The following is a 72,089-nucleotide window of genomic DNA, read 5'->3' on the forward strand; positions in this document are numbered from 1 at the left end:
AGCCGTTATTTTATTGAAATCTAGAAAGATTTGTGATGTTGAAGTTCTATACACATCTAAGTTCATTAAAATTTCTTAAAAATTTTATTTTAATTTTTTTTTGCTGTTGAATATTTTATATCAAATCTTTGATGACCATAAATAGGAAGAAAATTCAGTACTTTAGTATTTTTTCAGTATTATTTGATATCGAAAAATAACGCACTACCCCACGACATTTTCTGTACTTTTTCTCAATTATAAACTTTTGAAAAGTACTTCACATCTATAGTCTATAGTCTAGTCTATAGTCTAGTCTATAGTCCAGTCTATAGTCTAGTCTATAGTCCAGTCTATAGTCTAGTCTATAGTCTAGTCTATAGTCTAGTCTATAGTCCAGTCTATAGTCTAGTCTAGTCTATAGTCTAGTCTATAGTCTAGTCTATAGTCTAGTCTATAGTCTAGTCTATAGTCTAGTCTATAGTCTAGTCTATAGTCTAGTCTATAGTCTAGCCTATAGTCTAGTCTAGTCCAGTCTATAGTCTAGTCTAGTCTAGTCTAGTCTATAGTCTAGTCTATAGTCTAGTCTATAGTCTAGTCTATAGTCTAGTCTGTAGTCTAGTCTATAGTCTAGTCTATAGTCTAGTCTATAGTCTAGTCTATAGTCTAGTCTATAGTCCAGTCTATAGTCTAGTCTATAGTCTAGTCTATAGTCTAGTCTATAGTCTAGTCTATAGTCTAGTCTATAGTCTAGTCTATAGTCTAGTCTATAGTCTAGTCTATAGTCTAGTCTATAGTCCAGTCTCTAGTCTAGTCTATAGTCTAGTCTATAGTCTAGTCTATAGTCTAGTCTATAGTCTAGTCTATAGTCTAGTCTATAGTCTAGTCTATAGTCTAGTCTATAGTCTAGTCTATAGTCTAGTCTATAGTCTAGTCTATAGTCTAGTCTATAGTCTAGTCTATAGTCTAGTCTATAGTCTAGTCTATAGTCTAGTCTATAGTCTAGTCTATAGTCTAGTCAGTCTATAGTCTAGTCTATAGTCTAGTCTATAGTCTAGTCTATAGTCTAGTCTATAGTCTAGTCTATAGTCTAGTCTATAGTCTAGTCTATAGTCTAGTCTATAGTCTAGTCTATAGTCTAGTCTATAGTATAGTCTATAGTCTAGTCTAGTCTAGTCTATAGTCTAGTCTATAGTCTAGTCTATAGTCTAGTCTATGGTCTAGTCTATAGTCTAGTCTATAGTCTAGTCTATAGTCTAGCCTATAGTCTAGTCTATAGTCTAGTCTATAGTCTAGTCTATAGTCTAGTCTATAGTCTAGTCTATAGTCTAGTCTATAGTCTAGTCTATTCGACCTTATATAGGGCCTAGTCTCAAATGTTGCTGATGTTTACCAAACTTAAGAGTTTTATTTCAGAGTACATACTTAATACTAATCTGTGTTTAATTATCACGATTTCAGCATATTAATCAATATTGTTAAAGGAATTTCGAGAGGACAGCTTGGGGCTAGGGTTCGTACTTGAATCGATATTGTTACGGGTCGAATTATCTTATAATTAGAAGGAGTATATCGTTCTTATAACGATATGGGTACCAGTACAATTTCATCGTATCGATCTAAAAATTATAAAATAAATAAATAATTGGAACTGCTTATCAGCTCTTAAGTCAAAAAAAAAAAAATTGCCATAAATTTCTTAAATTTAAAATCTAGAATAAATACAAATATTTTCCAAATCATTCATTATTCCAACAATGAAAAACAGTTTTTCCAGTTGACATAATACAAATATTTTCTATGCAACATTATAATTACTTTTTTATTCAAATATCGCACATACACAGTCTATAAGTTTCTTCTACATACATATACCACCTTTTGCCTACATCCTCTTGTTGACCTTTTTGACAAAATGTAATAGATTTTTTCCTACATTTTATTATCAATGACCAAACAACATTACATTTCCATACAATATAAGATGCATATGAATGTTTGTCCAGGCAGCTGTACAAATGTTGAGGAGATGAATACGGCAAGAAAGACGTTGAAAGTGTCAAAATTATCATTAATAATCACATTAACAAACTCAAACATTAGACAAGATGCTTAAAGTAAACACACAACATTGGCATTTCACTGATTCTTCCTTCAACTTTATCGTCTGCTAGAAGGAAAAGATAAATTGATGAAAATGCAAAATAATGAAGAAAGGAACAAACAAAAATTCGAATAAATATTGAAAGTTTTCAAAATAACAAACTGAGAAAAACTGGACAATGCCAAATCATTGTGGCAGTGGTATGTAGAAGACTTTAGTAAATATGAAGGTATATAAAGACTTTTGGGGATGCTATACCAAATATAGAATTGTATATCGTTAGTGGTTAAATGAGAAAATATCCTCGTAGAAAGAAAAAGGGATTTATAATGGGATCTATTTTGTTATAGAAATTTGGTTCTATGAAGTGACCTCTTTTTACATTCATCGAAGTAAGACTTTTCGTTTAACCACAATTGCTTATTCATTACGTTCTCTAGGCCCCATTAGAAGCCTAATTCTAATTAAATCTCTTGAACCGCTAAGATACTAATTGTGTCCTATTGTCTACAGTAGAGTGTCCTTTAAAAATACCAATAGACAAGAACATATATTAGTCCCCAAAGACACTAAAAATCTACTTGATTGTAAATTGAAAAATTATGATAAATAGTTAGGAAAAAAACTAAAAAAAAACTGTTTACCTTTGGACAGTGTTATATGTATGTAAATGAGAAAACAATAGGTGTATGTATATTGGTCATAGACAAACAAAGGACCTTCTTATTATTCGTATTGTTTCTCATAAAACAGCGTAATATTTTCATAATCATCTTCGTCGTAATCGTAAAAAAAACACTATGCAACCAGCACCACACCCATGGCTGGCCTTTTATTACGAAAGGGTTGCTTCAGCCCAAGCATCATACAGACGAAATGTTTAAGCATCTCTTTATAGGAAACAATATGAAATATAAACTAACATCACTGAGTGAGCATAGCTAATGTGGAAAATCTTTGAGATTTTTTTATGAAATCCTTTCGCTACGGGATATCATTTACGATTTGTGTCCAACGGTATGAGTATGTTTGCCTTTGAATAGTTTCCATGTACACCTCAGTTTGGTACGGGGTATTTTAAGTTGATATGTGATTTATCGCGGCGAAGAATGCTATTGTCTAGTCTATAGTCTAGTCTATAGTCTAGTCTATAGTCTAGTCTATAGGCTAGTCTAAGTCTAGTCTATAGTCTAGTCTATAGTCTAGTCTATAGTCTAGTCTATAGTCTAGTCTATAGTCTAGTCTATAGTCTAGTCTATCGTCTAGTCTATAGTCTAGTCTATAGTCTAGTCTATAGTCTAGTCTATAGTCTAGTCTATAGTCTAGTCTATAGTCTAGTCTATAGTCTAGTTATAGTATAGTCTATAGTCTAGTCTATAGTCTAGTCTATAGTCTAGTCTATAGTCTAGTCTATAGTCTAGTCTATAGTCTAGTCTATAGTCTAGTCTATAGTCTAGTAGCTATAGTCTAGTCTATAGTCTAGTCTATAGTCTAGTCTATAGTCTAGTCTATAGTCTAGTCTATAGTCTAGTCTATAGTCTAGTCTATAGTCTAGTCTATAGTCTAGTCTATAGTCTAGTCTATAGTCTAGTCTATAGTCTAGTCTATAGTCTAGTCTATAGTCTAGTCTATAGTCTAGTCTATAGTCTAGTCTATAGTCTAGTCTATAGTCTAGTCTATAGTCTAGTCTATAGTCTAGTCTATAGTCTAGTCTATAGTCTAGTCTATAGTCTAGTCTATAGTCTAGTCTATAGTCTAGTCTATAGTCTAGTCTATAGTCTAGTCTATAGTCTAGTCTATAGTCTAGTCTATAGTCTAGTCTATAGTCTAGTCTATAGTCTAGTCTATAGTCTAGTCTATAGTCTAGTCTATAGTCTGTCTATAGTCTAGTCTATAGTCTAGTCTATAGTCTAGTCTATAGTCTAGTCTATAGTCTAGTCTATAGTCTAGTCTATAGTCTAGTCTATAGTCTAGTCTATAGTCTAGTCTATAGTCTAGTCTATAGTCTAGTCTATAGTCTAGTCTATAGTCTAGTCTATAGTCTAGTCTATAGTCTAGTCTATAGTCTAGTCTATAGTCTAGTCTATAGTCTAGTCTATAGTCTAGTCTATAGTCTAGTCTATAGTCTAGTCTATAGTCTAGTCTATAGTCTAGTCTATAGTCTAATCTATAGTCTAGTCTATAGTCTAGTCTATAGTCTAGTCTATAGTCTAGTCTATAGTCTAGTCTATAGTCTAGTCTATAGTCTAGTCTATAGTCTAGTCTATAGTCTAGTCTATAGTCTAGTCTATAGTCTAGTCTATAGTCTAGTCTATAGTCTAGTCTATAGTCTAGTCTATAGTCTAGTCTATAGTCTAGTCTATAGTCTAGTCTATAGTCTAGTCTATAGTCTAGTCTATAGTCTAGTCTATAGTCTAGTCTATAGTCTAGTCTATAGTCTAGTCTATAGTCTAGTCTATCTAGTCTAGTCTATAGTCTAGTCTAGTCTATAGTCTAGTCTATAGTCTAGTATATAGTCTAGTCTATAGTCTAGTCTATAGTCTAGTCTATAGTCTAGTCTCTAGTCTAGTCTATAGTCTAGTCTATAGTCTAGTCTATAGTCTAGTCTATAGTCTAGTCTATAGTTCTAGTATATAGTCTAGTCTATAGTCTAGTCTATAGTCTAGTCTATAGTCTAGTCTATAGTCTAGTCCATAGTCTAGTCTATAGTCTAGTCATAGTCTAGTCTATAGTCTAGTCCATAGTCTAGTCTATAGTCTAGTCTATAGTCTAGTCTATAGTCTAGTCTATAGTTAGTCTATAGTCTAGTCTATAGTCTAGTCTATAGTCTAGGTCTATAGTCTAGTCTATAGTCTAGTCTATAGTCTAGTCTATAGTCTAGTCTATAGTCTAGTTTATAGTATAGTCTATAGTCTAGTCTATAGTCTAGTCATAGTGTAGTCTATAGTATAGTCTATAGTGTAGTCTAAGTGTAGTCTATAGTCTAGTCTATAGTCTAGTCTATAGTCTAGTCTATAGTCTAGTCTACAGTCTAGTCTATAGTGTAGTCTATAGTCTAGTCTATAGTCTAGTCTATAGTCTAGTCTATAGTCTAGTCTACAGTCTAGTCTATAGTCTAGTCTATAGTCTAGTCTATAGTCTAGTCTACAGTCTAGTCTACAGTCTAGTCTATTGTCTAGTCTATAGTCTAGTCTATAGTCTAGTCTATAGTCTAGTCTATAGTCTAGTCTATAATCTAGTCTATATTCTAGTCTATAGTCTAGTCTATAGTCTAGTCTATAGTCTAGTCTATTGTCTAGTCTATAGTCTAGTCTATAGTCTAGTCTATAGTCTAGTCTATAGTCTAGTCTATAGTCTAGTCTATAGTCTAGTCTATAGTCTAGTCTATAGTGTAGTCTATAGTGTAGTCTATAGTGTAGTCTATAGTCTAGTCTATAGTCTAGTCTATAGTCTAGTCTATAGTCTAGTCTATAGTCTAGTCTAGTCTATGGTCTAGTCTATAGTCTAGTCTAGTTGGTTAAATTTTCATGGCTATATGTATCTTTTGAGCTTAATATCGTGTTATCAACCGTACGGTATCACAAATTCCATTTAAACTATAATTTTGCCTCAGTTTTAGCTTAGTCGTTTACCTCTTTTTATTTGTTGACCATTAAAAGGATTCACAAGGATATTATAGTTACGCGTGTAGCTTTGATTCTCCTGTTGTTTTTTGTTTAATGTGCAAACATAAATTTTTTGGTTTTTTACACCAAAGTCCTTTTTGCAACTCATCCTTTGCACACTGCTCCTCACACTGTGTATTGTGTTATCTGTATTATGCAATAGTTCACATAAGCTCATTTTAACTATCCGCAAATAAATACATGTATAAATATACATACATAAATCCGTGTGTGCTTGTAAATGTGGTTGGTAAGTTGGTAATTGTATTTCAAAGGATATTTACTTTCATAGTTTATGTTTGCAAAATATCCATTTCTTTGTTAAACGACTTCACTTTGTCCAACTATAGTTGTGCAAAATGAATGTGTTTTATGTTATCTGTGACATAAAAGGGTTAGACGTTATGTTGACAAATGTCATTAAAGGATTTTCTTGTTTTACTCCTTTATATGCATTATTTAAGCTATTGGTTTATTGGTAATTTTAGCAAATTCTTTTAAACGGTGGTTGTAAGTAAAGTAAGTATTTATGGGTGATAATGTAAATATGGTTTAAGATTATGGTTAATACCCAAACGTTTCTTTTGGATTTTCAGATTCCAAATAGTTTTCAAAATATATAAGTCATATTATTAAATTTGTGTATATAGCTAAATATTTCATTTGTATGTCCTTGTAATATTTACAATAATACTAAAGAATAAAATTTAAAATTTATTTTTCTTCAACTAACTAAAAAAAATTAAGAAAACTTTTAAAGGCAATTCCGAAACATTTTTCTCAAATCATAAAAAACTATGTATATACTTATACGATCAATTTCATAATATTTACAACTTTTTGAAACCAATAAAGTTTTCCATTTCACCCTTTTACGATCATACATAAAACACTTACGGACAAATTAAACACGTAATTTAAAACGTTTTTGATGTCATTTAAAGCATGAAATAAATATGAATAAAGTGAAAAACTACTCCATCCATTGAAAGTGCTAATTTTAGTGTTATGATACCGATCAAAAGATCATATTTCTTTCTTTCATGCTCAAAGAACACAAACAAACATTCAACAAATTATGAGTTTTGTAGCGAAACAACAATATATACGAAAAAGAAGTTCCCGCTGACAAAATCAAACTATAAACCAGAGACACATATCGTCTTAAAGACTACAACTCATTGGAAACTCGAAAAAAAGGGGGAATATGATTGTTTGTTTAAAAATACCTATCGAAAATCAAATTGTGACATAAAGAGCTTCTAGTCACAAGATTTTTGGTAAAATTTATGTTGTGTCAACAGTGATTAAAAGATATTAAAGAGTTGAAAACATCTGCGCAGTGGTTAGCGGAGGAAATGTTGAAAAGGGGAATGCCTGTGGGGATTTTCAATCATAGAGGTTTTGTTAAATTATATATGATTATGTTTAAAGATATTTATAAAATGACTAAATGTTACTAAACACATGATTAGTTTAGCTTTATGGTATTTAATTTGTTTTAGAAAGAGCTAATATAGGATTTACTCTATAAACCAAAATTAATTATTTTTATCAAAAAAAAAAAAAAAAAAGAAAAATATTATGAAATTATAGGTTGGAACTGTCATGGAATTTATAGAAATTTTTTAAAATTTATTTCAAAACTAGTTTCTAAATTTAAGTAATGACATGGTAATGAGTGGCCGTTATCAATAACATTATTTCAATCAAATTCAAAATAATTTATAGCCAACAAATCCTATAGAATAGAAACTACTACTACTGGTTCGAAACCTAGTTGATATCAGAAGTATTTTGAAAACATATTGGTTTAAACTTTTATGCAAAAACAATTCCAATTTCAAGTGTACATGATTTTAATCCGAAAAGTCGTGTAAGCACTAGTTTGGAACTAGTCGAACAAAAAATAATTACTTAATCACTCAAATGCAAGAGCTCCACTGTGATTAGTTAGTTATTAGTTAGTTAGTTAGTTAGTTAGTTAGTTAGTTAGTTAGTTAGTTAGTTAGTTAGTTAGTTAGTAGTTAATTAGTTAGTTAGTTAGTTAGTTAGTTAGTTAGTTAGTAGTTAGTTAGTTAGTTAGTTAGTTTGTTAGTTAGTTAGTTAGTTAGTTAGTTAGTTAGTTAGTTAGTTAGTAGTTAGTTAGTTAGTTAGTTAGTTAGTTAGTTAGTTAGTTAGTTAGTTAGTTAGTTAGTTAGTTAGTTAGTTAGTTAGTTAGTTAGTTAGTTAGTAGTTAGTTAGTTAGTTAGTTAGTTAGTTAGTTAGTTAGTTAGTTAGTTAGTTAGTTAGTTAGTTAGTTAGTTAGTTAGTTAGTTAGTTAGTTAGTTAGTTAGTTAGTAGTTAGTTAGTTAGTTAGTTAGTTAGTTAGTTAGTTAGTTAGTTAGTTAGTTAGTTAGTTAGTTAGTTAGTAGTTAGTTAGTGTTAGTTAGTTAGTTAGTTAGTTAGTTAGTTAGTTAGTTAGTAGTTAGTTAGTTAGTTAGTTAGTTAGTTAGTTAGTTAGTAGTTAGTTAGTTAGTTAGTTAGTTAGTAGTTAGTTAGTTAGTTAGTTAGTTAGTTAGTTAGTTAGTTAGTTAGTTAGTTAGTTAGTTAGTTAGTTAGTTAGTAGTTAGTTAGTTAGTTAGTTAGTTAGTTAGTTAGTAGTAGTTAGTTAGTTAGTTAGTAGTTAGTTAGTTAGTTAGTTAGTTAGTTAGTTAGTTAGTTAGTTAGTTAGTTAGTTAGTTAGTTAGTTAGTTAGTTAGTTAGTTAGTTAGTTAGTTAGTTAGTTAGTTAGTTAGTTAGTTAGTTAGTTAGTTAGTTAGTTAGTTAGTTAGTTAGTTAGTTAGTTAGTTAGTAGTTAGTTAGTTAGTTAGTTAGTTAGTAGTTAGTTAGTTAGTTAGTTAGTTAGTTAGTTAGTTAGTTAGTTAGTTAGTTAGTTAGTTAGTTAGTTAGTTAGTTAGTTAGTTAGTTAGTTAGTTAGTTAGTTAGTTAGTAGTTAGTTAGTTAGTTAGTTAGTTAGTTAGTTAGTTAGTTAGTTAGTTAGTTAGTTAGTTAGTTAGTAGTTAGTTAGTTAGTTAGTTAGTTAGTTAGTTAGTAGTTAGTTAGTTAGTTAGTTAGTTAGTTAGTTAGTTAGTTAGTTAGTTAGTTAGTAGTTAGTTAGTTAGTTAGTTAGTTAGTTAGTTAGTTAGTTAGTTAGTTAGTTAGTAGTTAGTTAGTTAGTTAGTTAGTTAGTTAGTTAGTTAGTTAGTTAGTTAGTTAGTTAGTTAGTTAGTTAGTTAGTTAGTTAGTTAGTTAGTTAGTTAGTTAGTTAGTTAGTTAGTTAGTTAGTTAGTTAGTTAGTTAGTTAGTTAGTTAGTTAGTAGTTAGTTAGTTAGTTAGTTAGTTAGTTAGTTAGTTAGTTAGTTAGTTAGTTAGTTAGTTAGTTAGTAGTTAGTTAGTTAGTTAGTTAGTTAGTTAGTTAGTTAGTTAGTTAGTTAGTTAGTTAGTTAGTTAGTTAGTTAGTTAGTTAGTTAGTTAGTTAGTTAGTTAGTTAGTTAGTTAGGTAGTTAGTTAGTTAGTTAGTTAGTTAGTTAGTTAGTTAGTTAGTTAGTAGTTAGTTAGTTAGTTAGTTAGTTAGTAGTTAGTTAGTTAGTAGTTAGTTAGTTAGTTAGTTAGTTAGTTAGTTAGTTAGTTAGTTAGTTAGTTAGTTAGTTAGTTAGTTAGTTAGTTAGTTAGTTAGTTAGTTAGTTAGTTAGTTAGTTAGTTAGTTAGTTAGTTAGTTAGTTAGTTAGTTAGTTAGTTAGTTAGTTAGTTAGTTAGTTAGTTAGTTAGTTAGTTAGTTAGTTAGTTAGTTAGTTAGTTAGTTAGTTAGTTTATCGGGCCTGTTGGGCGCTCCTTAGCCAGTGTCTCGGGAAGGAATCGAACCCACCACCTCCGGTCTATCACATTACATCATATTTATGACAGTTTCATTATTATTCCTTGGACACTTGAGTGGTTGATATGTGAAATCGTGACCAAACAAATTAATAGAGATATGTTTGTCGAATTTTACCACAGGCTTATCATAGGAGAGACGTCCTTTTTATTTGATTCCAAATTCACTACTTTCTCCTACTTTTGAAGTAGTGATAACTGTTATTCTTTTGGAAGTACTTCGTTTTATTTTTGCTGGATTTAATATCCGTTAATTTAAATCAAATCTTAATTTTATTAAAACTTTATAAAACAAATGTTATTTCTTAAACCTTTAACAAATTTTAATATTAATCATAAATCGCGGGAGATGAAAATGTTATAGTCAAAATCTTTTCCTAAAACAAAACCCAATTCATACAACATCTGTTGCATCATTTCATCATTTTTGACAAACAACCTGTTCACGGGAAATCATTTACACGCCAAAGGACCTGTAATAACGGATGTAAAAACCTTTAAATATTTCAAAATATACGAAAAACCTCTATTAAACATAAAATATTTATTTTATTTATGCCATTAAACCGCAGCTAGACTAAAACAAAATAAGAAAAAAACTCTTAAAACTAAAAACATTTTCCCAAGGATATAAAAATAAATCTATGGTGTATGTGTGTGCCTTTAAGGATAGAGAGTGTAATGTCCTCAAAACAATTACGCCTGCGCACATACGTGCCTAAAGAAGTAAAAGAAGGTGCCATCACCACACAATTACGAAATGTTAAAACGTAGACTATTAGACTTAAGAGTGCATAGAGAAGTACTCGTACTACAACTAAGTAATTTGATTACCGCGAGAATTTTTTCTTTTGCTTATGTGTTTTAGGTTTTTTTTCTTTTAGTCGCTAGCTCCAATTTGTGTGGCATAAAGATTTTGTTTTCTCCACTCTAGGGACAAATAATGCAACATTATTCATAATAAAACTAAACATGATGTACGACTAATTTGAATTTGAAACACATACTTTTTCATTTGAGGGAAACAAGAACATTTAGTGTGGGGATTTAGTTTTGGATTATTTTCCCACAGTTTGGAAATTATTAAAGCACATCCGTGTATTTGTTTTGAAGCGAAAAAATAAGGAAATCTTAAGGTATTTTTAGCTAAAATAAAAATAAGCATTTTCATTGCTTTTGTTTTCAAATTGGGGGAAACCTTAAAAAGAATTAGACGATTTATGCTTAATTAGTTTTTTCTACAACAAAAAAAAAAAAAAAGAAAAATCAAAACAGCTCATATTACTTACTTTAGTGTTATGAATTTTCTTTATAATTTAAATTTATAATCTCGTAAAATTTGTTATTGATATTTTTGTATAATTTTTATAAAATATATTTAAAAATGTTTATACATATTTCCTTCTTTAAGGAAAGGTTATATCCTGTATTTTGACATTTAAGTTTAATACGATTTCATATCATTACCTAGCTACACCTTGCACTTGTGGTTTTCCTGGGAAATTATATTAAAGTGATTCATTGTTCCCATTTTTTGTAAAAAACAAAATCACGCTTAAAATACGTTACTTAATACCTTTTGCTCCCTATATTCACTTGAAATAAATAACATTTATATTCAATTGCGTTTTAAAATTATTTAAAGTGACAAGTGCATTGTATCTACGTTAGTTTAAAAAGGACCCTAAATAACCACCACCATCACTACCAAGTACAATGTAATACACACTGCCTGGACACAACTACCATTGTCGAAAGGTCAATAGTCAGTTGAATAGTTCCTTTTGTGTATCTTTTGTTGTTTTTATTACGCAGCCGCAACGTTTTGTGTACTCAAGTGTTGCATTACACAAGTGTTTTCTGCACTTGAGTTGCTCCGTTTTTGAAAATATCCTTTTTTGTTGTTAAAATTGTTGTTCGTTTAAAAGTGTGTTTCATTGTTTGCCAGACATCAGGTCTGATTTTTGGTTTTTGACATGTGTTTTTCTGTGGTTTTGCTGTAGTCAAACAAATTAGTTTGGAATTTAAATAAATCGGTTTATGGTAAAGGAGAGTTTTAGTCTGAATTGTAAAAAATGCCAACAAAATGAATGAGTGTTCAAAAGGTCGTAATTGCATACATCCTATATATATGTAAGTTAAGACTATTACTCCCAAAAAGCTATTAAATATGAGTAGGAACCGATTTTATGCTTAATACTTTAATTTTTCAGCGTTAGATCACTCTTTATATCAATTACTAATCAATATTTCTAAAAACTTCTTACGCCTTAAATTGAAATTTGGATCAGATCTAATCCCCTGTATAAGGGCTTAAGTAAACATGGCCTTGATCTAGGAAAGGAAAGTCATTCTTAATATGATTTGATCAATTTTTTCGAGAATTTCTTAATCTAAAACTAGATCTGATTCGGAAATTTGATTTAACACTAATTTCGAAATCAGACCTAATATCTCGTAATATCTATAATGAACTGATCTTTTAAAAATTTGTAGAGCACTTAATTTTTACCGAACTTATTTCAAAGAATTTTCTCACAATGTTGATATTAACCGTCATGTCTATATCCGAACAAATTCACTTTGTTCAATACCCAATATAGCACAAATTTGAAGTCGATACGATATATAAATCTCGAGATATATTAGTTCAAAGATTAAATTTTACTACCGTGATGAGGTTGCTATCATTTATAAATCATTGTGTAATTTTAGAACTGGTTTTGTTCAAGTCCATAATAAATTTGTGGACCTATTATTGGATATATGACCAATTACATTTTGGGCCAATCCCAACTTCATTTCGCAGAATGATTAATAGATATACAAAAAATACCATGCCAGATTTTATCCATATATAATTATATATTAAAGAAATATATGGAATAAAGTGTCTCAAGGAAATGGACCTTATATGAGAGCTATGACCAATAAAGGACTGATCCGAAAATAGTTTCAGAATGATTTGTAAATACACAAAATCTATTATATCAATTTTTGCAGTGATAATTCTTTTTGTCAATGAAATATGTGCGTTTAAGTAATTTTCGGAAGTGGACCTTATAAGGAAGATAAGACCAATTATAATACTATCCAGAAAACAAAATTTCGGAGTGATTTGCATATACAAAAATCTTATTTATATGGAATTTTATTTCGATATTTTTATTTATCATAGAAATAGGAAATTTTCGGTAGTGGATCTTATATGACAGATATGCGGAAAAAATTTGGTAGAGTCATATATGAATATACAAACTATACCTCTGTTGAATGTTATTCCAATATAATTATTTCTTAATTAGTTATTAAGTGATTTTCCGATGTGGACCTTATATGGGAGCAGTGACCATTTATGGACCGATTCAGAAAAATGTGGTTTGTATGTACTTTAAACACATTCTGACTAATTTTATACCGATCTTTTTATTTAGTTATAATAATATGTGCATTTACGTGGTTATCAGAAGTGGGCCTTATATGAGAGCTATGTATAATTATAGACCGATCCTAAAAATATTTTGCACAGTCACATACGTATGTACATATATATAAAAAAACATATTTATGTTCCATATTATTTCAACATTGCTATTTCTTAATTATTTAAGTGATTTTCGGTAGTGGGCATTATATGGGAGCTGTGACCAATTATGGACCTAAACAGATTTATATTGCTAATAGGACTTCTGTTCTTAGATACCGATATTTTTGACAAAGTTATTAAAGTTAATTAATTTACAAGAATATGTACCTTTGTATGGGGGCTACAGAAAGCTGTGGATCGATTATTATTATTTTGAACTTAATTGATCAATGGGTGAAAGAAATAACGTGTTACGAACCCTATCGAATTACTTTTGGTGGTTTTTGAGAAATGTACTCAAGAATTAAGAAAAAGAATTCATATTTTTCGAGGAGGTCTGAAATTTTTATTCATAACTTTTCACTTTGTAAACCGATTTTGCTGATTTTCAATATCTAAGTCGACTAAGAATTTTATAAGGACCCGGAATATTTATTGGTGCTACATATGGAATGACAAACTTATTTATATCGTCTATCACCACTTATAGTGGTAGAGGGTATAAAAACATAAACTATTTGGATATTGATATAACGGTAAATATCAGATTTGTAATTATGAGATTGCTTTTCATATTAAGACCCTTTATTGAGGATATATAGATCAAAATCCTTAGATTTTGCTGAAACATTTAAAATTTTTAGAAATTTATTATGAAATTTTTTATAGTTTGAAGATTTATAATTCTCTTAAACCTCATCATTATTTCCTACAGCTTAATTAATTAACAATTTCCTATAAAAGAAAGAAAGAAAAAAATCAATTTAAGATCAATTAACTTAATTTGTACCAATCTAAAGAAATATAACACATTACAATAATTATGTTGAAAAAAAAAAAAACAAATTTATGAATGAATTTATCTTACATCTTTGTATTTTACAAATCAAAAACACCATAGGACGTCCTTATTTTTAAAAATTTCATTCAATAAAGCAAAAAGAAAAAACTAAAAATTCATTCATTCATTTAGTTTAACATAAATTGGCACATTGTACTAAACAGGGGCCTTAACTAATAAAGCATTTAAATGGAAATTACCGCGCTAATATCGGCAAACATCTAAAAAAAAATGTTTAAACGAAGTTAGCAAAATGTATTAAACAATTTGAAGACCACCCAATAATATAATAATGAATTTAATTAAATGCTAATTGAACATGGCAGAGAGCAGAAAAATATATGGAACAAAAAAAAAAATACATTAGAGACTTTTACTGGTTAAGCGGTAAGTAAAACATGAAATCGTAGTTGTAAGAAATGTCAAACATGACAATATTTCAAACACGAATAAAATGAGTTAAACTATTTAGAAGGGAAAATTGTGACAATGTTGCAACTTGCAAATAAAGGGTGTTCCTTTTAGTAGGTGTACAAATTTAAGATTGAATAAAACTTAGTATTATATTATTGGAAAGTTAAACTCATTTGTGAAAAGCTATTTCTTAACCTTTATTCGATCATCGTAGAATGTATGGATATATAACCTAACATCGGATATAATCGGACTACATAGTACATAGTAAATACCTTCGTTAAGTTAATTCTAATAATTTTGGTCTACTTGAGTCTTCGGCTGGACTCAACCAAGTGAGCACTAATCAAAATGGAAATCTGCGTAAACTGAAAACCGATACCTGGACAGTATGATATCAGTGACCGACATTCTTAAATACCCAGCGGTAATCCTTGGCCGAAAACCACAAAGCACATCGATGTGGGACGCTATGTAGGAGAATCATGAGCTTGAAATAAAGTGCTAGCCTAACTATGACTCACTGACTTCAATTTGGTTAACTTTTTCGGACTTAAAGTTTAACATAATACCATTTAAGTGAGTATTTACATTAGCACTACGTAAAACCTTGCTCAGCATCCTTCCAATCGAAACATATGTAAGCTAAAGTCGGGAACTCCTAAATGTTGGATATGTTGGACGGTTATATACAAATGCTAGACGTGAACGATCACCTAGTGGAATCAGAAAATGTCTGGAACTGTAACACATTGATCCAAGTTATTAATCCGTGAATGGAATATTACAGCAAATCCCAGCGAAAATCTATTGTTATATGGATGGGATACAAAATGGGTCTAGAGATCTACGTAGAAAACCGGGAAACCGAATCTTTCCAATCACAATAAAATGAACTGGATTTGATTGAATTGAATATGACGCCCACAAAAGATCGAATGCTTCACCATATTATATAAAAACATCCGGCATTCTAGGGAAACAATTCGCTTTGCCTCTTGGTCGGCGATCGACCGAGCTATGAAAGCAATCCTTACAGTCGTTGACTACAAGTTAATGGTTAAGACTAGATTTTACTCCCTACAATCTGTTTGGTTTAAAAAGTATAGATATTGTCTTCCATGGACCACTTAAAATATATATATTTTTTATTTTTCGATTGAGATGTATTCCAACATGAGATTTTTAAAAACGTTCCGTATTTCTCCTCCCATATCAGACAAAATATCGGATGTCTCGACAACTTATGTTTATAAAACATCTGGCAGAGAAACAATTCGTTTTGGCTCTTGGTCGGAGAACGACAGAGCTATGAATGTAAACTTGATCAGTTTTTGACTAACTATTAGTTATTGGCTATGACTAGCTAGGGAGTACAATCCGACGTCATACAAATATATAATTTTTGGCTCTAGGTTCACTTACGACTAATTAAATGGAAACAATAGCTACATATGTCCATCTAGGTGATAAACTCTTCAGCCTCTGCCGATTAACAAGAACTTGACTTTGAATAGTTAGTAGTTGTGCAATCCTATAGAATAAATTCGGACGATATAATTGCTTAGACTCTGACCGGAAACAAACTTAAATGAATCCAAACATTTTCTTGGCTCACTCCTTAGTTTTTATGTCACCGTTTTTAATTTATAAACATATATCTTTGATATAAACTCATTACTTAAAGAGCTGCAAGTAAACGAATCTAAAAGATTAGAAACAAAATACAAAAGATTTAAACAAATTGACATTTTGAGTTCAAAAGAAATGTCACAAAACATGAACTTAACATTTTAATATGATTGTTGTGTAAGCAAACATACAAAATTAAATTATAAATACCCGTACTCCGTTGATCTACATTAAATAAAATGAATGTAAATTAATTGTTAGAAACTCTCAAAATAAAGGGGTTAAAAAAGCAATGATCTCCAGCAACATCAGCATCTTTAGAGATATAAACAGACAACAATGACGACATCAAGCAACAGCATCTCAAATGAATGATGTTGGTAAATGACACAGAAAAAAAGGGTTGATCTTAAATGTCAAAATTTGTTGTTTGATATTGGGTTCAAAGATTTCGTATATATTTTTTTCTAATGTTTGTTTAACATTTAACCCACTTTTTGAAGGTAATTTTCTATAAAAATATAAGAAAATATAACTGGATTTATTTCAATTTTTTTTTGTTTTGGTAAAATGACCGTTATAATGTTTTGTTTGGTCAAATTTTAATTTATCTTAAAAAAGGAAGGAAGTAATAGTAATATTGCTTAAATGTATGACAAAAAACCAAACTGAAGTAATCATAATCAAATATATTTTCCCATAGAAATCTTTTTTTGTATTTAGTTTTACTCCTGTTTATATCCTGTCAGGATGTGATCTTTTGATCCGGAAACAAATGAAATTACAAACATGTTTTTCTATTTTTTTCTCTTTCGTCTTAAAGTCCACGCTATATAACTCTGTTAAAAGGGGATGTTGTGGCATCATAGTGTTGCATGTTATTGCACGAATAGTCAGCGGAACAAATATTTGACTAAAACCACCTGCAACCAAATAAAATCCTCATAAATACTACACTCAATTTAAACATGACAATCAAATCACCCAGACTTGTACACGTAACTGAAATTTTCCGTTTCAAAGGACTAATATTTATTTATTATTATTATTTTTTTTTTTTTTTTTTGGTATTTAGATTTGATTTTGTTTTTGAATATGAATTTTTTAAGGGGAAAATAATTGTTGTAAAAAAATATAATTAAAATTTTTTTATGCTTGTCAGAGGGTGAAAATTGTTTGGGAGTTTAGGGGAGTTTAGGTATAATTGAACAGATTGAACATTTTGTTAAAAACTAAAGTGATTGATTAATGTTCATTAAGTTCTTCTCGGAACTAGTTTTATAACTAAGAATTTAAAAAAGTAACAGTAAATACCCAGCGCAAACATGATATTGGCTTATACTTACTTAAGAACTTACTTTTGAATGACTACTACATACCGTCTGCATTACTTAGAATGATTCTAATAATGAGTTACACATAACTATATCGTAGTCTAGTTATACTCTACACCACTATAGTGGGGAGGGTATAATGCGTTTGTGCTGATGTTTGTAACATCTAAAAATATTGGTCCTACACCCTCCTTAATGTATACCAATCGGCTTAGAATTTCTTCCTGAGTCGATTAAGCTATGTCCGTCCGTCCGTCAGTCTGTCTTTGTGTCCATGTAAACCTTGTGCGCACTCTATAGGTCGCAATTTTTGAGATAATTTGATGAAATGGCTGAAGTCGGTCCATTATTTCACCTAGCCCCCATACAACCGGACCCACCGAATAGGGCTTTTGACCTGTTAAATGATCTACTATATCTACAAAAATTGGTTTAGTTTTATATAAATCTTAATAATTCTAATGATTTTCGTAAAGATCGGGCATTATTTGACCCCATAAAAAGTCCCCTTTAAAAAGTGACTTGAATGTCCACAATGCACTTATAAATACTAGTATCACGATAAAATTTGACACAAATAAGTTTCATATAAACATAAATCCTGACAATTAATTTTATAAGGATCGGCCCAAGTTTTGCCCTAGCCCTCATATAACCGGACTTTCGATTTGGACCTTTTGCCCATAACTACATACGTCAAATATATCATTAACTTCCAAAAAATTGGCACAACTAAGTTTCATAAAATCCTAAATAACACTGTCAATTTTGGTAATGATCGGGCCTCATTTGACCCTAGCCCCCATACAAAGTCCCCTTCAGAAAATGATTTGAACGTCCACAATGCACTTATAAATACTAGTACCACGATGAAATTTGGCATAAATAAGTTGTAGATGAACATAAATCCCGATATTAAAATTTATAAGGATAGGACCAATTTTTTTCCCATCCCCCATACAACCATGCCTACCGATTTGGGCCTTTTAGCTCATAACTACGTCAAATATACTACTTACTATCTTTCCAAAAATCGGTATTAAGTTTGATATGATTATAATTTTGACAGAAGTATGTTTTAAGGATCGGCTCAATTTCGCCCTATGCCTCATACAACCGGACCTTCCGATTTGGGCCTTTTATCTCTTAACTATGAGACGTATGTCTAATATACCACTACCTATCAACAAATCAGCACAATGTGCTGATGTTTGTAACACTCAAAAATATTTGTCCTTAAGTATACCAGTCAGTTCAGAATCACTTTCTGAATCGATTAAGCTATGTCCGTCTTTGTGACCGTGTAAACCTTATGTTACAGCTCGCAATTTTCATTTTTTTTTTTTTTGGATCAAATGACGAAGGCTTTTGAAAATGATTAAAATAGGATGTTTTAGTTCTCCTAGTCAGCATACAACCGAACATGAAAAGACATTATTTGGAACCTATGTAAGATTCAACATAAATGCTTTATTGTTGAAAATGAATCACATTTAATATTCGCAATTGCTGTAGGGTATCATATGGTCGGCCACGCCCGGCTATACTTATAGCTATACTCTTAAAAACAAAACTACTTATCTAACTACTTATTTGCAGGCGATCGTAATAAGTACTTAACTAACTCCCTATTTATAAGCGAGCGTGGTAAGAACTTGACTCCAATGTTATTACAGTGTCTAACAATTTAAAACAGAAACAATAAATACCCAACAAAAGCGTGGTAATGACTTGTGCTTACTCAAGAACTTACTTTTTCTCAAAACAAAACTACTTATTTGCAGGCGATTGTAGTAAGTACTTAACTAACTCCCTATCTATAAGCGAGCGTGGTAAAAACTTGTCTCCAATGTCATCACAGTGTTAAAATAATGACTTGTTAAAATAATGAAATATTATTGCGTTAGTAAATTTACAGTGTAAGTTTTTGCTGGGTAAAAATACATGGCTGATTAAGCTATAATTTCTGAAAAATTTATGAGGTTTAAAATAATTTCATAATTTTACAAAAATAAAAAACATATTTTCAATAGTTTGTATTTGCAAATTTTTTAAAGTCCTTTTTATACCTTTCATTCAAATAATTATTCGAATATCGCGACATTTAAAAACAGGTTTTAACTTATGCTCCTTTTAAAAACTTTTTATTGAAAAAACTTCCAGATTTTTCAAATAATTTTCCGAAATATGTTCACTCGTAATAAAAATTGTTCCCAAAAATAACCGTTAAGTTCAAAAGGTCAATAAATCCGGTTTCTTTATAACCTTAAAAATATTTGAAGAAAATTTTCTTAAAAAAAATTCTACTAAAAATAAGTCCCAAAAAGCCTGAGAAGTTTTTGGTCAAATATGACCTTTGACACCACGCATATACAAAAATGCTATTTCCACCCCAAAATATAAAATACTGGTATGTAAAAAGAGTAATGTCATGCTAGGACAATGCTCTAATAAAATGACCTTAAAGGAAAAAATTTAAATTAAATAATAAACTGGTTTAGGAAGCAATAATTTTTTTTACAAAAAAAAAAAAAAAAACATAAATTTTAAACTATTTTTAAAGTTTGCAAAATTTTAATTATTTTTTATTTAAATCTTTTCAAACTCATGCGTTGTTTAATGGCGAATATCTTCTAACTTAAAAGCGGCATAAATTTTGTCTTTTTGATGCGTTTTGTTGCCTTGGTGTTACTTTCAGATAAGTACTTGTGTCATAAAACTTATGGTTTATTTCTAACCATAAGTTTATTTTTCTAGTTGTTTGAAAAGAAGTTTATTTTTTTTAACATGTGTTAAATCATACAAATCCTAAATTTATGACACTCTACCATCTAGGTGATCTACTTTGGCTAGTAGTATACCATACCAAAGGAGTTACCTCAAATGGAGCCAAAAAAAAAACTAAAACTGTAAATGCCATAAAATTAGAAATATTAGTTTAAAATAACAAAAACTTCCTGGTTCAGTTTTTATGGTCATTTGCAAGCATTTTCATGGTTAAACAAATACTGTAATTTGTTAGTAAAGTGTGATTTGTTTGATTTAAGAGCATCATTTTTATGAGTATTTTGACTGTTTTCACAAAATTAGTTTTTATATGGATTTTATGATTGACTGCCACCCAAGTTATGTTATGCATTTGAAAATGTATTAATTTTCTTTTGAATAAAAGTGCGTTAAAATTTTGAATCCCGAAAAATATGATATTTTAGCAATTGTTCATAAGTGTTCTATACTGGAAGTTATATTGACGTTTCTACACTTAGAATAAGCAATGCTTAACTTTACAAAAGAATTTTATAACTTTTTTTTCGTAATATTAACGAACATTTCATGTATATTACGAAATATCATTTAATCAAATTCTTTTCTAATTTTATGAAAGTACAAAAACCTTTCGTAATAACTCTTTTCGTCTACATTAAGAAACTTTAAGAAAAGTAAAGAAATTTTTTCGTAACAAAATTATTTCGTATTTTTTTTTAACTAAAGTCACAAAAATTATTTTAGAATTAACAAAAATTTTTGTTTAATTATTTAAATAAATTACACCATTTTTTTCTACCGATTATACCGATAACGTAAATTCCAGCCTGGATAACGGTACAATATTATTCCAACTTTGGTGGGGTTGTGCTATGACCAGTGACTTTGTATTAGACTAGCTATACCCAGTGTGCTTTCCTACTTTAAAGTCAATATAAATAGAAAACCCACGTAACGATTTTTGAAGATTCTAGCTCTAACAGTTTCCCAGATATACGAATTTTTGTATTTAATTCATATGGGTGGTGCCAAACCATTATTGAAAGTCAGTCAATTTATTACTCAAATATTCACATGGATGTCAGAGTTCATTGTGCAAAATTTAGGATTGTAGCTCTTATAATTTCCCAGATACACGAATTTTTGTATCTTATAAAAATCCGCCCATTTTCTCCCGAACGTTCAAATGGATGTTGAAATTCTTCGTACAAAATTTAGATAAATGATTTTTTTATTTATATAGGAGATACCATGCTCCTAAAATCTATTACGCCAATTTATTACCCAAATATTCACATGGATGTCAAAGTAGTTCGTGCAAAATGTTCACTCTAATAGTTTCTCAGCTATATGAATTTTTATATTTAATCCGTATCCCAGATAAACGAATTTTAATATTTAATTCAAATGGAAGGTGCCTCGCCCCATATTGCTAGTCCCTCCATATTTTGTCCTAAATATTCATGTTGACACTAAAGTTCCTCCGAAAAAAATGAGGACTCTAACTGTTATCTTTTCTCAGATATATTAATCTAAGATTTTTCTATATATGGGAGATGCAACGCCCACTTCAGCTAGGCTGTCAATTTTATTCCCATGCATTCATATAGATATCAAAGTACGGACTCTAGCAGTTTCTGAGATATGCCACTTTTAATACTTATTTTGTAAGTAGACATGATACGTCGCCCACTTCAAATTTTGAAGTAAAAAGTAGCTTATAGTTACTTCCGTACATACGTGAAGACAATGTGAACATTTCAGAAAAATCGGTCTAGCTGTCTATAAAGTCCAAACAAACAAACATACACCACCAAAGTATTGAAAGCCTATTCACCTATGTTTTCAGATTTGTCTGAAGGCGTTAGGTAATCTAACGAAGTCGAAGTTACTGAGTTCATTGTCATTGTTGTAACACATTTTGAACAAGATAGCTCTTGTTTGTATTTGATTCGACATGTTATATAAAACTTTATGTTACAAAATCAGTCTACCGACAAAGTGGTATCGACTGCCCGTCTCTTTGCGTTTAAGAGTTGATTTCAGCTCTTATTAAGGTGGCAGGTACGTGCAGCGTTAGTAGTTAGATAAATGTCGTATTGACTTTCGGAATAATGTAGTGTTTTCCAGACAGAGCTCTTAGCGATCTGGAGGGCTGTGGAATGGATAAAGACCCACATTAGAAGGCGGTCAGAGGTGACAATTTATGTTGATATTCAGGCTGCACTTAAGGCCTTGAAATGACATGTAGTACATTCTAGCTTAGCAAATAGCTGCAGAGGTGCTATGAGTACACTGTAATATACGAACTGGCCAGGCAAGGGTCTGATCTGAAAACTAATAGTGGAGTTAGGTTGGTGAAACCTCCTATCTGTCATTATTAGAGGTTGATCTCCGACAAATTCAGAAACCCTTTTAACCATTCCTTGTACAGTAGGATGGATTTTAGGATATCCAAGGCCAAGTTGAATACCAAGGTAACCAAAATACTGTTAGGGTTGGACAAGAAGAGTATTCGAATCCTGGAAGGAGTGAGAAATTTTTTAGCAATTGGGTCGGCAAGTCACATGATTTTTCTAAGTTGCGTGAGGACGAAGAGTAGCTAGATACATTAGATCATGTTTCGTATGAATGTTAGGGTGCACAGAGTCTGAGGAGGAAATGGCTAGGATTTGGGAGATGTAGCTAGGTGTAGTATAAGCGACATTCTGGTTTTTGTCAGGGGAGTTGATAGGCCATTTAGGCGTGAAATTCCCTTCCAATACTATAAATATTCTTCCTCTATTAGGATAGGATAAATTAAATAATAAATTAAACTAATCTACCCGGAACGTTAAGTTCAGATTTACTAAAGTCAAGTACAGAAAAATTGATTCAAGTGCAAGAAAACTTACTTTTAACTATTTCTCGATCAAATTGATCTCACAATGATCTCTTGATATGCGATGAGATGAAAATAAAATAGATTTAAGAATGCTCAAGATTGAATTAATCCAAAAATGTGTTTTAGCCCGATTCGTACATGATTTCGGAATTATAAATACAAAAGGGCTCTGAAACCGCTGTGTTAATTTAAATATCGATGAGATAAATCCGAATTCAACTTTTTGAATTAAAATTATTTTCCTAAATTACCATTTAAAGTCCAAATAATTCAATGTTAAACTGTACGTTTTTCACGTGTTTCCAAAATAATATCTCATCTAATTAAACAAATAATAAGCTACGAATAATGAACGCAGTTGTTAGATATAGTAAAATTTTGATGAGAAATTCCATATTTATTCAACGATCTCAATGACCTCTGAATATTTAAAAGTGTTCATTATTTCTTATCTAATTTTATTATTTCGAGCATCTTGATAAAGAACTCTGATTTATTTGTATACAGCGGCTGAATTTTAGATAATTTTTTTAGTTTTTTTTTTAGAAAATAAATAACAACATAAATCTTTAGATAAAGAAAAAAATAATCTTGAAAGTGGAGAATAAAACATTGAATATACAAAATAATAAAAATATTTAAAATTCTCACAAAACTTAAGTAAAACACTATTATTATGAATGAAATCATGTTTTTAGTTTTTTTCATTTTTACAAAATCTTAAAATTTAACCGTAGAGACAGTGGTAGTACAATGCGTAATACGGTAAAAATGTAAATAAATGTAGTTAAGATTTATAAAAAAAATTAAATTTTAAATTCAAATATTTATTTAGTGTTGTCAGTAGAATTATCAAATAAAAAATACAGAAGCGCTAGATTAGGGTCATATTTAAAAAGAACTTAACTGGTAGCAAAAGGTGAAGTACTAGAGAAATTTCGTAAAGCGTGTGAAGCGAATTTTTTGTTCACTAATTAATAAATCGGAGATATTAAACTGTAACAAATTTCAAAATATGTCGTTATATACCTTCATGAATAGCTTTAGTTTCGATATGAAATTGAAGTAAATTATACTAGATTTCTTGCTTGAGTTAAAAACCTAAAATTAGATATAAATCTTGGTCTCAGATTATTATCTCACTCAAATTCAAAATTTTCAACAATTGGGGTTTAATATCTATATAATTCTTTAGGCAAGTAAACTATACCGACTATACCGACTAAATTACCTTAGAATGATCTCAAACCTAAAGTATTTTTCTGAAAAAAAAAAAAAATAATAATTTCATCATATAATTGTCTAAATTCCATTAACAAACGTGTCATTAAATCTACATTTTGTTTAATTAGTGGTGAGTAAGTAAAACTTAGTTAAGTGACATGATAAAAAAAGGGTTGAAATTTTATAACGCATATTTTTGTTCTGCTATTAAAAAAAATATTTAATGACAAACTGTTGAGTGCATAATAATTTGCATAATATTGCTGATACTTATTCTATTACATTGCAACTTATACATGCTACAAACTATCAACTTACAATTGGTGGGGAAATAAAATATGTATGAAGTTTATAAAATTTTAAATGGGTGATCGCATGTTTGTAAAATATTGTAATTTTATTACAAATGTGAATGTATTGATTTTATATCCACAACTTCCTGTTTCGCCAAGTTATTTCAAAGAAGGGCTTAATTATGCTAAACAGATGAAATTTGTATTAATATTTAAAAGCTTATACTGGTAAATTTCATATAGTAGTCTAATCGATATAGACAACTAATATTTTAAGCAACTTAAAAAAATTGGCCCCAATACTACTTTAAAGAAAAGGTGACTGTATAATACATCAGATCAAACAAAATACATTCAAATCGACTTCTAGTCTGTTGGGTAATGTTGGTGGAAGTTCCTTTGAATTTTCAAATCACTGTTCTTGAGGCCAATAATAAATGAAATAATATCGCTCCTAAGATATTTGGATTTATTTCTGATGATAGCCATTTGCCCTTTTGTTACCGATTATTCCCGAATGGCACGAGTCCCATACTTACTGAACTAGAACTGAACTAGAACTGAACTAGAACTGAACTAGAACTGAACTAGAACTGAACTAGAACTGAACTAGAACTGAACTAGAACTGAACTAGAACTGAACTAGAACTGAACTAGAACTGAACTAGAACTGAACTAGAACTGAACTAGAACTGAACTAGAACTGAACTAGAACTGAACTAGAACTGAACTAGAACTGAACTAGAACTGAACTAGAACTGAACTAGAACTGAACTAGAACTGAACTAGAACTGAACTAGAACTGAACTAGAACTGAACTAGAACTGAACTAGAACTGAACTAGAACTGAACTAGAACTGAACTAGAACTGAACTAGAACTGAACTAGAACTGAACTAGAACTGAACTAGAACTGAACTAGAACTGAACTAGAACTGAACTAGAACTGAACTAGAACTGAACTAGAACTGAACTAGAACTGAACTAGAACTGAACTAGAACTGAACTAGAACTGAACTAGAACTGAACTAGAACTGAACTAGAACTACTGAACTAGAACTGAACTAGAACTGAACTAGAACTGAACTAGAACTGAATTAGAACTGAACTAGAACTGAACTAGAACTGAACTAGAACTGAACTAGAACTGAACTAGAACTGAACTAGAACTGAACTAGAACTGAACTGAACTGAACTAGAACTGAACTAGAACTGAACTAGAACTGAACTAGAACTGAACTAGAACTGAACTAGAACTGAACTAGAACTGAACTAGAACTGAACTAGAACTGAACTAGAACTGAACTAGAACTGAACTAGAACTGAACTAGAACTGAACTAACTGAACTAAAACTGAACTAGAACTGAACTAAAACTGAACTAAAACTGAACTAGAACTGAACTAGAACTGAACTAGAACTGAACTAGAGCTGAACTAAAACTGAACTAGAACTGAACTGAACTGAACTAGAACTGAACTAGGACTGAACTAGAACTGAACTAGAACTGAACTAGAACTGAACTAGAGCTAAACTAAAACTGAACTGAACTAGAACTGAACTAAAACTGAACTAGAACTGAACTAGAACTGAACTAGAACTGAACTAGAACTGAACTAGAACTGAACTAGAACTGAACTAGAACTGAACTAGAACTGAACTAGAACTGAACTAGAACTGAACTAAAACTGAACTAGAACTGAACTAAAACTGAACTAGAACTGAACTAGAACTGAACTAGAACTGAACTAAAACTGAACTAGAACTGAACTAAAACTGAACTAGAACTAAACTAGAACTGAACTAGAACTGAACTGATCTAGAACTGAACTAGAACTGAACTAGAACTGAACTAAAACTGAACTAGAACTGAACTAAAACTGAACTAGAACTGAACTAGAACTGAACTAGAACTGAACTATAACTGAACTGATCTAGAACTGAACTAGAACTGAACTAGAACTGAACTAGAACTGAACTAGAACTGAACTAGAACTGAACTAAAACTGAACTAGAACTGAACTAAAACTGAACTAGAACTGAACTAGAACTGAACTAGAACTGAACTAAAACTGAACTAGAACTGAACTAAAACTGAACTAGAACTAAACTAGAACTGAACTAGAACTGAACTGATCTAGAACTGAACTAGAACTGAACTAGAACTGAACTAAAACTGAACTAGAACTGAACTAAAACTGAACTAGAACTGAACTAGAACTGAACTAGAACTGAACTATAACTGAACTGATCTAGAACTGAACTAGAACTGAACTAGAACTGAACTAAAACTGAACTAGGACTGAACTAGAACTGAACTAGAACTGAACTAGAACTGAACTAGAACTGAACTAGAACTGAACTAGAACTGAACTAGAACTGAACTAGAACTGAACTAGAACTGAACTAGAACTGAACTAGAACTGAACTAGAACTGAACTAGAACTGAACTAGAGCTGAACTAAAACTGAACTAGAACTGAACTGAACTGAACTAGAACTGAAAACTGAACTAGAACTGAACTAGAACTGAACTAGAACTGAACTGAACTAGAACTGAACTAGAACTAGAACTGAACTAGAACTGAACTAGAACTGAACTAGAACTGAACTAGAACTGAACTAGAAATGAACTAGAACTGTACTAGAACTGAACTAGAACTGAACTAGAACTGAACTAGAACTGAACTAAAACTGAACTAGAACTGAACTAGAACTGGAACGGAACTAGATCTCAACTACAACTTACTGTAAGAATATTCGTTTATGGCTCTCTTACATTCCATGTTCTTAGATTTGTCCTAATCATCTGATACTCCCCAATTGCTCACGAATTTCTGACTGAAAGTTGGTGTAGTTTTTTTGGTTTCTGAGTTTTCGATGTCTCGCATTTTAGATCCATTAGTACATTGACCATGATATTCTTTTTGGGAGGATTAGTGCCTCAAAGATTCCTACAAATTCTGTCTCTATTATGCGATAGGGCACGTCCAATGTTTGTATATAGCCGTCCAATGAGTCCAGTTTACATTGGTAGTCGTCTAAAGATAAGTGCCGTTCGTCTCACCTACCCTAAGTGTATACAATTTTATATCAAAGATTCACTTATATATTAAACGACTTTACTTGTAAATGTAATTGAAGTTTACTAAATACAATTACTTGCAATTAAGGTATTACAAGTAATTGCAATTGACAAAATTGCAATTGAAAATGTGACCATTACCCCAATCTTTTATCCTATCAACGCCTCCATTAGAGGTTTCATCATCCAATCTTCTTAAGGCCGGTTACAATAGCATCTTTGATTTTCCATAATTTTTATACATTACTTATAACTAAACATCCTCCAAAGCAACTTCCTGTTGTTTAAAATCCCAAAAAAATCCTTTAAATTCCTTACGATAATAATTTCAATTTTATTATTTGATTCCCATGTCTCCATATGCTTAATAAAATTTTCCATGCCTTATAAATTTTACCAATAACATGTCAATGTTTTTTAATACCAAAAACAAAATAATAAAAAAAAGAAACTCCACATAATTATTTTCAATTTCCCCACATCAATGATATTATGATTTTTTTTACTATGCTTTAGAAAAAATGTCATTCATATCCTTGCAGCAATATAAGGAATTTTAACACCAGATGTTAAACGTTCTGAATATGTCAGATTTTTTTTTCTAAAAAAAATCCATGTATTTTTTTCAAGATTTTCTCACAGTTTTCCACTTCGTAGACTCCAAACTAATTTGTGTATTTTCATAAAAACGATATTGAATTTTATTTAAAAACACGGTGGGTATGTAAGTATTGACACGTAAACTTCTGGTGTTTGTGTAATGACTAATTTTGAAAACTATTTTCCGGTCATTGATATTTAAATACATGTAAAAGTAAATAGTTGCATTTAAGCGGGTGTAAGAATGATTTATGATTTTAAGGGTTTCCTTCGAGGTTTATAAAACAAGACCTAAATGTTTGCGTTTTTTGTAAATATTTTACTTTTTAAAAAAAATTTACCTTATCAACTCGTAAAATGGAAATTTGACAAAAAAATGAGAACCTACACAGAGGGAAAAAGAAATATACACTCCTGGTACCAAATTGACACCAAACTGTTTATAATTTTTCAATAACATCCGTTGTCAAAGTATATATATATATATATGTACGACAATACTATGTAATTTTGACAACGCAACGTTATCAACATTTCAACAATTCGTTTTCGAAATCTAAATTTTATACACAACCGTTGTCTAAATGTTAACAAACGTGTTAAGCTCACTATTGGCAGAGGATTGTTTGTCAATAGCGAGCTTACCACGTTTGCTAACATTTAGACAACGGATGTGTATAAAATTTAGATATCGACAACGAATTGTTGAAATGTTGTCAGCATTACATAGTATTGTCGTACGTTACGGATGTTATTGAAAAATTATAAACAGTTTGGTGTCAATTTGGTACCAGGCGTGTATATTTATTTTTCCCTCTGTGTATAAAGGGAGACATTTTATATAAAAGGGGGACTTTTTGGTACCTTTTCTTTCATCAAAAGGTACTTTTTGAATTTAAAATTAATTTTGTTAAGTACTTTATTCATAGAATATTAACACTTCTATTAAACTTTAATTAAAATGTCAGAACAAAACCTTCTATTTATAGAAATGACCATAAAATTATTTTCGGAAGTTCAGATGTTAGACAAACTCTATACAAATTAACAAAAAAAAAAACAAATATTTAAAACTAAACAAAAGATTGACCACAAAAACAAGACAATTTAACAACAACAATATGTTTGCATTACTACACACCTTCCATACACACACACACACATTGAACTAGAAAAAGGCTAAAATAAAACTATAAATATGTTCAATTATTTTATCAAATGGTCACATAAATATAAAATATATACAAAAAAGAAATAACTAAACTAGTGTCCTCTACAGACTATAAACTGTTCCTAGCACAACCTACACCTTTGTCCTGAGACCATTAAGAATTTTGTACATGTAATAGAAGAAAAATGTCTATGACTTTTACGTAACAAATGTCCTTTCAACAGCCCACAAATCACACCAAAATCAACAAAGTAAAAAAGGACATTATTTAAAGGTAGTAAGCGCATTAAACTATTAGTAGGCGTATAAGTAAGTGATTCCTCCTGCTGTTTTACACTCTCTTATACATCATACCAACAACTTGTAATAACCATAGATGACACCTTCTGTCCTGTACTGTGTAATAGAAAAACATTAAATGTTTTTGTTATTGTTTGAAGGATTTCATTACTGCCGACAAAGCATCTTAGTTTATAACAGTAGTAATTATATTTCATTGATTTTCTCATTTAGGTCGTTAGTTAGGACCATTAAATGTATGGGTATTGTATGAAGAAGACAACCCAAAAAAATAGTTGTTGGTTTGTTTTATCTTGTGCCATAACACCTTCATTACATTCACCTTCTTAGAGATATTAGTTATAATAATAGAATAGTAGTAAAAGTAAGTAGTCCTTTTTTTGTAACATGTGCCATTTGTTATTATCCTTGTTGTGTCTTTAAGCAGACCCTGTTTCCTTTTCTCTTTACTTATTGTAATGTGTTTTTTGTTTTGTGGACATCGCCCCCGTAGCTGGTTTGTTCGGTAAGGTTTTTTTTTGTTTATATGTCGCACATTGACCAGATGTTTGGATTTTAACTGACTTTTATTTAACTAATGGGATAATTGGTTTTTGTGGTCATTGTATGCTTCCTAATATTTGATCTATAGAATTTATTGTGCCTAATAATCTTTTAGATAAATGATGCAGTAAGTATTTGAATTCTTTGGAACTTTGGAATTATAGTTTAATTATTGTCTAATTCCTAAATTTTTGTGAGATTTATTATAAATTTGGAACGTACATATATATATTCTACTCTTAAAATTTAATCCATAACTTTAACCGGTTCATAGTTTATAGAGCCTTAAAATTGGTTATATCGAGGATATTGGTATAAAAACATACTAATTAGGTTAAGCCGATAAGAAGTTTGAACAAAAATTCCAGAAAATCCTAGCTTCTAATAATATGTCTTTCTGTCCACCGTATTAAGACCAGGCATATATTTCTTTACAATGTTAAGACTATATAATGCGCCAAAGAAGTTAACTTTTTTAATCTAAATATTTAATAAACTCATTTTATTTTTATAACCCCCCAAAAAACGGGGGTTTTCCCATGCCGTTTATAACACATCGAAATATTAGAGATAGGAAGTATATAGAGCCCTTATTAGATTTTAAAATGATCTAGCCATGTTCGTCCATCTATTTTCAGTTTGCTTGATATTAAAAATGAGCAAAATCGGTCAAAATATGGATCAGTCTATAATTGACCCAGCCCTTCCTAATTTCAGAGGAACACATTTCATTGAAATATCTATAGAACAGTGAAATTCACCCCATGTTTAACTGTGCTCTAGTGAATCAATAGAGTTAAGGATATAAGGATCCCCTACTGTTACCGATAAGTACCATCGCCCTGTCCTGTAAGCGGTCGAGTAGCTCTAAAACAGATTTTGAAGCTACCTATATACATAGGTCGGATATACATAGGTGATATAAATAGTAAGAAGATAAAATGAAGTGAAGTATGTATGTACGTCTTACACCGTTTTATAAAAGCGAGACACTTAAATTCTTCTTTCGACACTTGAAAAATCTGTTTAGTCCAGCGGCCATTGCACTGTATTTTCATGCCCAGAACATCAAGATTTTTTGATGTTATGCGTTTATCTGTTAGAAAACAACATTAAGTCTTAGGATGTTAATATCGACTCTATTAGCACGATCCCATTCAGAAATAGTTATCAAGTCGTGGCTGAGCGATTCATTCATGTACTGCCTCATTGCTTCGATCTCTGAAGGTTTTGGCCTATAATTGAATGAATAAGAATGACAGATTTTGCTGTAATAGGCAAAAGAGTAGATAAAGTTGGAAGTTTGACAAACGTTTGATGTTTATGAAAAGAGGAATTAGGGTAGGGGAAAAATGGGCTTTGCAGTACACCAGAATTAATCTTGAACTCGTTTGATGAGATCCCATCTATAACAACACGTATAGTTCGATCTCTGATTAAATAAATCAAATGCCTTGGAAATATCTAGAGTCACCACTTTACTTTCGGCAAAATGGTGAAAGAAATGATGATGAATGTAATAACCACACAAGTCCAGGAGACTTATTTAAGTTGAGAAAGCCGTTTTTGTTTAGATTCCATAAAAATTAACCAATTATATGTCGTAAATTTGTATTTAGCAATTTTTTTCTAAAATGTCATGCAGACATACATCGATATTATTTTAAACATCAGGGTAATATTTGGAAGAGCGTTATCGACCAATCCTCATCAAATTAGTTGAAAAATTTCAGTTCCTATAAAACTACCGTAATTTGTACGAACTTTAGAGCCATTATAGAGCGTGAAAGTTATTTTTGAAGTGCACCTTATTAGGCCGATCTTTATAAACTTTTACACATAAATTATGTTTCGTAAAGAATCGATATATCTTCATCAAAGTCAATAGGAAGATTTCAGTTCCCATTAAAACTTGTTCATATCGAATTTCATAGATCTACTGGTATTTTTATGGCAGTAATGAGTTTCTGAAGGGGCCCTCATATGGTGGTAGGGTCAATTATGGACCGATCCTCCTAAAATTTTATAGAACTATTTTTGTTCATACAAATATTGTTCATGTCGAATTTAATCGCTGTACTCGCTATTTTGTGCCAGTAATAAGCGTTAAAATCATTTTCTGGAGGGGACGTTATTGGGGGATAGGGTCAATTATGGACTGAAATTTGATACAGAGTTTTTGGCTCACACAAAACATGTTCATGTCGAAATTTGAGTCTTAAAGTAATTTTCTGAAGGGACCTTATATGGGGGGTAGGGTCAATTATGGATCGATCGATCGGTAGAGAGATTTTTGCTCGCAAGAAACTTACTTGTGTCGAATTTCATAGCTATATGCGTATTTTTAAGCCAATAATGAGCATTAAAGTAATTTTCTGAAGGTGACCTTATATGGGGATTCTCATAAAAGTCAGTAGAGAGGTGTTGGCTCGTAGGAAACTTCCTAATGTAAAATTTCATCGCCATGATCGTATTTTTTAGCCAGTAATGAGCGTTAAAGTCATTTTCTGAAGAGGACCTTATATGGGGTACGGTCAATTATGGACCGATCCTCATAAAATTTGGTATAGATATTTTGGCTTAAGTGTATGAAACTTATTTATGTCGAATTTCATCACTATACTCGTATTTTTAAAACAGTAACGCCAGTTAAAGCTGTTTTTCGGGGTCCACTTGTATGGGGGCTATCCGAAAACGTGGACCGATATTGCCCATTTTCAATACCAAACAAACCTTATCTGTAAGGAATATTTGTTCGTTCGTGCTTTCAACAGATAGACAGACAGACGACGGATGGACAGACATGGCTAGATCGTCTTAGAATTTAAGAAGGACCGAGAATATACATATATACTTTTGTGGGTCTATGACCAATATTTCGATGTGTTACAAACGGAAAGACAAAATCATATATAATGTTAGCCAGTTGTATGGGTTATAAGGACTCAACTCGTAAATCCTAAGATACTTGATTACTTAAGGAATTACTCGTTTAAATTCAGACATACTATTCTGTTGAATAAACGTATCTATTACCATTTATTAAGCGATAAAATTTCCAAATTATTTTCTTCAAATCCTTCAATTCAATTCCTTATACATATACAGTGTCTCTCATAAGTATTCGAATTTAGGTAAACTATGAAAAGAAACCAAATTTAATAATATATTTTGTGTGGAAAATAAATAAATTAATTTGTTATATTGTCTAGATAGTCCTTAGTTTTGATATCACGCCCCTTAAAATTTGAAAACTTTACATTTACTTAAATTATTTGTGCTTTTTTTAAAAAAGGTCCATGAAACTACTTCACAAAAGTATGCGTATTTTTCCCGTATTTCATATTTGATCATATTATACGATACACAAATTTTAGAATCGCATGGTTTTATGCTTAATATTGTTTTAAGGGGTTACTATCAACCGCATGGATATATTTTTGACCCATTTGGTCCACAATTTTGGGGGATTTGTACCCCCTTTTCATGTAATATCATTAAAATGGCGATTTTTGGCTATATTTGTATGTTTTCACCCTTTTTCCAGAGATAAAACCAAAATTTAATATTGGAATTTAATAGAACCCATAGGGTATCTAAAAATAATATTTTTTGTTATAAGGATCTGTACTTAAACGTTCCAAGATGTATTTTTTGGTATCGTTTTTCAGTTTCTAATTGAATTATCTGGATCATAAGTCCCTTTTCGTACCTCTAGGGACGATATTTTCCGACAAAGTTGTCTAGTGTATATTCATGTACATATTGGCACTAATGTATTTTAAATTTTCAATATATTATAGCGGTATACAACCCCAAAACATGCCTTAACAAAACGTCATCCTATATAGTAGATTTCAGTTTTTACTACTCGTAACTTTCACGCTTATGTAGCCCGTTACAATAACACTGTAAGTCCTAAATTTTGGTTTTAATTTGATCATAGTAAATAATATTTAAACACATATCAACATTTTTGATGTGATCATAATGATATCGTGCCATGCAGCATGGAGGCCATTGGTATATAAAAATAATGATTTTACTATTTTGAATGGTGCTTCTTCGAGGCATGTTTTGGAGTTTTACACTTCCACAACACATTGAAAACTTAAAATGTATAAAAGCTGATATCTAAAAGAATATATACCAGAAAACTTTCGCCGAAAATAGTTGATCGTAGTTTTATAAAAATGGACTTAAGTTCCAATATATTGAATTAGCGACAGAAAAATGATCCGAATAATTTATCTTGGAACGTTTAAATACAGATTCTTGTAACAAAAAATATTATTTTTAGATACCCCAAGGGGTCTTTTAAGTCCCAATATCAAATTTTTGTTTTATATCTAGAAAAAAGGAGAAAAATTTGCAATTATGGCCAAAAATCGCCATTTTAATGATATTACATGAAAAGAGGGTACAAATTCCCCAAAATTGTGGACCAAATGGGCCAAAAATATATCTTTTCCGTGGATAGTAACCCCTTAAAACAATATTACGCATAAAAACCATTCGATTCTAAAATTTGTGTTGCGTATAATATGATCAAATATGAAATACAGGAAAAATTCGTATACTTTTGTGAGGCAATTTCATGGACTTTTTTTAAAAAAGCACAATTAATTTAAGTCAATGCAAATTTTTCAAGTTTTAAAAAGCGTGATATCAAACATAAGGACTATCTAGACAATATAACAAATTAATTTATTTATTTTGCACACAAAATATATTATTAAATTTGGTTTCTTTTTATAGTTTACCCAAATTCGAATAATTATGAGAGACACTGTATGTTTCTTTAAAAACCTATAACGTCACTCTTTCAACCGAGCAATTGACAATTATCCTTGTTGAATTTTATTGATTATCCCTCTTAACTGTTAAACGTAATATTTATTTAACGTGATTGATTTCGACTTTTTACCTCGTATACGAGTAATTTTGTAACACACACACACGAAATACGATATTAATAAAGCGTTACTAAATTTCAATAAAAAGAAAACACTTATTTATGTACAACGTTCACATTGAAGGGGTTAAAAACAACAGTAACAAAAATTACAACATCCGCTTTAGTAAGAAGTAGCGTAGTCAATAAAAGGTTTCCCGAATCGAAGGGTTGTTTTATTTGTTTTTTTTTTTCTTTTATTATTATTTATTGGGTAAATTTTATTTCCTATTTGAAATTGACCAAAGTTAATACTTTTAGGGATAATTATTAATATCGATATTGTGGTAATTGATATTTATTTATACGTGTAATGTATTGACAAGTTTGTTAAATAAAATAAAATTAATTTTGTGTGAAATATTAAGGAGATTTTCTTTAAATGGTTTGGGTTTTGAAAAAGGGGGATTTAAACGAAAATTATTAAATAATGCACTTGCGTGAGAAAGTTATAGTTTTTCATTAAATGTAAAGGAAATATTTGTATTTTCAGGATTTCGACTATTACAAAAATTACAATTTTTTTAAAAACCATAGATTCTTTTGTATACACATTAATCATGTGAGTATTATAAAAAAAAATCATGGTTTTTCGAGGACACTATTTTAATTTTTTTGTTATGAATGTGTTAAATGCAAGTGTTTTATTTACTGATAACAATTTTAGTTGTGACAAGTATTTAAATTATCTGTTTATTTGATAGGCGGCGATAGAAATCCTTAAGCAATACATATTAAATATTTTATTTAATGATTTATTTACGAGCTCTTTTGGTTTTTCAAAAATAAAGCCATAAACATATAATAACTGATAACAAAGAATACTTAGTGTATAGAAATTCAAAAATTCTTATCTCATTCGTAAAAAAAAACCAAACACAATTTAAATAATAAAATTTATAAAAAAAAATGTATTTCTTAAGAAAAATACATAGAAAACAATATAATTTATTGTTTTAATGATTTTGAAAGAAATTATCTGAAAACATAAATTTTATACATTTTTGATTTAATTATTTAAAAAAAAGAACTTTCAAACAATATGTATTTTAGAAAAAATCAAGTAAAAATATGTTATCAACAAACAATCAAATTGTTTAGAATAGAAACAATGTCGAAATAGAGGATATCGATACCAATCCTGGAACTTTCACAAATATTTTGATTGGATCGTTTAAGGACAGCTGTCCTCTACGAGAGCGTAGATCAAGAAACTCTGAGTAACTATAAAGATTCGAAAGCTTAGGATAAATCTTTCCCAACTCTTTAACCGGGCGCAAGGTAAACAACCAAATCGCTTAGAACAGAACACACATAGAGAGGATATAGAGGCCAATGTTCGGTGACAGCTATTCTCTAAGGGAGCGGAGATCTGTTCAGGGAAATCCTTGAGTAAAGGGGGGGGGGGGGTGAATCGAAGTCTTGGAAAAAACCTTCGTAAACTCTTTAAACGAGCACGATGTAAATCTTAGTACATATGTGGGGTAATATACATAGTCGGATAGTTGGTTCACGATTGGTGGAAATAGGCTTAAAATCTTAGCATGTCCATAGGTTCTCGATCTTCAACTACTGAAGGACTAGTTCTTAGAGCAACTGTCATTCCAATAAATGCTGATCCCTGAACTTTATATGGCTGATCTATAACAAATTTCTTCTTAGTTAAAGTCCACCACATAAAACATCCGCATATAAGAATATGATTGTATATAACCATTTGACTATGCTGGGACTAAGTTCCCATTTCATCCCAAACAACTTATGACAGGTATAGTAGGCGACCGTTGCCTTTTTATACCCACCATCAAAGAAGATGGCGGGTATATTGTTTTTATACCCACCATCAAAAAAGATGGGGGGTGTATTGATTTTTCACAGACCCCATAAAGTATATATATTCTGGGACCTCGTAAGATTCTAAGACGATCTAGCTATGTCCGTCCGTCTGTCCGTTTGTCTGTTGTTGGCACGATAGCGTCCACAAAAAAAGAGATATTGAGATGAAATTTTCCCAAAATATTTTTTATTGATCAGAAATATTTGGTATTGAAAATGGGCAAAATCGGTCAACGATTTCACATAGCCCCCATACAAATGTACCCCCGGAATATTGTGTAAAAAGCTTCAAACATTCACAAATTCGTTGTTTATGAAGTAAATGGCACAAAATTTAGCTTAAGTCAGTTTTTTGACCTCCGAAATAAAATTCTGAATTATGTCGGACATAGAACGACAATTGGCCCTACCCCCCATATAAGGTCCCCTTTTGAAAATTACTATAATTCTGATTACTGGCTTAAACATACGAATATAGCGACGAAATTTGCTAAACATGGGTTTCTTGCAAGCCAATATCTCTCCACCAAACTATATGTGGATCGGTCCATAATTGACCCTACCCCCCATATAAGGTCCCCTTCAGAAAATGACATTAACGGTCATTATTGGCATAAAAATACGAGTATAGCGATGAAATTTGACACAAGTAAGTTTTATATGAGCCAAAATCTCTCTACCAAATTTTATGTGGATCGGTTCATAATTGGCCCTACCCCCCATATAAGGTTCCCTTCAGAAAATGACTTTAACGCTCATTATTGGCGTAAAAATACAAGTATAGCGATGAAATTTGACATAAGTAAGTTTCATACGAGTAAAAATCTCTCCACTAAATTTCATGTGAATCGGTCCATAATTGCCCCTACCCCCCATATAAGGTCCCCTCCATAAAATTACTTTAACGCTCATTACTGGCTTAAAAATACGAATATAGCGATGAAATTTCACAGAAGTAAGTTTTATATGAGCCAAAATCTCTCTACCAAATTTTATGTGGATCGGTCCATAATTGGCCCTACCCCCATATAAGATCCCCTTCAGAAAATGACTTTAACGCTCATTATTGGCGTAAAAAGACGAGTATAGCGATGAAATTTGACATGAGTAAGTTTCATACGAGTAAAAATCTCTCCACAAAATTTCATGTGGAACGGTCCATAATTGCCCCTACTCCCCATATAAGGTCCCCTCCATAAAATTACTTTAACGCTCATTACTGGTTTAAATATGAGCCAAAATCTCTTTACCAAATTTTATGTGGATCGGTCCATAATTGGCCCTACCCCCCATATAAGGTCCTCTTTGGAAAATGACTATAATGCTGATTACTGGCTTAAACATACGAATATAGCGATGAAATTTGACACACGTAAGTTTCATGCAAGCCAATATCTCTCCACCAAACTATATGTGTATCGGTCCGTAATTGATCCTACCCCCCATATAAGGTCCCCTCCATAAAATTACTTTAACGCTCATTACTGGCATAAAAATACGAGTATAGCGATGAAATTTCACAGAAGTAAGTTTTATATGACTTCTCTCTACCAAATTTTATGTGGATCAGTCCATAATTGCCCCTATCCGCCCATATAAGGTCCCCTTCTGAAAATGTCTTTAACGCTCATTATTGGCGTAAAAATACGAGTATAGCGAAGAAATTTGACAGAAATAAGTATCTTAGGAGCCAAAACCTTTATGTGGATCGGGCCTTAAATGACCCTATCCCGCATATAAGGTCTCTAACAGAAAATTACTTTAACGCTCATTACTGGCCTAAAAAAGCCCTTTAAGAAAATGACTTTAATGCTCATTACTGGCTAAAAAATACAAGTAGATCTATGAAATTTGAAATAAATAAACTGAAATCTTCCTACCGACTTTTGTGAGAATTGGTCCATATGTGTATATATAACCCTACTCCCTATATAAATTAACATATTTAATTCGAAAGAGCACTGTAAATAGTTAAACCCCCATTAATGGACCTCTTTCAAATATTACAATGATGTTCTCATTAATATCGATACATAATAATAAAATATTCAAAATATCAAAGTTTATTTATATGACAGTGATTTGATGGTGGGTATATAAGATTCGGCATAGCCGAATATAACACTCTTACTTGTTGTCATTCCGTTTGTAACACATCGAAATATTGGTCTTAGACCCAGAAAAGTATATATTCTTTATCCTCATTAGATTCTAAGACGATCTAGCCATGTCCGTCTGTTGAAAACACGATAGAGTCCGAACGGAAACAGCAGGGCAATGAAAATGGGCCACGTTTGCGCATAGCCCCCTTAGAAGTGACCCCCCGGAAAACAGTTTTAACACTAAGAATTGGTTTAACAATATCAGTATAGCGATGAAATTCCATCTAAACAAGTGTTATACAAACTAAAATCTATCTACTATATTTTATGAGGATTGCGCCATAATTGACCCTACCCATTGTATAAGGTCCACTTCAAACATTACGCTCATTACTGTCGGCTTAAAAATAATAGTAAAGCGATGGAATTCGACATAAACAAGACGTGTATGAACTAATATCGTTGTATAAAATTTAAAGAGGATCGCGCCATAATTGACCTTACCCCCCATGTAAGGTCCATTTCAGAAAATGACTTCAACGCTCATTAATGGCTTAAAAGCGATGAAATTCGATATAAACAAGTTTTGTATGAACCAAAATCATACATGGGGTGTACCTCGGGGACCTTTCAATAACTCAGACAACCTCGTGTAGAGCTGTCTCTGTAGATCTACCTTTAAGGTTGACTAGTTTTAGGGTTTTAAGCTGAAAAAATGAAAGACTATTTGGACGATCATCTTTGGCAAAATACCATCTGGTCCTCGTGATTTGAATGGGGAAATATATCAATCGTCCAAGAAATCCTGTCATGGAAAATGATATCATTATTGCAATTTCCTCGACAGCAATTTCGGCGATAGTATTCTTACAGCTCGGGAAATACATATGTATTCAGTAGGATGTCCTGAAAGAGAGAAAAAATGCTGAATAATTATAACATTAATGTAGATGGAATTGTGCTGTCTCCGTTAATCTTTTAACTAATTCAAAATTAACTGGAATGTAAGTATATCTTGTTGATAACTTAACTATGGTTTATTAGGCTGTTATCGGGTCTATTGTGCGATGTTGGAAAAACCTTATATAGCAATATATATAAACAATAATATTTGAATCTAATTTTGACGAAAACTGCCATTGCTTTGATCTTATAGAAGCACTGAAATAAAATTAATTATTTTTGTAAATGACTAAAAGTGAGCATTTCCTAAAATTCGCTAAATTTAAAATTAAAAATGTATTAACCGCATGAAACATAATACTTTTTAAAATCTGTATCAATGATCTCAAAATAGCTAATTTTGTGACATCATATCTAAACTAAATCTTGATAGTTTTTTCATATCTTAAATCAATGGCACGCGAATTTGTTTAAATTTGCTGTTGCCCAAAAAACTGCAACCCTTACAGCATCCTTTAACAGAATTTTTCTAAAAAAAAAAAGAAACTAAATATTCGCCCCTTTCGAAAACCATTAATTGACATTACATTATTAGCAATAACAATAAGCCAAACTTTTTGACATTTGCTTTCAAAAAAGTATGAACGAACAAAAAAAAAAAACAAATAAACCACATTATTATCAATACCAAAGGATAAGAGATTGCAATCGCATACATTTTGTTACTGTGGTAATTTGATACTAAACTACTAAATAATTGTGCGTGTTGAGACAACGACTCCTTTTACATTTCGTATCCTTTTTTCAAATCTTAGAAACAAATGTTAAATAATTGTCAACAAAATTTGAAAGTGATACATGCTACACACATTTTCATAGAAATGTTACAGTTTCAATTCCTCCACTTTCGAGTATCACCCCTTCTTTGTGTGATTGTTACTGAAATTTTCTTTCAGAAAACGGTCTGAAAGGTTTAAATTTCAGCATCCTTTTTTCTATTTTGTGTCTACAAGTATCCCATTTAAGAATTTTTTGTTTTTATTTTCATATTTTGTTTTTATTATGATTTAAATGTAACATTATAAAACAATTTGTTTTTCTTAAATTACTTTTGTCGTTTCTGTGTTGTTGTGGCATAATTAAGACCACATTTCTTTAATATTTTATTTGCATGTAACAGTGGTAGTGGCACTAATATTGTATTTAGGTCATAAAATACACCGGCGTTGTAATAATTAAAATCTTAAAGTAGCAAAAACCGAAAAAAGGATAATTTTATTACAAAGAAATGTAAATTTTTATTGCTAAAAAAAGATTTTTCAAGTATCATTAAAAAGTTGTGTGTTTATATAAATAAAAGGATTAATTAGATAATGAAAATTTTTTTATTGTAAAAATATTTTATTGCTTTTCCAGACATTTTTGGATGTCGTAGAACAAACTTTATGTAATCAAAATACTAAAATTTTTCAAATCTCAAACTATAGTTAATAAGGGCCTAATTATTCGAAAAAGAAGAAAGTAAAATTTGCAAAATATTATATGGAAAAAAAGCACTCACCTAGATAGATAGATAGATAGATAGATAGATAGATAGATAGATAGATAGATTAGATAGATAGATAGATAGATAGATAGATAGATAGATATAGATAGATAGATAGATAGATCGATAGCTAGATAGATAGATAGCTAGATCGATAATCGCTAGATAGATCTATATAGCTAGATCGCTCTATAGATAGCTAGCTAGCTCGCTCGCTCGCTCGCTCGCTAGCTCGCTCGCTCGCTCGATAGCTCGCTCGCTCGCTCGCTCGCTCGCTCGCTCGCTCGTCGCTCGCTCGCTCGCTCGCTCGCTCGCTCGCCTCGCTCGCTCGCTCGCTCGCTCGCTCGATCGCTCGCTCGCTCGCTCGCTCGCTCGCTCGCTCGCTCGCTGCTCGCTCGCTCGCTCGCTCGCTCGCTCGCTCGCTCGCTCGCTCGCTCGCTCGCTCGCTCGCTCGCTCGCTCTCTCGCTCGCTCGCTCGCTCCTCGCTCGCTCGCTCGCTCGCTCGCTCGCTCGCTCGCTCTCTCGCTCGCTCGCTCGCTCGCTCGCTCGCTCGCTCGCTCCTCGCTCTCTCGCTCGCTCGCTCGCTCTCTCGCTCGCTCGCTCGCTCGCTCGCTCGCTCGCTCCTCGCTCGCTCGCTCGCTCGCTCGCTCGCTCGCTCGCTCGCTCGCTCGCTCGCTCGCTCGCTCGCTCGCTCCTCGCTCGCTCGCTCGCTCGCTCGCTCGCTCGCTCGCTCGCTCGCTCCTCGCTCGCTCGCTCGCTCGCTCGCTCGCTCGCTCGCTCGCTCGCTCGCTCGCTCGCTCGCTCGCTCGCTCTCTCCTCGCTCGCTCGCTCGCTCGCTCGCTCGCTCGCTCCTCGCTCGCTCGCTCGCTCGCTCGCTCGCTCTCTCGCTCGCTCGCTCTCTCTCTCGCTCGCTCGCTCTCGCTCGCTCGCTCGCTCGCTCGCTCGCTCGCTCGCTCGCTCGCTCGCTCGCTCGCTCGCTCGCTCGCTCGCTCGCTCGCTCGCTCGCTCGCTCGCTCGCTCCTCGCGCTCGCTCGCTCGCTCGCTCGCTCGCTCGCTCGCTCGCTCGCTCGCTCGCTCGCTCGCTCGCTCATAGAAGCCAGTTTGAAGGGATGACGTATATATGTACATCAACTCGAAGAAATACACCTAGGCCTCTATCGGGGGAAGCCCTACAAACAATAAAATACTCTTTTTTTGTTGTGGGTATTACATGATTGGAATGCTGTATGATCCCTGATTGCTCTCAGCACTTAAATGATTGAAAAAATTCAAAAGAATTGGTCAATCTTTAAATTTTCAAACAATACAAGTAGAAAAGATTACTCTATAAAAAACTGACACTTTTTCCATACAATCAACCCTTTATGCTAAACCTCTGACATTCAAAGATGACACAGTGGTCAAACAGCATCCATTTGTACAAGCATTTGGTCAACTCTTTCAATATAAACAATCTAAACTGCAAATGAACTTCGACTCTTAAGGCAAAACAAAAACCTTAAAATATGATGAGGGGTTAATTATTAGAAAAAATAACGATTTTTTAACAAAAATCATACAGCATCCATATTTTTGGAAAAATTAAAAAACTACCCCTAAGGTTAAAGTTTTCCCAAACAATTAACGCATTTTAATTGTTGGCATTATAATGTTAAAAAAAAACTGTGATTGATATGTAATAGAAGTATAAGAAAAAATGTCAATCATTTTCAAGACATAATCTTTAGAGCTGAAATTTTGCAAAAATTAATATAAGAAAGATCAAATAATTAAAAATACAATAAAATTAGTAAATGTAAATCAAATGGTTCATTGGCTAAAGGAAAAATATTTCATTTTCAAATCGTAAAGTATCAGTTTTAAATTAAATTTGGAAAAAAAATAAAATAACGGATTTTTTCTTCAAATGTTCTAGAACAAGTATAGTTCGTTATAAAAACAAACCGGCTTTAGTTTATTTATCCAGCAATTGAAATTGTAATTAATTTTCGTTATAATTTCTTATTAAAACTACCCAAAAATCTTACAAGTTTTGCCCTAATTTTTATGCTAAAATTTACCCAAAAAAGAAACCTTTTTATTCAATACTGTTTCTCTAACAAATTTAAAATTAAAGCGGCTTTTTACAAAAAAAAATATCTAAAAGCAACAAAAATTATAAATTACACATCTGCATACATTCTCACAGATACATTTGTATCTACAAGACTGTCGTTTCTTATGCAAATGCAAAAATCCATAAACACAACATCATTTCAAACATCTTAAGGTCATCTAAGGTCACTACTGGTCATTTTTAAATATAAAACCCAAAGCGTCTACAAAGAATCTTGTCTTCTTTTTTGGGTGCCTTTCTTCAACAGACATGAGCAGCAAAAAAAGGGGTGCTTTTTTCTATAGATTTTCAAATAAAATCTCTTACAATATTCATAGCAATGTCCAGGTGTGTGGTTTTTCTATTTAAATTGTATAAGAAACAAATCTTGCATTAATGTGTTAAAAATTTCTTAAACATTTCGGCAAATCATACAATTTTCTTAAGAATCGCAAAAACAGACTTGATCATCATGATTGTCAGGAAAAAAAAAACGGTAACAAAACATAAAAATTTTGTTACTTATGAAAAGGTATGAAGTGTTTTTGAAATGCGTGACAGCTATAAAAACATATAGACAGTATATCAGTTAGATATAAATTCAAATATAATATTCATTTGATAGAGTCCTCAAATATCAATGATTTTGGAGGTATAAGTCTATTTGATTTCATTTGATAGTTTGCAGATGTTTCATTGTCGTATTGTTATGAAAAATTAACACATACTTGTTTTTTCGGGTGTATAATTTAATTAGCACTTAAATGTTTATACTGTATTGCAGAGACTAGGTTTATGATGTGTGGCAAATTAGCTTTCTGGACTTTAGCTATAAATATAAAGATTTGGCTAAAATTTCGATACATAATTGATTCTTAATTTATTCTTTGATTAAATCTGGATCTTATAAAACTCGCCTTTGTTTAATTTCATTACTATACTTGTATTTTTGGCCAGTTGTGAGTCATAAAGTCTTTTTCGTGAGGGGACCTTATATGGGTGATAGAGTCGATTCTGAACGATTCGTCATAAAGAAGTTTTATTGTTTATGACGATTTTAATTCCTAAGCGGCTGTTATTAAACTAGTTAGAAACATTAAAGTAATTTTCTGAAGAGTTTCTTATGTGGACTAAGGCAGTTATAAACGGGAGTTATGAGAGTTAAAATCATTTTCTGAAGGCGACCTTATATGGGATCAATTATGGTTTGATATCCTTCATATATTGCAATATGATTTGTGATTGCCTGAAACTGACTTCAGATAATGTTTACCACGATTTGTTATCTATTTAACCCATTTATCGCTCTTTATATTCTACTAGCTATACCCAGTGTGCTTTGCTACCCTAAAAGCAATATTTATAAATAAAAACCCACGATTTTGAAGATTCTAACTACAATAGTTTTCCAGATTTACAATACGTTACCTATGAGAGATGTCAAGCAAATTATTGCAAGTTCGCCTGCTTTCCCCTCCAGGTGAAAGGTCGTCCCTTATTCTCTAAAATGTTTAGATGAATATTTAAGTTCTTCGTGCAAAATTTGAAGAATTTAGTTCCATTAGTTTCCCAGATAAACGAATTTTTGTATTTAATTAATATGGGAGGTGCCACGCCCCCTAATGCTAGTCCGCCTACTTTTTGTCCTAAATAATCATATTGACACTAAAGTGGCTTCAACAAAATTTGAGGACTTTAACTGTTATATTATCTCAAATATACGCATTCATTTTTATATATATATATAGATTCTGGAGGGACACTTGCATGAGGGCTAGATGAAATGGTGGACCGATATTGATAATTTCAAATACCACACAAAAATGGTTACCCATCATAAAATGATCGAAAACTAAAATTGAAATGCCAGAGAATAGAACCAATAAAGAACGGTTCGTATGGGATTCGAATAGGGTCATACTTCAACCCTGGCATACTGACACTATATAAGCATAATTAGAGAAATTCTAACTTCTAATATCAGCTTTGGAAATAAAGTGTAACATAACACATACCTCTACCGGTAGATCAAATTGGGGCTATGAGCACTACTTCCACCAGACCTTTAGAACCATTACTCGACATTCATCCGATCGGAAAACATGTTACATACTGACAGCTGAGTGGTTATTATCTTGACCAAAATCAGTTACAGGTCACTTTATCGATATATATGGGATATACTCGATGGATGGCTCTAAACTGGAAGGTCAAATGGGTCTGGTTATCTACATTGTAACCCCGAAATGCAACGATAGTAATCATTCTAAGCACAACACTAGCTTCCAGGCAGAATCTGAGTGCTATCACGTAATGTGCAAAATATATTGGATCAAGTTTAATCTAAGAGCGTACTTATTAGACTTTAAAAAAGCCATGACAGAATACTTTTTCAGGGGTAAGCTTTGCAACTAATGGGCTAATCAGGAATAATAGGCAATCGGCAAATGTACTTATTATAAATTGAAGGGGGGTCTTGAGGAAGATCCCAGACAAATCTTTACTTATCAGGTAAGTAGGCAAGTAATATTGGAGCAAAGTGTAAGTACTTACTTTTTAGATGACTAACTACTTATTTTTGTTCGACAATAACCAAAAAATAACTAGTTACAAATGTGCTTACTCGATTTTTCCGGCTTTACAGTTATCTTCTATGCTTATTGCTCTATTATCTTACTCAATGATCCATTAACAAGTTATTTTATCATACTATCTGAAATCGTTTTTACACAAATGTTAATATAAATATTTCTTTAAAAAACTTCTAATATCGACTAGGGTTAGATCAACTAATTAATTCCATATTAGTCATACGCTATAGACAATTGGTTACAAATCCTATTTAAAAAAAAATTAATTAATGTTATTGATAACGAATACTCATTACTAAGTAATGTATGAAATAATTGCATTACTCATTACCAAAATTTTAAATTAATTTACTGGGATATTCTAATAAATATAAAACCATTCTGATTTAGTTAAATTGTTTTAGAATTTGAAAACTTTTATATAGATTTGAGTCATTTACTTTCCTTCTTTGCTTAGGAACTAGATTCCAAACCATTATAAAGAATAAACAGTCCGTGATCTTTTAGACTGATATGTTACTTTGTATATGAAAAACGTTACTTTTTACCCCCAAAAATAAAATTTTTAATTTCTTTTAAAAACTGTCAAAAAAAATTTTTCGTCTCTAACCAGTAATAAAATTTAAATTAGTTACACTTACAATTACAACAAACCACCTATATTTTTCTAAAATATTTGCTGTTAAAAATCCTACAAAAACGTTAACGAACATAAATAGGAAACACCCTAAAATCAATAAACAAAAAAAAAAAAAAACTGTCGTTACAAATTAAATCTCACAATCTAGACATGACCACTAAAAACTATATATAAAAACCAACAAATTTTAATGTTAAAAATAGCCGATAACGTAGAAAAAATATATATAAAATCATTTTTCAAATCAAAAGCGTTAAGTGTAACAATTAGAAATGTCCTCTTTTTTTTGAAAAACATAAAAAATTTGTAAAGAAATTTTTGCATACAAAGGCATGGAAAATTGTTGCATATTTGCAACTACTAGTAAAAATTACCACCCCAAAGAAATATTATTGACACCCTGATCAGTGTTACAGTGTTAATGATTGTGCAATATTTTTGATTGTTTGGTTAAAAATGGAGTAGTAACAATAAAAATAATCATATGCCAAAATATATACAACCAAACACCCATCCATCCCTGTTCAATATTCACCTTTGACCTGTTGTTACTAGAAAAAAGGGCCTATTTTGTTGCTATTGTGTATTCAAATCATTGTGCATATAAATATCTTGGGGTTTTTGCATGTTTGCATATAAAGTTTCAGCAGTTACTTTTATGTTTCTATTGTAAGTATTGTTTCTTTAAGAGAAAAACCTTTGTTCAGTTTTTTTGCATACAATAAAAATCTGCTGAGTTTACGAATTTTTCTTAAATTTTCTTTTATTTCCTTTAATTCTTAAGATTTCTTTTTCATTGAAATAATAAAAATAATTTCAAAATTTCCTTTCTATATTTATTGCAATCATTCAGGGAGAAAATTTTAATTAAGTTGTAGAATTGTAAGCAAAATTGTGAAGATTGTAAAAAAAAGTACATAATCCTTAAACTGTGAATAGCACCCTGTCGTTATTTATCGCATGTAATCAAAAATTTCCGTTAATCTTTTTTAAATATTATTTTTTGTGATTTTTATAGAAATTCTTGGTTTGAAAGTAAGAAGTCTGGGAAAGATTTAAACATTATAAAGGTAAATTTTCTAATTTTTTTCAAGATTAAATTTCCTTTTATATTTCTTACTAAAAAATGAGCAATTTGAAATATCTGGTTTCAAAACTATATTTTAAAAGTTCCTTTATAACGATAAAATGCACGCAGAATGACCACTATTTCGTAAGTATAATACTTCCGAATTCTTTGAAAATTACTACATAATACGACATAATTTACCTTATAGATCTTCTCCCAAAATTCGTTGTTTTTTATAATCAATATTCTTTGTTAATTATTTCTCGCTCCTTTACTTTGACCTTTAAATAAACAACTCCTTTTTTCCTATAATTGCATCCTTTCTTCACCAAAATATAAGTTCAAATGTCAATTGCGAACTCACTTTTTAACTCTTAGTTAGTTTTTGCAAAACACAAAAACAAGATCAATTGACCGGTTAGCTAAAATTGCACAATTTTTTCTTTAAAAACAAACACTTTTTTATCCTTAAAAAAAAACCCTTAAAAATCAACTCTTTTTCTTTAAGAAAAACCCTTAAATCTAACAAAGATCATGATGATCTTAACATTTAACAACCCCTTGATCTTGCGCAACAGCATCATTTAAAAGATTTTCAATTTTTTTAGGTAAAAAATTGTTAAAAAAATTAAGTGAATATTTGTTAATAGCATCCTTATCCTTTCTAAGGGTTAAATCTGGTTAAAGATCATAAAATTTTAATTGATATTATGATTAAATAAAGGATAAACTGTTTAATTTGATTGCAGAGAAAATAAGCAAAAACAATCGGTTTAAAATAAATGAGGGTTAAAGTTTAAGATTTAAAGGAAAATTTAATTATTTGATATTGATTAATAGGAAAGAGTGTTTAATTAATTATTTAATTTTTCTGGCAGATATGGATTCTTGGCTTGAAACTTCTTATACTTAGTGTAATGGTTACGCATCAATCGAATCAAGTAGGAGTAAAAATGAGTTGATCTTCCCAATCACTATATTGGAAATAGTTTGTAGCTGATCTTGCAACATGTGGCCAAGTATTGTCATGATCGAATATTAGACTTTCATATCTAGACGCAAGTTTTTCATCTAATACTCAATTCACACGAATCAATTGGATTCGATACAGAACCAAATACAGCGCATTATCATAGCGCCATGTATAATTTGTCTTTAGTGTCTATTCGCCCGATTGGCCTGGTTTTACACACGATCTTTTACGCTTCGGCTTATCGTAATAGATCTATTTGAAATCGGAAGTGATGACTAGGTCCACTGGTTTCAGTACTGTTGCTGGCAGACAGTAACATTAAGACTCATTTATGTATTAGTTCCACAACCCTGACTAGAACTCAATGTGACAACTTATAGTTCTTCTTCAAGAACAACAGTAACATTAAGATATATGTATTAGTTCCACAACGCTTTCTAGACCTAGTTTTCTAGTAATTGCGTAAAGTCCAAGTTTATTTATAACTGTTTCTGTGGAAGCCGTATAAAATCAAAATTTGTTTTAAAGAACGATTCTGGATTCAGCTCTTTTATCACTGATTTACTTGCGAAATTATCACTATCGGGAAGCTACAAAAACTTTTAAAGGCAAATACTACTTCTTAAGAACAATCCTAAAGCAATTTAGTTAATAGTTTAATGTTTATTTTTTGAACCGATTTTAAGTTGTTTTCAGATTTGTATATATACCGATGAACTAGTGTAGAAACTATAAAGAACTAGTTCCTTAAAACTGGAAAGCTCTTGAAAATTACTTGAAATAAGGGCATCATCACTACTTCTAAGGATCCTATTTAGGTTAGGTTATGTTGAGAGGAGGATTTATACTATATCGAAACTGAAGATATACACCTAGACCACTATCACTACTCCAAGGATCCTATTTAGTTTAAGTTAGGTTGATAGGAGGATGTATGCTATATAGAATCCAAAGATATACACCTAGACCACTATCGGGCTTGAGTGCCGATGTTCAGAAACTCAGTTTCTCCGAAGAAATTCCTAAGTATTTCCAATCAGTGTTCGTGAGGGATATTCTATCCGGAATAATATCACTCCCAAGATATTTGTATCTAAGTTCGACGAAGGTCTGACAATGACAACGAAAGTGCCATCATACTAACCTCATTATTGCTGATTTTGAGAAGACTTCTCGTCTTGCTCTCATTAGGCTCGCCCTATAGAATCTTTGTAGTTCCACCGACTGCTTCATTATACCAAGAGGACTTACGGGATTAGCTAGGTTAACTACCTCGATAGCCCTTCCCTTTAAATACGCCCTTTCATTGCCTACTACTCCTAAGTAATCTAGTACTTATATGATGCAAAGCTTACCTCTGGGAGGGTATTCGGTAGGTCCCTATTTAATAAAATGATTATTTATAGAGCCAAAAAACTACCCAGCAAAAACTAGGTTATGGCTTTCAATTGTAATTACTTACCTAACAACATACTTTTCAATGACTACATATTGTCTGGATTACATAGAAGTAGTATAATAAGGTCTTACTAATAATGCGTTATATAAATACATACTTTCTAATTCATTAGTCATCTTTCCAATGAAGATATAGAAGCTGTGCACGTTTTTTCATGCGATTTACAATGACTACTTTTTCTAATTACTTGTAATTGTTTCAGGTAAGTACTTGCCTCCAATGACATCACCGTGTTAAAAAAATGACTTAAAATGCTATTGTGTAAGTAAATTTTAGCATTTCAACACCTTACATGGTAATGAAAGTTTTTACTGGGTATTAATACAATCTGAAGATTTTGAAAATTGTGTTTATTTTATGTTTATAAAAATTTTTCAGTAATTTTTCTATTTATTTTCAATGAAACATTAAAATTTATTCGAAAAATTTAAAAATTTCTTTATTTTTAGAAAAATGTTTAAAAATTCACCATTTATAGAAGATTTTTCAAGAAATGCTCTATGTATTATCTATGTATGTAAATTGCCAAAAAAAAAACTTTTCCTACAAAATTTCATCAATTATCTCGCTAATACAATCTATCAATCTATTTCTTCATTTCAATAATATTAATTTTCCAATATATTTTTTCCATATTTCTAATTTCCTTAATATATTCCAATTTTCAAATTTTCCATATTTCCTTAAAATTGTATCTTTAAAATATATAAAGTTTTTGTTATCTTTAAATATTACTTTTTTTTCTACTCTTTATAACAGCAAAATATATAGAAACAAAATTTAATGTGTCACTAAATGCCATACTAACTAGTTTTTCCCCTCATTTTAGAGACCCCATATTTATTAGAGCGAGACAACATATTAACCCAAACGATCTAAGGCATATTAAAAAGTCATATGTACATTCATTCATACACCCGTTAAAAATAGTACTCATTTATAAATTACTTAAGATGTTTTCAATTTAAGACTCAACGAAATATTCTCTCAAACATTTTTAAAGGCGGAGTTTTTTCCTTATATGGATTTAATAGAGATGAGCGTGTTTTGCTAAATGAGTGAGTTGGATTTTTCCATTATACTTAGTTTGAGTTTGTTTGTTGTGAGTCGAATATTTTGAGTTTCGTTAAGTTTAAGTCTTATTAGATTTGTATCTTTAAAGTAGAAGATAGAAAATTTTACTCAATATTTTAACAGCAACTGGATTTAACATTAATTTAAAGGTTTTGGTTGATGATATGTTAGTTTCACCAGCAAACGACGGTATATTGTGGATTTGGTTAAAAAGTGAAATTTTATAGTAATACAAACTCGTTACAGTAAAGGAATTTTAAATTTTTATTCAGGGGTTGTTTGGTCGTTCGTTACTTTGAATGTGACAGAATTTAATGAAAAAGAAATTTCAATACAGTAGTTTTTCGATTTAACGAACCTATATGTTGTCAGGCCTGTTCGTTAAATCGAAAAGTTCGTTATATGCAGTTCTAACTCGAACGTGTCTTTTGAATACATAAATAATTAAAATTACATAAAATCTAATTTATAAAAATATGTTCCAGGAAATATAATTTCTTTAGACAATATTTTATAAGAATTTTATGAAAAACTAGCAATTTATATCACAATGTAAAAACAATAAAGAAATTTGAAAAAACTCAGTTTATTTCGTATAACTAATCTACGTTCTGGAAAAGCACTCGGACGACATAATTCTTAAACAAGTTTAAACCCAATGGCTGGAATTGCGATGAATCTGAACCTGGCCTCAGAATTCCTTAGGAAATAGATTAATGTAAATTTATTAAAGCGTTTCATTGTTTCACAGTTTCATTGTTTTCATTCTTTGAAATATCTGAACCCAAAGTTGTATAAAATATTTTTTCCTTTATTTCACAGCTATTCCTGTAAATATCCTTTTTCCAAAAGAAAAACTATTTATATTGTTTATTCTATAACATATCGTTTCTTACAATTTCTTAGAATTGATTTTTATTGGAAAAAATTATGGTCACAGTGGGGACTTGTTAGTTTGGCGAAAAATAAAAGCGAAATGTTAAGGTATACGATTGGCAAAGTCTTTATTTTGAACACCAATTTCTATGATTTCAAATTCTGAGGCCAAATTCGGGTTGAGCACGAGCTTCTAGAAAAGTATACTTTGGCCTCTCTAAACATTTTTTGTTCCGATTTTCTAATTCGATCAACATTAGTTTTTGCGACATTAAGGATTGTAGATTTGATTATCTCATATTTTTGTATAAATCTTTAATGAAAAAATCTTAGATTATCTAGATTCTTCATTTTACTAAATTAGAAAAAATCAACTCTCGAAATCCATATTCGAAAGCAATGGAAAAGTAAATACCCCTCCTAATAACGTCAAAGCTATTCTGACATGATTTTTAGTTATTTTTGTTAATTTAACTCTAATTTAAATTATTTTATTTATATTTGTTCGTTAAACTGAGTACAAAAAATATTTTTTGTTCGTTATGTAAGGTACTCAATGCAAAAATATTGATAGTTCGCTAAATGCGATGTTCGTAGAAACGAATGTTCGTTAAATCGGAAAACTACTGTATTTCGAAATGATATTATTAAGTTAAGCCTCTTCTAGATAGCGAAAACCGTATTTAGGGATATAATCATAAATAAGAAAAGAAACTGCCGTCTCAGTTTAGAAATTTTCTTAAGTAAATTTTCAAATTTTTAGAGATACTCCATGTAATTTATGGACAATAAATAAGGGAATAAAATAGTTCAAATATTAGATCAATATCTCTCACAGATTAGCGGTACCAGCGATTTGTCGGTAATATAATTATCGACAGCCACAAGGCAATTAGGGCGATATCGGGTGATAGAATTTAATCTGTATTGGATTGTAAGAAATCTTTAACTGAATATTCTGCCAGAGGTAAGGTTTGCATCATATGGATACCAGGCCACTCGAGAGTAGTTGGCAACGAAAGGGCGAATGTAATTGCTTTAAAGGGAAGGGAGCTCAAGGTAGTTAGCCTCACAAACGCAAAACCATTCGACGCAACAAAAGCTGAACTAAAATATGGGTGAGAAGAATTCCATAAGGGTTCTTGGAATAATGAAACGGTGGGTAGAACCACAATGATCCTATGGACTAATCCTGATGAGAGCAATACGAGAAATCTTCTCAAAACGAACAAGTCCGACGTTAGTATGACGTATTCTGAGTCGACACACAGGCTTACGAGCAAATCTATACAAAATTGGACGTGCGGATTCTGGCGAATGTAGAGCATGCGGAGAGGACAGTGAAACTTTGGAGTACTTTCTTTGCCACTGTCAGGCAATCGTCGAAGTAAGACCCAAGTATCTTAGAAGTAATATTATTCCGGAAATAACATTCCTGACTAACACTGATTGGAAAATTCTTAGAATAGTGGCCTAGGATGTATCATCCTCCTATCAACCTAACCTATGTATTCTGCAAAGTGATAGTGAGTTTAAAAGTGAATTTCCACCTTCAAATCGTTTTCTGAAGGGAACTTTGTATGGGGGCTAGGATCAAATGAGGCCCTATCATTACGAATATCGGCAGTATCATTTAAACTAATATAAAACTAAGATTTGCCCATTTTTGCAGATATATATATATATATATATATATATATATATATATATATATATATAAGCTCAAAAGCCCTAAATGAGGGGGCGTACGGTTGTATTCGAAATAATAGACGGATTTCAACCATTTCTATAGGCTTCGTCCAAAGAATAGTATGTGCCAAATTTCATCATCAAATTATCTTGAAAATTGGGACCTGTAGCGTGCACAATACGTTTGTATGGAAACACAGACGGATGGACATAGCTTAATCGAACCAGAAAGTGATTGTGAGCCGATTTGTATACTTTAAGGTTGGTGTAGGAACAATATTTTTGGGTGTTACAAACATCAGCACAAACGCATAATATAGTGGTATAGGGTATAAAAAATACACCTAGGCCATTATCGAAACTGTTCTGCGCTGCTTTCGTGGAAACTGTTGGTGGTGATAGTGGTGCTTGTAAACCTCTGTGTCCTCTTAAAATATTTACATATATTTACGAACCAACCTTGGACTTGCTCATTCTGAGGAGGCTTCTTGTCCTCCTCTTATCGTTATCTCGTAGCATCTTTGTGATTCTACCATTCATTTTATTGACGATTATTCCCCAGTAGCAGTTTAACCATGTAATCCAAATCTTTCCTCTGGAATAATATTCAATGTAGAGTCTCTTAATTGATTATTCCGCATTAGTCTTATAGTCTAATACGGTCTTAGACTTAAACTTTTGGACCTAATTGTTTTCTGGCTGTGGGTAAATACCAACAGTTCAAGCCATCCATGTAGAAACAGATTCCTAAGGGTATTTTTTCTAAAAATCCGCTTTACGATGACATTCTGTCTGGGATCAGTACTTTAAAGTTCTCTCGAAATTTTGACTCTGTTATGCAATTATTAAGCCCGATGTTTGTGTTTAGCCGTCCAATGTATTCTGGAAACATTGATAACGTGTCCTATAGCCACCTTTGGTTAATTCGCATAAAGATAAAAGCCCTTTGGAGTGATTTTAGAAATGCAGAAGTAATATTTTGATTTAATATCAAAGTATTAACACTTAAAAGTATTACGGGCTCAATCCATGAGCAATATATAACTTACTTAACTTTACTATTTTATTGATATAAAAATATATCTCAAATATTTCCTCAATACCATAAATTTCCATTATAAAACTTAACTTATTTACTTAAACGCTTAATATGAATCAAAATTCCTTCAAAATCCCAAAAAATAACAAAAATATTCAAAAGATTTTGGAAACTATAGTATTTTAACATGATACAACCCTCAGCAGTCATTATTTACTAAAAGGCGCTAATGATGTTTCCTTATTTTCTGCTCAACTTTTGACAATATCACAAAAACACTTTTCTCTACTTTTGACATACAGATTTAACATTTTCCCATTAAGTTCCATATAAATAGAAAAAAATCTTAAAGAATACCATTTGTTAAACTGTCTTCCTACTCTAGATAAACAGACGAAACAGCATTAAGGATCTTATAAATATTTTTTTTTAAGATTTCTCGTTGCCTTGATTTTAATTGATGTTTAACCATACCAGTACCATAATTAAAAACACCTTTCAACTGTCAAATCGTTTAGTGTATTTTTTTGTGCCATTAATGTGCATTGATTTGATATTTTTGTGCAAAAATATTGTCAGTTTTGTTTTTGTGCGCTCATCCTTTAGAACAATGAAAAACAATTTGTCAAACGACAAAAATACAAACAAACAGACAGACAGACGGACGTTTTAGCAGTAAGTAGCTGTTATGAATTTTTACTTTATTTTGCTAATGATTTTTATAGTTTGATAGATGATTTCGATGATAGATTTTGGTTTGATTTTTGATTTTTTTTTTTGTTTAATCAGCTGAATTTATTTTAAAGAATTCTTAGCGCATTTTCGGAAGCAATTTTGATAATGGGTTTTTTTGCAAAGTTAAGGAAGAGGAGTATTAATGATATTATTTTTTAAGTTATTGATATGTATATACAAAGATTACTTAACCGACTAATTTTAGTTGAAAGAGTTCTCGTATAATACGTCTTGAATACATATTTTGATCTTATCTTAACAATATACCTTGGAAATATCTCTCTTTTGATTTCTTACCATAGTAACATAGGAACAGACTTCCGCAATCAACCCAACGAATATCCCCACAAGGAGGAGACAATCACTTAGTTGGATTCCCTCAAACGTCATTGCCGAGGTGGACCATTAAGGTCAACATTGTCCAGAGACTTTCTTAAGTGTGTTTTTCTTAATTTTGAAGACTTTGCAACCAGGCTACTAAGATGGATCTGTTGTTTCTGCAAAACTGCCTTGTTTTCTGCCAAAGCTGTTATAAAAACTTCTTGCTCATACGTATGATCTCAAATATTTCTTTCAGCATTTAAATAATGATACTACCCCCAAAAATGTGGAATATATTAAAGCGGGAGATCCATGCTGTTCATTCCAATAAAGATTATCTTCGATTATACGAGTATATATTCTGAATCCTTATAGATATCGAAGTCCATTAATTTGTTTCCGTCAGCCTGTACGAATGTTTTTTGAAGACTATCAGATATATTTTTTTTATATTTTTGAATACATTGACAAGTCCCCGAGAAAAGTAACACGTCGAAATGTTGATCGTAGACCCACAAAAGATTTTAAATGATCATTTTAAAACCATCACGTCAAAATGTTGATCTCCCTTTGTTTGTATATCCCTTCGATTGTTGAAATTACAAGAGAGGAGCCGCAGCTCATCTCCACAAATATTATTTATTGATCGGTCCACGATTTCATCTGACCCCCCCAAACAAATGGGCCTTTCGTGATGAAATTTAACACAAGTTAAATTTTATCATAAGTTATGTTGTAAAGTGTTTTGAAAATTAGAACCGCCACATGAGGCCGCCTTCATAAAGTGGTCTTAAAGATGATAATTGGCAAGTGTAATTCGAGAAAAATAAGTTTTAAAAGAAACAAACGTTATCAGTAATGGATACTGATGCTGTGGTCTTAGGTTTTTTTAGTGTCCTTTTCGAGGCTTGTTGTAACAGCCCTTCCAATCGGCACCTGTTAATACAAAGATATAATTAAAAATGGCGCCCTCTATATTCAAAATGCATCATTAATCATTGTTATTTATAATCTTATCAGTTTTGTTATATATAATTCCAATTGGAAACCAATTGGCAGTTGTTGTTTTCTTGCCTCAATCTGGCAACAATTTTTCACACCAGCAAAAACAATGAATATATCTTACTAATGAAATAAAGGATTTTATTTAACGTTTTTTTGAAAAAATAATTAAATATTAATATAATGATTATAAGAAGAAACTGTAGTAATATGAAATATTGTAACACATAAAGTATGTATGTATGTGTAAAAGTATCAACGAGTTAAATAAACAAACAATTGAAATAAATTTTACGGCGATAAGATTTAAACTCATGAAATTTCATAGCCTTAAGGAAAAACTCATAAGTTTTAAAAAATAAATAAACAAGTAGAAATACACACTCACATACACACGTATTTAAATACCCAGTAGTTTTATAATAGTTATTACTAAACTCCTTCCAAGTAATGCTAGACTAAAACAGTGGTATGTAGTAGTCAAAGAAAAGTAAGTTGTTGGCTAAGTACAAGTTATTACCATGTTTTTGCTGGGAGTCCTTAGCTTAGGACAAGCTCCCCGATCTACTGGGTTCAGTACCACTGCATAGTGTGGAGAAAATCGAAGAAAGACAAATTAAAAATGAAGATAATTTATACTAAAGGCATAAAGAACAGAGGTGTACAATAAGTCATACATAATAAGTAGTCAAAATATCACACCTATTATGAATTGCCACACCTATTGAAAATTATAATTAATATGCAATCTAGCGAGAGCCAATTATAAGAATTCATCTATACATAAGTATTATACAGCCTCAAAATCTTAAAATATTTATTCTTGCCTCAAAGTTATCACATTCCTGCTTTTTACATACACACATACTACATATCTGATAAAAAAAAAACAACCCAAACAAAGACCACAGGTATGCCAAGTCAAAGCATAAACTAAGCCAACTGGCCAACTAACTGAACTGATGACCGCACACTTTGCCAGAGAGTAGGTGTGAAATAGGGCTCAATGGCTGCAAGAAAATCACTGCAAGTAAAGATCAGGCCATACATTTACTTATGCTCGTAACTAAGTAAAAATTTAATACTACTTGATGGTCATAGAAATTGGATAATAAGCAAGTGCGTGTTGTTTGGTTTCTGAGTTGGTTTCTTAAACAGTAAATTTTGTTGCAATAACTTAAATAGGAAAAGTTCAGTTAAAGTTTACAATTACAACTTTTTCGTATTTTTTAGATTTTGTGTGTTGGTTTAGGTTCCTTTGTGGTCAATAACAATTTTAGTACTTACTGGATATTTAATGATTATAATCATCATTATTTTAGTATGAAAGAGTATTAAATGATGACTAGTTATTTTTACCGTTTATGTATAGAGAATACTCTACAGTAGGTGAGAAAGAACACGAACTAACTAACTAACAAACTAACTAACGAACTAACTAACTAACAAAACTAACTAACTAACGAACTAACTAACTACTAACTAACAACTAACTACTAACTAACTAACGAACTAACTAATACTACTAACTAACTAACTAAACTAAAACGAACGAACGAACTAACGAACGAAACGAACGAACTAACTAAACTAACTAACAAACTAACTAAAACTAACTAACTAACTAACTAACTAACTAACGAAAACTAACTAACAACTAACTAACTAACTAACTAACTAACTAACTAACTAACTAACTAACTAACTAACGACTAACTAACTAACACTAACTAACTAACAACTAACTAACTACTAACTAACTAACGAACTAACTAACTAACTAACTAACTAACTAACTAACTAACTAACTACTACCTAACTAACTAACTAACTAACTAACTAACTAACTAACTAACTAACTAACTAACTAACGAAAACACTAATAACTAACTAAAACTAACACTAACTAACTAACTAACTAACTAACTAACTAACAACTAAAATAACTACTAACTAACGAACGAACGAAACGAACGAACGAACGAACGAACGAACGAACGAACAACGAACGAACGAACGAACGAACGAACGAAAGAACGAACGAACTACGAACGAACTAACGAACTAACTAACTAACGAACTAACTAACTAACGAACTAAACTAATAACTAACGAACGAACAACGAACGAACTAACGAACGAATACATAACTAACGAACTAAATAAACTAACTAACTAACTAACTAACTAACGGTAACTAACTAACTAACTAACTAACTAACTAACTAACTAACTAACTAAACTAACTAACTAACTAACTAACTAACTAACTAACTAACATGTCTATGGCCAGGCTATGGGCTATAAACTACATAGTATATTGTTCACCACTATAGACTTGACAATTTATTGGTACATATATATTTCCCTATTGTATAGATTTGTTTGTCTAGACTATCGACCATTAACTATTCTACAGGCTATTTTCCGGACTAATCTATATACTAGTTTATTGATTAGACTACAGATTAGACAATTGGCTAGTATATATAGTACTTGCCTATTAACTGTATTATAGATTACCCTGTTGAATACTCAATGTATTATTCTATTAACTAATCCATTATCTGGTCTGCATACTAGACTTTGGACGGGTATTTAGACTAATCTATGGACTACTTAGTTGACTGACTATGGATTTGTCTATTAACAAGACTATGGACTGGTCAATTATTAAAATATCTATTGATTTGTTTATGGACTAGAATTTGGACTAGTCTATTGACATGATTTGTAATTTTTTATTGTACTTAAATATTAGTCCTGATATACACTGTTAAAACTATTGTTATTAGAAATTCTTTTAGACATTCAAAGTTTAAAATATTTTCAAAATTTTACTCTGTTTTACTTTAATTATATTTCGATAAATTAAATCAAAATTTATATCCGTTCCTTCAAAATCTAAAAGAAATATCTCTAAATATTTTTGTGTTTTCTTAGGCAATAAATGTATGGCAAAACAATTCGACCTAAATCGTTTATCTTCAAAAATATATATACTTATTTTTCTACAAGAATTGAATTACAATTTTAGTTAGATTTTCGCCAAGAAAATGAAAAAAACTATTTTGTAGGTGCCATTTCTTTAACTATTCGTGCTGCATGTGCAAGGTGGCCATAGTTCATCTTCTATCTTTTCCATTTAAAATTTTTTTTCTAAAGACTACAACAACTCGTACCTTACTTTATTCTATTGTGCAAATAAACCTTTTTTTCTAAAATAAAAAAACTAAACTGCACAACCATAAATTGCAACGAAAAAAAATAAACAAACAAAAACTTATTTCTTCAATGAAATTTCTTTACGTTTTCAGGTCAATTGTGTGTCTTTTAGTTAGGCTTTATGTTCCATTATATAGATAGATACATATAAGTTTGTCTGTTACAAATATTCTGCAATTTCATTATTAGTTAAATGTGCGTTTCATTTGCGGTTTTTTGTATCTAATAGCACAAAAAAAAAAGAAAAACTATTTTCCTTAATTTTCTATTTTAAACCTAGAACATCAGTACGTTTTTTGTCGTTCCATTCAATATCTGCGAAATTGTGTGTAGGCAGCAGTCGATTTTTAACAGATTAATTGTGGCTGCATATTTGCCGTCTGTTTTTCTACACTTACATATTTTTGCGGTTAAATAGTCATAGTTTCTAGAGTTTTTGTATTTACACTTTATTGATTTGTTTTGTGCGATTTCTTCCCATAATTGTTTATTGAACTTTTCTTATGAATTTCGATAAATATGGCACGCTTCATGCCATTTTTGTAATTTTTTTCATATTAAAAGTTTATTTATAAAACTTTACAATTGATCTTTTATTGACTTAATGTAACCGATTTCTATTATTAAAATTAATTGCTTTATTAAGGAGAATAAATAAACACAAATACAATGTAATATTGAACTGGAATATCTACGCAAAATTCAATGATTTAATACTCAGAGTAGTTTAATAATGACTGATTAAAAATGTAATATATAAATACTAATTTGGCGTTATCCTCTATGAAATTTGGAAAATACACTGCATTATTTCTAATATAAAATAAATATGGACTTGAAGATAGACTAGACTATAGACTGGACAATAGACTAGACCAAAGACTAGACTACAGAATAGACTATAGACTAGACTATAGACTAGACTATAGACTGGACAATAGACTAGACTATAGACTAGACTATAGACTAGACTATAGACTCGACTATAGACTAGACTATAGACTGGACTATAGACTAGACTATAGCCTAGACTATAGACTAGACTGTAGACTAGATAACACACTAGACCATAGCCTAGACTATAGACTAGACTATAGACTAGGCCAAAACTTGACTATAGACTAGACTATAAACTAGACTATAAACTAGACTATAGACTAGACCATAGAAAAGACTATAGACTAGACTACGGACTAGACTATAGACCAGACAATAGACTAGACTATAGACTAGACTTTAGACTAGACTATAGACTAGACTAGAGACTGACCAAAGACTAGATCAGAGACTCGACTATAGACTAGACTATAGACTAGACTATAGGCTAGACTATAGACTAGACTATAGACTAGACTATAGACTAGACTATAGACTAGACTATAGACTAGACTATAGACTAGACTATAGACTAGACTATAGACTAGACTATAGACTAGACTATAGAGACTAGACTAGACTATAGACTAGACTATAGACTAGACTATAGACTAGACTATAGACTAGACTATAGACTAGACTATAGACTAGACTATAGACTAGACTATAGACTAGACTATAGACTAGACTATAGACTAGACTATAGACTAGACTATAGACTAGACTATAGACTAGACTATAGACTAGACTATAGACTAGACTATAGACTAGACTATAGACTAGACTATAGACTAGACTATAGACTAGACTATAGACTAGACTATAGACTAGACTATAGACTAGACTATAGACTAGACTATAGACTAGACTATAGACTAGACTATAGACTAGACTATAGACTAGACTATAGACTAGACTATAGACTAGACTATAGACTAGACTATAGACTAGACTATAGACTAGACTATAGACTAGACTATAAACTAGACTATAAACTAGACTATAGCCTAGACTGTAGACTAGACTATAGAAAAGACTATAGACTAGACTGTAGACTAGACTGTAGACTAGACTATAGATACACTATAGAATAGACTGCAGACTAGTCTATAGACTAGACTATAGACTAGACTATACACTAGACTGTAGACTAGTCTATAGACTAGACTATAGACTAGACTATAGACTAGACTATAGACTAGACTATAGACTAGACTATAGACTAGACTATAGACTAGACTATAGACTAGACTATAGACTAGACTATAGACTAGACTATAGACTAGACTATAGACTAGACTATAGACTATACTATAGACTAGACTATAGACTATACTATAGACTAGACTATAGACTAGACTATAGACTAGACTATAGACTAGACTATAGACTAGACTATAGACTAGACTATAGACTAGACTATAGACTAGACTATAGACTAGACTATAGACTAGACTATAGACTAGACTATAGACTAGACTATAGACTAGACTATAGACTAGACTATAGACTAGACTATAGACTAGACTATAGACTAGACTATAGACTAGACTATAGACTAGACTGTAGACTAGACTATAGACTAGACTATAGACTAGACTATAGACTAGACTATAGACTAGACTATAGACTAGACTATAGACTAGACTATAGACTAGACTATAGACTAGACTATAGACTAGACTATAGACTAGACTATAGACTAGACTATAGACTAGACTATAGACTAGACTATAGACTAGACTATAGACTAGACTATAGACTAGACTATAGACTAGACTATAGACTAGACTATAGACTAGACTATAGACTAGACTATAGACTAGACTATAGACTAGACTATAGACTAGACTATAGACTAGACTATAGACTAGACTATAGACTAGACTATAGACTAGACTATAGACTAGACTATAGACTAGACTATAGACTAGACTATAGACTAGACTATAGACTAGACTATAGACTAGACTATAGACTAGACTATAGACTAGACTATAGACTAGACTATAGACTAGACTATAGACTAGACTATAGACTAGACTATAGACTAGACTATAGACTAGACTATAGACTAGACTATAGACTAGACTATAGACTAGACTATAGACTAGACTATTGACTAGACTATAGACTAGACTATAGACTAGACTATAGACTAGACTATAGACTAGACTATAGACTAGACTATAGACTAGACTATAGACTAGACTATAGACTAGACTATAGACTAGACTATAGACTAGACTATAGACTAGACTATAGACTAGACTATAGACTAGACTATAGACTAGACTATAGACTAGACTATAGACTAGACTATAGACTAGACTATAGACTAGACTATAGACTACACTATAGACTACACTATAGACTACACTATAGACTAGACTATAGACTAGACTATAGACTAGACTATAGACTAGACTATAGACTAGGCTATAGACTAGACTATAGACTAGACTATAGACTATAGACTAGGCTATAGACTAGGCTATAGACTAGACTATAGACTAGACTATAGACTAGACTATAGACTATAGACTAGGCTATAGACTAGACTATAGACTAGACTATAGACTAGACTATAGACTAGACTAGACTATAGACTAGACTATAGACTAGACTATAGACTAGACTATAAACTAGACTATAGACTAGACTATAGACTAGACTAGACTATAGACTAGACTATAGACTAGACTATAGACTAGACTATAGACTAGACTATAGACTAGACTATAGACTAGACTATAGACTAGACTATAGACTAGACTATAGACTAGACTATAGACTAGACTATAGACTAGACTATAGACTAGACTATAGACTAGACTATAGACTAGACTATAGACTAGACTAGACTATAGACTAGACTATAGACTAGACTATAGACTAGACTATAGACTAGACTATAGACTAGACTATAGACTAGACTATAGACTAGACTATAGACTAGACTATAGACTAGACTATAGACTAGACTATAGACTAGACTATAGACTAGACTATAGACTAGACTATAGACTAGACTATAGACTAGACTATAGACTAGACTATAGACTAGACTATAGACTAGACTATAGACTAGAATAGACTATAGACTAGACTACAGACTAGACTATAGACTAGACTATAGACTAGACTATAGACTAGACTATAGACTAGACTATAGACTAGACTATAGACTAGACTATAGACTAGACTATAGACTAGACTATAGACTAGACTAGACTAGACTAGACTAGACTAGACTAGACTAGACTTGACTAGACTATAGACTGAACTATAGACTGAACTAAAGACTAGACTATGGACTAGGCCATAGACTGGACTATTGTCTAAACTATTGATTATACTATAGGCTCAATTTATATAAGGAAATCCCTGAAACAACAAAAATATTTATAAATAATTTTACAATTTACGTTTTAGAACAAGTCCTCTAAACATGTACAACCTTAAATTTAAATATTCATCTACATAATTTGTTTACACTTAAGTAATTCAATTTTACATTAAGAAACAAACAAAAGTTTTTAAGTAAACAAATTAATATTTGTTTAAACAACTTTTATATCTAAAACTATTTAAATACAATATCTAAATGTTAATGTAGATAAAATTATTTGTAAATATGTTTTACATTATGTATTTTCACCAATAAATAACCACAATTTGGAGTTTGTTGTATGGACTTACGTGAGTTCATATTATGACATTTACATCACATACATTACACTACATACACCCAGCATTACTCTTGCGTTCATGTTGTATCAATATTAGCAAGGCAAAAGCATCATCGTCGATATATTATTGTGTTGTTGGCAATCATTGTGTCAATAGTAAATTTGCACATGATCTTGGGATATTCAGGCAATAAACATCGATTCACAAAAAAAAAAATATTTTCAGCGATTTGTTATGAATATTCATATACCCATTTGTGTAAGTATGTTAGAAGAGATGAATGTACTTTCAGGTAAGTAGATGTATATGTTGATTTAAATCGAGGAGTACACTGAAAGAAATATTCCTTTTGGAAATAATTGTAAATAGAAGAAATTCTCCACGTTCAACTACGTTACCGAATCCAATTTGTTTGACCCTTGTATATAAATTCACCCAGATGTTAGTTTAGTTATGTCATATTTTTTCGCAGGGCCGGATAGACTTAATCAATCTCTGCTTCTACCTGCAATAACATAATACTGTGTTTTCCTGCCTCTCTCCACTTTTCGTGATCTTCTTCTTTCACTTATTGAAGGCTTCCGCGCTTACTGATTCAGTTGCTATTTCCTCAACTTAAGTATCTGTATACAAACATATATTTACACTATAACGGTGTCGTCCGCGAAACGTACTGTGTTGATGATATTCCAAATACTCGGATACGTCAAGACAGCATAGAGTATCATTGTGGTGATCGACTCGGTTTTTTTTTAACCGCTTTTAAAACCGGGTTTTTCTGCTTTACCAGTGTCGGGTTTTTTAAATGTTGATTTTTCGAATATCGAATAACCCGGTTTTTATACTTTTATTTGCTTTGTATTTAAAGATTAAAATTAAATTTTAACAGAAGTGTCACACTTTTTTCCAATTTCTTTACATTAAAGAAATAATGTAAATCAGACGACTAGATCAATCAGATATTAATCAAATTTAAACAAACGTCAATTTTTTCAAAATAAAATAGATTTTGTTATTTATAATGAAAAACCGGTTAACCGGTCTATCTATCTATCTAGCGATCTATTCGGCGAGCGAGCGAGCGAGCGAGCGAGCGAGCGAGCGAGCGAGCGAGCGAGCGAGCGAGAGAGCGAGCGAGCGAGCGAGCGAGCGAGCGAGCGAGAGCGAGCGAGAGCGAGCGAGCGAGCGAGCGAGCGAGCGAGCGAGCGAGCGAGCGAGCGAGCGAGCGAGCGAGCGAGCGAGCGAGGAGCGAGCGAGCGAGCGAGCGAGCGAGCGAGCGAGGAGCGAGCGAGCGAGCGAGGACGAGCGAGCGAGCGAGCGAGGAGCGAGCGAGCGAGCGAGCGAGCGAGCGAGCGAGCGAGCGAGCGAGCGAGCGAGCGAGAGCGAGCGAGCGAGCGAGCGAGCGAGCGAGCGAGCGAGCGAGCGAGCGAGCGAGCGAGCGAGCGAGCGAGCGAGCGATCGAGCGAGCGAGCGAGCGAGCGAGAGAGCGAGAGAGCGAGCGAGCGAGCGAGCGAGCGAGAGAGCGAGCGAGCGAGCGAGCGAGAGAGCGAGCGAGCGAGCGAGAGAGAGAGAGAGGAGCGAGAGAGAGAGAGAGAGCGAGCGAGCGAGAGAGCGAGAGAGCGAGCGAGCGAGCGAGCGAAGAGAGCGAGCGAGCGAGCGAGCGAGCGAGAGCGAGAGCGAGAGAGGAGCGAGGAGCGAGAGAGCGAGCGAGAGCGAGCGAGCGAGCGAGGAGCGAGCGAGCGAGCGAGCGAGCGAGCGAGCGAGCGAGCGAGCGAGCGAGCGAGAGCGAGCGAGCGAGCGAGCGAGAGCGAGCGGAGCGAGCGAGCGAGCGAGCGAGCGAGCGAGAGCGAGACGAGCGAGCGAGCGAGCGAGCGAGCTATCGAGAGAGCGAGCGAGCGAGCGAGCGAGCGAGCGAGCGAGCGAGCGAGCGAGCGAGCAGCGAGCGAGCGAGCGAGCGAGAGAGCGAGCGAGCGAGCGAGCGAGCGAGCGAGGAGCGCGAGCGAGCGAGCGAGCGAGCGAGCGAGCGAGCGAGCGAGCGAGCGAGCGAGCGAGCGAGCGAGCGAGCGAGCGAGCGAGCGAGCGAGAGCGAGCGAGCGAGCGAGCGAGCGAGCGAGCGAGCGAGCGAGCGCGAGCAGCGAGAGCGAGCGAGCAGCGAGCGAGGAGCGAGCGAGCGAGCGAGCGAGCGAGCGAGCGAGCGAGCGAGCGAGCGAGCGAAGCGAGCGAGAGCGAGCGAGCGAGCGAGCGAGCGGGAGCGAGCGAGCGAGCGAGGCGAGGCGAGCGAGCGAGCGAGCTGAGCGAGCGAGCGAGCGAGCGAGCGAGCGAGCGAGCGAGCGAGCGAGCGAGCGAGAGGCGAGAGGAGAGCGAGCGAGCGAGCGAGCGAGCGAGAGCGAGCGAGAGAGCGAGCGAGGGCGAGGAGCGAGCGAGCGAGCGAGCGAGCGAGCGAGCGAGCGAGCGAGCGAGCGAGCGAGCGAGCGAGCGAGAGAGCGAGAGCGAGCGAGCGAGCGAGCGAGCGAGCGAGCGAGCGAGCGAGCGAGCGAGCGAGCGAGCGAGCGAGCGAGCGAGCGCGAGCCGCGAGCGAGCGAGCGAGAGCGAGCGAGCGAGCGAGCGAGCGAGAGCGAGCGAGCGAGGAGCGAGAGAGCGAGCGAGCGAGCGAGCGAGCGAGGAGCGAGCGAGCGAGAGAGCGAGCGAGCGAGCGAGCGAGCGAGCGAGCGAGCGAGCGAGCGAGCGACGAGCGAGCGCAGCGAGCGAGCGAGCGAGCGAGCGAGCGAGCGAGCGAAGCGAGCGAGCGAGCGAGCGAGCGAGGAGCGAGCGAGCGAGCGAGCGAGCGAGCGAGCGAGCGAGCGAGCGAGCGAGCTAGCGAGCGAGCGAGCGAGCGAGCGAGCGAGCGAGGCGAGCGAGCGAGCGAGCGAGCGAGCGAGCGACGAGCGAGCGAGCGAGCGAGCGAGCGAGCGAGAGAGAGCAGCGAGCGAGCGAGCTAGCGAGCGAGCGAGCGAGCGAGCGAGCGAGCGAGCGAGCGAGCGAGCGAGGAGCGAGCGAGCAGGAGCGAGCGAGCGAGCGAGCGAGCGAGCGAGAGCGGCGAGCGAGCGAGCGAGCGAGCGAGCGAGCGAGCGAGCTAGCGAGCGAGCGAGCGAGCGAGCGAGCGAGGAGCGCGAGGAGAGCGAGCGAGCGAGCGAGCGAGCGAGCGAGCGAGCGAGCGAGCGAGCGAGCGAGCGAGCGAGCGAGCGAGCGAGCGAGCGAGCCGAGCGAGAGAGCGAGCGAGCAGGAGCGAGCGAGCGAGCGAGCGAGCGAGCGAGCGAGCGAGCGAGCGAGCGAGCGAGCGAGCGAGCGAGCGAGCGAGAGCGAGCGAGCGAGCGAGCGAGGAGCGAGCGAGCGAGCGAGCGAGCGAGCGAGCGAGCGAGCAGCGAGCGAGCGAGCGAGCGAGGAGAGCGAGCGAGCGAGGAGCGAGCGAGCGAGCGAGCGAGCGATCTAGCGAGCGAGCGAGCGAGCGAGCGAGCGAGCGAGCGAGCGAGCGAGCGAGCGAGCGAGCTGAGCGAGCGACCGAGAGAGCGAGCGGGCGAGAGCGAAGCGAGCGAGCTGAGCGAGCGAGCGATCGAGCGAGCTAGCTATCTATCTAGCGATCTATCTATCAAGCGAGCTAGATAGCGAGCGAGCGAGCGAGCGGGAGCGAGCGAGCTGAGCGATCATCTTTATCTATCTATCTATCTATATATCTATTCTATCTATCATCATCTCTCTATCTATCTTTCTATCATCAATTTCAATATTTTACATATTAAACTTAACATTAATTCTTTACTGTATTAGTATAAGATGTTTTGTTTTTGTTTCTCTTCTTTTCAAAAATTAAGCTACTGAAGGCTACTAAAGGGGCATCGATACCGATACATGTAAGTTCATTCATGCAACCATACATGTTATTGCCGTTTTTCAAGACTCACTTTAAGTTTTTAGTGATGATGCTTCACTAAAAAAAGAAAACGTAGCACGTTTTTAAACTATGAACTTTGACAAAATACGATTTTTTCTTTTATTTCTTGTAGTTTTTGTTATTTTGTGATTTTCTTTTGCTTGTACTCGTTTTTCTTTACCATTGTTTTACTAATTTTTATATTTATTGCAGAAATTTATTTTACATTTGCTCGTTTTTTTTTGTCCATCCATGGACATGTGTTTGGACTTAAAGTTTTTTTTACATCTTTTGAAAATGATCTGGTAATTTTGTTTTAAACGTTTTGGTTTTGAAATTGTAGCTAATTTTTAATACAATTTTGTATATGAAATTATGAAACATTTAGGTGCAGCTGCAAATATTTTGTAATATTTTGAGAATTCCTTATTTGAGTTTCAGACACCTGCAAAAATTAGTTCCTTTTAAAAATGCGTATAAAATCACCGGAATTTTTAAAAATTTACGGATTATTATATTTTCCTATATTGAAAAAAAAAAATCTTTCATTAAATAATATTTTCCCCAAACATATTAATTTAACTGTCAACTACTATATGAAATTTTCATAAACGTATTCAAATCTCATACTTAACATATGTTGAAGCAATTAAATTTCAATTTAAAAAGACAAAAAACATTTCAATTATTTGCTCACATCCTTGTCATATATGTAAAATGTATTTGTACTCCAAAAAAAATGGCGATATAATTTTCATATTTACATGCTTTGTTAAATAAATACTAAATAAATGAAAATATAAGCATACATTTACACAATAAAAACTGAAGAATGTATAACATTTTTATGAATATGTAATATTCATATTATAAATTTTTATTGGATTGGTGTGAAAGTATTTTCTGTACTTTTTTAATGATATGATATATATTAATTTGACATTTCGGTTTTAAACAAATATATTTCTATTTCATACAACTGATATAGATCCACAAAAAATATATTCTTAGTTCTTGTGATATCCTTAGACGATCTAGTATTGTCGGTTACTTTGTCCATTCACAAACAACCGATAAATTTAACATAATTCATAGTATACAGAAAACTTTATAAATTCTTAATTAAAATTAAAATTACACAATATAAGAAATGTCTTATTCTACTACCCAACACTTTTCACCATCTGACTAAATATGTTTTGTATGAATTTTAAATGCAAAATACGCGACATACTAAATGTAATGAATGCCAATGTCTTGGAAATTTTTAAACTCTTTCCACATATGTATGTAAATAAAATGCAATATTATGCTACTCAATGTAAAGTAAACTTTACCACAACAACAATAACAATAAGAAATATTTAATTTTATAACAAAACAAAAGAAAATGTGTCTTAAGTGTTTAACTGAAGTTTTAATGGTGAAATGAAAGTTTATTTACATTTACATATATTCATTTTACACATATTGTTGTTAAAGATGTAACACTAGGAAATATTTTTTAGGGGAAGTAAGGAGATAATCTGGGATGCGCCATCACATTTACTAAGTTATACTTTTAGTGGCAAGGGCGTGAGTTTTTACGATTATTACTTCTAAGTTAACATCCGGCTTTTATCCTTAAATAATTTTACATTAGAGTTTTACATGCGACATACATACATACACTTTGAATATTCAACATACTGTATGAACGAGTCATGACATATCGCGCATTTTACATTATGTTGCTTGTAGAACTTATATTTACCCCATTTAGTTATACATGTGTTGTATATGTGTCTGTCTGTAAGTGTCTAAAGCCGTTATAATGCTAAACTTTTGTCATAATTGTTTCCGGTTGTACTTAGGCTAGAGGAAAGATATGTGAATAACATCCGCTTTTTCTGAAAAAGCTAATTAGGATTTCGAGGGTGTATGATTTATGTTGAATATAAATTAAAAGTTCCTCATAAAACTTAAAATATTGGGCGGGATCAATTGGAACTAATATGGTTAATTTTTGTCTAATAGATAGATAGATAGATAGATAGATAGATAGATAGATAGATAGATAGATAGATAGATAGATAGATAGATAGATAGATAGATAGATAGATAGATAGATAGATAGATAGATAGATAGATAGATAGATAGATAGATAGATAGATAGATAGATAGATAGATAGATAGATAGATCGATAGATAGATAGATAGATAGATAGATAGATAGATAGATAGATAGATAGATAGATAGATAGATAGATAGATAGATAGATAGATAGATAGTAGATAGATAGATAGATAGATAGATAGATAGATAGATAGATAGATAGATAGATAGATAGATAGATAGATAGATAGATAGATAGATAGATAGATAGATAGATAGATAGATAGATAGATAGATAGATAGATAGATAGATAGATAGATAGATAGATAGATAGATAATAGATAGATAGATAGATAGATAGATAGATAGATAGATAGATAGATAGATAGATAGATAGATAGATAGATAGATAGATAGATAGATAGATAGATAGATAGATAGATAGATAGATAGATAGATAGATAGATAGATAGATAGATAGATAGATAGATAGATAGATAGATAGATAGATAGATAGATAGATAGATAGATAGATAGATAGATAGATAGATAGATAGATAGATAGATAGATAGATAGATAGATAGATAGATAGATAGATAGATAGATAGATAGATAGATAGATACAACAATCTGGTTAAACTTTAGTGGAAAATAACAACTTTATCTCCAATAGATGTGTAAAATATCTACATTCTGAAGTAAACTGAAAAAAACGATTTAAGTGCCCCCTCGCTCGTTTACCTAGTGTACAGTAAGGTGACAACTGTCTTCGCTCTCGTTTACGAAGAGTATGTTGGTGACGAATAACTCAATATATACAAACTAGGCTCAACTATGTGGTTACACGTTAATGTAATTGTGCACTGGCCCTTCGTCATAAATATGATTTAAAATATTCAAAGTTCGGTGTTATTAATAAGTGTCACACGTCTCAAAATTGCCAGAATAAAAAATAAAAACTTCTCAAAAACACTTATTTATATTTATCGTAAATTTAAGTAATTTGAAAAAAACATAAGTTACTTTATAAAATACATATCATAAATACTTCAAAAATCAATTAAACATACAAAA

This window comes from Lucilia sericata, unplaced genomic scaffold (genome assembly GCF_015586225.1).
Source record: "Lucilia sericata isolate MDLA Ls3-8-SP2 unplaced genomic scaffold, ASM1558622v1 Contig000072F_arrow, whole genome shotgun sequence".
Lineage (NCBI taxonomy): Eukaryota > Metazoa > Arthropoda > Insecta > Diptera > Calliphoridae > Lucilia > Lucilia sericata.